The following is a 72,089-nucleotide window of genomic DNA, read 5'->3' on the forward strand; positions in this document are numbered from 1 at the left end:
GGCTGCCACGTGTCCTCTTTGCCGTCTGCTAGCGGACCGCAAAGACCCTATATATCCCCTATTTTTATTTAAATCCAATTAATTAGACATGGTTTCAAACACAGATATACATGCATACATATCCAACAGCATGTCCAACAACATATTTCATCAAATCCAACATATATATCCAACAACATAGTTCAACAAAGTCCAACATATCCATATATACATAACCAGAAACAAGTTTCCAACAACATATCCATATAGACATACATATCCAAACAAGTTTTCATAAACAACAAGGAAGCACTAGAAGAATAGTACACTCCATGAATCCAAGCTTCCTCATGTAAAGCAAATCTGCAAATTGGGAAAGATGAAAGTTAGAAGAAGAAGAAGAAGATGATGATGATGATGATGATTTTTTTCTTCTCTTTCTTTTTCTCCACTCCTCTTCTTTATCTTCTTCTTCTTCTAACTAAGGTAGGTAAAAATGCCATTTTATTGCTAAGCTAGGTAAAAATGCTAAGTGTAGGCCATTTTAGAGCTAAGCTAGGTAAATAGGTCATTTTGGAGCTTAGTAAGGTTATTATGTCATTTTCGAGGAAAATAAGCTAAGTCTATATCATTTTGGAGGTAACAAAGATTATCATGCCATTTTTGACCTAAGTATGCTAAGTATGTCATAAATGAACTGAATAAGCTAAGTATAGCTCATTTTTTATCTAACGTAGGTAATTATGCCATTTAGGAGGAAAATAAGCTAAGTATCCATTTGTAAAGCAAAACACTAGAGAAAACTTACCCTCATCACAACAAATGTGATGAAGATCGCAACTAAGGTAACAATTGATCCAACGGCATAATGATACCAAGCCTCATTATCAATGACATATTTTCTAATCTTCTTAAGCTTCAAGCACATTGCATCCATCTTCAAGCGCGTTGCATTCATCTTCATCTTGTGATCATCGATGACATCGGCAACATACAACTCCAATGTCATCTTCTCTTCTTCAATTCTTTTAATTTTTTCTTTCAAATACTCATTTTCTTTTTCAACTAAATTTAACTTGTCGACAAGAGGGTCGGTTTCAAATTCCGGTTCACATACCTCCTAAATTAAAATATCTCTATGTCAACTTGATGGCCATAATTGTCATAAATGCGAAATGCAACAAATAGTTATGAAAGAGAATTTACCACATCCAAATCATAAAGGGGGCGAGGGCCGACGGGGGACGGATATCAAGACCATGACACTATGTATAAGAAACAATCATACAAAGTAAGAAAATTATACATACCAACTATGTAAATCATACAATCATACAAATAACTATATAAATCAAGTACAACATAAAAGTTTTAATACCTAATAATCACTATCGGTAATGACGTGCTCATCATCATCATTAATAAATGCATCATCATCATCACTATCGGTAATGACGTGCTCATCATCATCATTAATAAATGCATCATCATGTGGAAGGCCACCTTTATGTAATCGTTCAAGCATTGACAGGTCATCTGCAGCAGTAACTTCTTCTTCTTCCGGCTCTTCTTGTTCCGGCTCAGGGGTGAAGTCGGATTCACTATCGTTGTCTACTTCAATGTTCTGAGGTGGAGTAGAGCGGTTCTTGAAACGTTTTTTGGAAAGACGTGTTTCTTGGAAGATTTCTCCTTCGTCATATGTGTCTTGGTTAATGTGAGGTTCATAATCCTTTTCATTGGGGGGAGGTGGTCTAACACATGGCGGCACTTCATAAACGATATCCCAACCACTGAGATTTGGATCACTTTGACAGGCCCACGGTAGATCGAAAACTTGGGTTGCCTGTTGAGCCGTAATATAGACATCGGGAACATCCAAATGGGTGCTTTGTTTGATTTCGAATAGCCCTATATGTTCATGAGTCCTTCTAGTCTCCCTCGGCTGGAACCAATAACATCTGAAGACTATGACGTTTGGTGGGTTTTCACCATAGAATTGAAGTTCATAAATTGCTTCAACTCTTCCATAATACTCGATACCCCCTTCGCCGATAGCAGAGACACAACAATTTGTAGACTTTCGGTCGGCCATAGATAGCTCTTTGCCATAGGTACAAAAGCGATACCCGTTGATGTCTTATTTGTCAAATGAACGGACCTTATAGTCAAAACCATTAGCTACTTGTCTCAATTCGGCATCCATAATCTCTGAATTAACCTACAAGTTTAATACGAAAGGATTGTTGCATTAGTCGCAAATTAGCCAAAGAAATGAAAGGGTCTAATGGAAATTACCCTTTTTTGAACCAAGAGATGAAACCGGGATATTCGGCTCCTTGCTTTGCCAGAAGCTCATACTCTTCGACGGAATCCTTTTGGATCACCGCTCCATACGAGAATATGGCGACGTATCAACTGCATCAAATATCCAGGAATAAGAGCAGTTCAAAGGAATTAGAAGTTGTGAAACAGTGTACCGAGATCTTACTCGATGTACGGCCGCACTTCTGTTAGGTTGTTGAAGAGATACAGCGAAATGGTCTGCCATTCTTCAACATCCAACGATACTGGTTTCCAACCACTGGTTGGTGCGAGATTCCCTTTGAATAGGCTGAGCTTGGATTGACCCTTTTTAGGGTCTTCAGCATTGTACCGAGGCTTCGGATTATGCAAATGACGATTTTTGGCTTCGTAGTGTGCTGTCACGGAGTTTGTCGCCTCCTTAGTGATGAATGCCTCGGCCATCGATGCTTCTATTCTACGTTTATTTTTACATTTTGCTCGAAGCGTCTTCTGCATCCTCTCAGTTGAGTAGCACCAACGATTTTGCACGGGCCCCCCAATCGTGCCTCGGTTGGGAGATGCAAAATCAAGTGTTGCATTGGATTAAAGAAGCTTGGCGGAAAGATCATCTCTAACTTGCAGATCAACTTCGGCGCCAACTGTTCCATTTCTTCTAGGAGGCCAGGCGATAGTTCTTTTGCACAAATAACACGGAAGAAATAGCTCAGCTCTGCCAGTACTAGCCATTCATCCTCAGGGATGAAGCCACGCAACATCACCGGCATTATCCGCTCAATCCATATGTGCCAATCATGACTTTTTAGACCAGATATTTTCAATTTTTGAAGACTCGCTCCCCTCTTTAGATTTGCTGCATACCCATCGGGGAACATCAACTGCATTTTCACCCACAAAATAATTTCCTTCATAGCTGGCCTTCCAAGGTTGAACCATGCCTTTCGCTTCGTCCAGTTCCCCTTTCCTTTTGGTTCTTTCATGTTTTGTAACGGTCTATCACATAGCTCCTCTTGATCGACTCTAGCCTTAGTATTATCCTTTGATTTCCCCTCTATGCCGAACAATGTACCAAAAATGGCTTCAGCGATATTCTTTTCAGTGTGCATCACGTCGATGTTGTGTGGGCAAAGGAGGTCCTTGAAGTAAGGCAGATCCCAGAAGCATGTCTTGTGAGTCCAAGCGTGTTCCTTATTATACCCCTTGAAATACCTTGGACGCTCTAGATCTGGCTCGAGAGTGTTTAACTGATCTAGGGTCTGTTGGCCTGTCAACGCAGGTGGTGCAGAGTGTTTGACAACTCTACCTTTGATGAAGTTCTTCTTGTCTTTCCTGAACTTATGGCGAGGATGTAGAAATGGTCTTTGCAAGTCGAAGCAACTATACTTGTGCCCTGCCGTCAGTCAGCGAAACTCAAGAGCTCCCTTGCATGTGGGGCACGGGAACCTTCCATGCACACACAGCCAACGAATAGCGCATACGCCGGCAAGTCATGCGTCGAGTACATGTACCAGGCACGTATTATGAAGTTCTCTTTGCTAAAGGCGTCGTATGTCTTGAACCCATTATCCCAAGCTTCTTGCAATTCGTCCTTAAGCGGCTGCATGTACACATTCATATTCTTCCCCGGATAGTTGGGCCCTGGAATTATCAACGTCAGGAAAATGTTCTTTCTTTGCATAATCTGCCCGGGGGGGAGATTGAGTGGAATGACAAACACGGGCCAACAGCTGTATGGGGTTGCCATCTGACCAAACACACTGAACCCATCTGTGCTGACGGTGACTCGATGATGCCTTGGATCTGCCATTTTTCCTTATGTAATGCATCGAAGCGCTTTCGCGCTTCACCATCCGATGTGTGCACCATCATCACATTCCCATCTGCATCTAGTTCGGTTCTTTTGCCCGTTTTGTGCCATGTCATCTGTCTGGCCGTCTCTTCGGCCATGAAAAGACGTTGAAGTCTTGGTACGATTGGCATATACCGAAGAACATTAACGGGTATTTTGGTCTGCGTCTTCTCACCCATACCGTTGTCTACCACAACATACCTGGAAGAATTGCAAATGGGACAATAGTTCAAGTCCTCATACTGAAGCCTAAATAAGACACATCCTTTCTCACAGGCATGTATCTTTGATACGTCTCCGTTGTATCTATAATTTTTGATTGTTCCATGCCAATATTATTCAACTTTCATATACTTTTGGCAATTTTTTATATTATTTTTGGGACTAACATATTGATCCAGTGCCCAGTGCCAGTTCCCGTTTGTTGCATGTTTTATGTTTCGCAGAAACCCCATATCAAATGGAATCCAAATGGGATAAAACGGACGGAGAATTATTTTGGAATATTTATGATTTTTGGGAAGTAAAATCAACGCGAGACGGTGCCCGAGGGGGCCACGAGGCAGGGGGTGCGCCCCAGCGGGCAGGCGCGCCCTGGACCCTCGTGGGCACCCCGTAAGGCGGTTGACGCTCTTCTTTTGCCGCAAGAAAGCTAATTTTATGAGAAAGATCTGGGCGAAAGATTCAACCCAATCGGAGTTACGGATCTCAGGATATAAAAGAAACGGTGAAAGGGCAGCAGAAGAGAACGCAGAAACAGAGACAGACAGAGAGACAGATCCAATCTCGGAGGGGCTCTCGCCCCTCCCACGCCATGGAGGCCAAGGACCAGAGGGGAAACCCTTCTCCCATCTAGGGAGGAGGTCAAGGAAGAAGAAGAAGAAGAAGGGGGCCATCTCCCCTTCTCTTCCGGTGGCGACGGAACGCCGCCGTGGGCATCATCATCACCGCAATCTTCACCAACAACTTCACCGCCATCATCACCAACTCTTCCCCCCTCTATGCAGCGGTGTAACCTCTCTCTTACCCGCTGTAATCTCTACTTAAACATGGTGCTCAACACTATATATTATTTCCCAATGATGTATGGCTATCCTATGATGTTTGAGTAGATCCGTTTTGTCCTATGGGTTATTTGATGATCAAGATTGGTTTGAGTTGCATGTTTTATTATTGGTGCTGTCCTATGGTGCTCTCCGTGTCACGCAAGAGTGAGGGATTCCCGCTGTAGGGTTTGCAATATGTTCATGATTTGCTTATGGTGGGTGGCGTGAGTGACAGAAGCACAGACCCGAGTAAGTAGGTTGTTTGCGTATGGGATAAAGAGGACTTGATGCTTTAATGCTATGGTTGGGTTTTACCTTAATGATCTTTAGTAGTTGCGGATGCTTGCTAGAGTTCCAATCATAAGTGCATATGATCCAAGTAGAGAAAGTATGTTAGCTTATGCCTCTCCCTCAAATAAAATTGCAATAATGATTACCGGTCTAGTTATCGATTGCCTAGGGACAAATAACTTTCTCGTAACAAAAAGCTCTCTACTAAAACTAATTTAGTTGTGTCTTTATCTAAACAGCCCCTAGTCTTTATTTACGTGCTCTTTATTATCTTGCAAACGTATCCAAAAACACCTACAAAGTACTTCTAGTTTCATACTTGTTCTAGGTAAAGCGAACGTTAAGCGTGCGTAGAGTTGTATCGGTGGTCGATAGAACTTGAGGGAATATTTGTTCTACCTTTAGCTCCTCGTTGGGTTCGACACTCTTACTTATCGAAAGAGGCTACAATTGATCCCCTATACTTGTGGGTTATCAATCTTCTCATAGGGCATCTTAAGAGCACGGAGGATTTTGTCTGACTGGTACAGGTTTGGAGGTAGCATATGGCCTTTGGGTAGAAATCGTCCGAATACTGTCATCATCGCGTCGTAGCATTCTCTGCCCAAGTTGAATTGAGCCTTCATAGCCATTATTTGTGAGATGGCATCCAGCTGACAAAGCTCAGTGTGCTCGTGGAGAGGACGTTTTGAGGACTCCAACATTTCAGTGAAGGCCTTTGCAGATTCCTCCATCTCCTCGTCCGAGTCCCGAGCATCGTCAAAGTCTTGCACCATGTCTGCGGTCCCGGTACCATGCTCGTCAATGCGACGACGAACCACCTCGGCTCTGGCACATTGGGCAGACTCACCATGTAATGTCCAGACCGTGTAATCAGGCATGAAACCAAACTTCTACAGGTCTTTACTCATTTCAAGCTCGTCCCTCTTTTTATAGTTGTCGCACCGGGCACAGGGGCACCAGCTTAATTCCTGGCCATTTGCAAATGCGGCTCTAACAAACCCCTTGGTTTTTGTTAACCATTCCTCGGTCCAAACTTTCTGACTAGTGTAACCGGTGTACATCCACGCACGATCACTCATATTAACTTCCAACTGGACACACAAGAAATATATACATAATTAAGCAAACCATATCCATCAGTTAATGGAGTTTGTCAGTTTTATTAAGTCCATGCAACCTACACGCTAATAGGTAAAGATATGTTCTAATCCCACCCGAGTATGTGTAGATTGGGTTTGTTTTCCCATGCTCTGCTCCGGATCCGACGCAAAATTTCGGCAGCACCTCCCTGCTGTTCTCCTGATACACGTCTCGGCAATAAGCAGAGAGGATGTGTACCCGGAGAACAACAGGGAGGCACTGACAAAAATTCTGCATCGGATCCGGAGCAGAGCATATGGGAAAACGAACCCAATCTACACATACTCGAGCTGTCCATGGATAACGTTGGACAATTCGAAAGAATCACGATTATAAATATGCAAATGCATGCATATTTATAGATGTAACCCTTTCGAACGGGAGACGCATAGTGGTTACGCATACTGATGATTGACACCTATAGCTAGCAAGTTTCATCGGCACGAAGACCGGAACATAGCAACTGAAGGGGGGAGGAGGAGTTGTCATTTGTGCTCACCAACGAACGTAGGGGCGGAGCTCGTCGAACACTAGACCCTCGCAGCGACGAAATAACTGCACATTTAAATCGAAAGATGAGTAACATAGCGACCCCCTAACCCGCTCGTCCCCGGGTAAACTAAATAGCAACTACCGTCGGTGCAAGTTACATGAGGCGGTCGGCGTTGAACACTAGATCCACATCCCACAAGTGAAGCCGGCGCCCGGCATCCCGCAACAATAGTTCTGGTGGCCGATGACGGTCGAACACCTTGGCGAATTTGTCTGGCAGCCTCTGCGATGAGGATTAAAGCCAAATTTTGAAATTTCAAACAACCAAACCGACTTGAGTTAGTTTGGGTGTTTCAAGTTTCAACACTTAGCTTTCAATCGTCATCTCTGAGGCTGCCAGACAAATTCGCAATGGTGTTCGACCGCCATCGACACCGAGAACTGTTGCTGCTGGATGCAGGACCCCTGTGTCACTTGTGGGACGTGGATGTAGTATTCGACACCGACTGCCACATGTACCTCGTACTGACGATACATGCTATTTAGGGTACCATCGACACCGAGGAAACCCCTAACCTGCTCGTCCCCGGGTAAACTAAATAGCAACTACCATCGGTGCAAGTTACATGAGGCGGTCGGCGTTGAACACTAGATCCACATCCCACAAGTGAAGCCGGCGCCCGGCGTCCCGCAACAATAGTTCTGGTGGCCGATAACGGTCGAACACCTTGGCGAATTTAGGGTGTTCGACCGCCATCGACGCCGACAACAGTTGCTTTGGGGCGCCGGACGTCGGCGTCACTTGTGGGACGTGGATGTAGTGCTCGACACCGACGACCACATGTATCTTGCACCGACGATACTTGTTATTTAGGGTTCCATCGACACCGAGGAACCCCCTATCCCGCTCGTCCCAGGCCGCCCTCAGGTATGGCGACGCGCGGTCGATGGGTCAGCACTCGGACCGGGGGGTTCTCGGCATGGGCGTCGGGACCGGCGGGACCCACTGGCTCCACCATCTATCCCCTCGGCAACCCTCTTCCTTTTTCCCCTTTTCCTCTTCTTCTACGTATTCTTCTTTTTTCAATTTTTTTTCTTCGTCTAATTATCTAAACCTAAATCTGGCAGTAACCTAATCCTACCACTCTAACCTAAACCTAAACACAAATAACAGTAGAAAAAAAAACCTTGGCTCCGGCGGTGGTGGAGGAGGCGGCGGGGGTGGCGGCGGGCGCCGGGGCGGCGGGAGCGGCGGGGCGATGGGACGGGGCGGTGGGGCGGGGGCGGCGTAGCGGCGGGGCGATGGGGCGGCGGGGTGGCGGCGGGGCAGTGGGGCGATGGGACGGGGTGGCGTGGCGGCGGGGCGAGGTGGCGGGGCGGAGCGGCGGTCGAGGGCGGCGACGCGGGTGGTGAAGGAGATCTAGAGAGAGGGGTGGGGGCGCGGGTGCGGCCCCTTTTCTGCTAGTAGGTCACAGCTCTTTGCCGTCTGCTAGCGTACCTAGTGGGGTGGGGCCATGGGGAAACGTCTGTTAAAACGGCCGTTTGCTTTGCCGTCCGCCAGCAGACGACAAAGAAAACGACCGTTAGGTCGTCCTCATAGGTCGCCACCCACCCTCTTTGTCGTCGGCTAGCAGACGACAAAGCTTCTCTGCCGTCCGCTAGCGGACGGCAAAGATAGGCTGATGGCAAAGCCTTCCGTTGCCGTCCGCTAGCAGACGGCAAATCTGCTGATTCCAGTAGTGTATGCTTATCCAGTCTTGCTATCATGGTTTTTGAAAGCAAAAACATGGACAGGTAATAGAAAGCAATGCTCGAGATGTTAGCATTAAGTAGTGTCAATCTACCTCCTGAAGAGGCATTGCTCCCTAAACCAGATTCACATCATTTTATATACCTTTCTTCCAGAAATTCCCAGTCCACTCCTCTCAAAGAAGAGTAACTTACTGGAACACCTAAATATTTCATGGAGAAATGCCCAATCTGGCAATTGAACATATCTGCATATGTTGTCAAAATATTTTCATCTCCCCCAACACACAAAATCTCACTTTTCTGGAAGTTAATTTTTAAACCCTACATCAGCTCAAACATATAGAGCAATATTTTCAGATTCAGGGATTTCTCGGGGTCATGTTCGATGCATAACACCGTGTCATCTGCATACTGCAGGATAGCCACACCATTTTCCACTAGTTCAGGTGCCAAGCCAGTGATCAGCCCATGTTTTTGTGCTTGCAGCACCATTTTACATAAGCATTCAGCTGCGATATTGAACAAGAACGGGGAGATAGAATCCCCTTGTCTCACTCCTTTGAAGCTTTGGAAATATGGTCCCAAAGTGTTATTCAATTTAACACTGACCGTTCCATTTTGGATAACTTTTTTCATCCACCCATATCAAGTACTACCAATACCTCTGTTTTCTAAGCATTGTATCAAAAATTCCCAATTCACCTTGTCATAAGCCTTCTTGAAATCTAGCTTAATTACAATCCCCACTTTCTTCCTAATATGAGCATAATGTAGGATCTCATGGAGGGACATAATCCCATCCGTAATATGCCTGTTTTTAATGAAAGCATTCTGATGTTTACTGAATAGCACATAAGCATAGGGGGGCACTCTATTGTCAAGCACCTTGGTGATCAGTTTATAGGGGCATCTAAGTAAGCAAATTGGTCTAAATTGATGTATCTTATTAGCTCCATTGATCTTGGGAAGCAAAGTGATAATGCCATAGTTCAGTGTATGCACATCCAATCTCCCCTCATAAAATGCCAGAAATAAGTTCATTATATCTTTTTTAACAATCTGCCAACAATGCTGATAAAATTCAGCAGGTATATTATCAGTTCCAGGGGCTCTGTTACTGTTCATTGAGAACAGGCCTGCTTTGACTTCCTCCTCAGAGAAAGGTCTAGTCAAGTTCAAGTTATCGGCCTCATCTAATTTCTCATTATCCCCCCAAACCCCAGGATCAAGTTGGAACAAGTTCCCAGGAGCTGGCCCAAATAGGGATTTGTAAAAGTCAGTGGCATGCCTTAAAAGATTATCAGTTCCTTCAATAGTAACATCACCAACACTCAGTGAGTATATGGCATTTTTCCTTTTATTTCCATTCGCAATTCTTTGATAATAAGCAGTGTTGCTATCTCCTTTAAGCAACCTGTTGGGGAACGTAGTAATTTCAAAAAAATTCCTACGCACACGCAAGATCATGGTGATGCATAGCAACGAGAGGGGAGAGTGTTGTCCACGTACCCTCATAGACCGACAGCGGAAGCGTTATCACAACGCGGTTGATGTAGTCGTACGTCTTCACGATCCGACCGATCAAGTACCGAACGTACGGCACCTCCGAGTTCTACACACGTTCAGCTCGATGACGTCCCTCGAACTCCGATCCAGCCGAGTGTTGAGGGAGAGTTTCGTCAGCACGATGGCGTGGTGACGATGATGACGTTCCACCGACGCAGGGCTTCGCCTAAGCTCCGCAACGGTATTATCGAGGTGTAATATGATGGAGGGGGGCACCGCACACGGCTAAGAGATCTCAAGGATCAATTGTTGTGTCTCTGGGGTGCCCCCCTGCCCCCGTATATAAAGGAGCAAGGAGGCAGCCGGCCAAGGGGAGAGGCGCGCCATAGGGGGGAGTCCTACTCCCACCGGGAGTAGGAGTAGGACTCCTCCTTTCCTTGTGGGAGTAGGAGAAGGGAAGGGGGAAGGAGAAAGAAGGAAGGGTGCGCCCCCCTTCCCTAGTCCAATTCGGACCAGACCATGGGGAGGGGTGCGGACACCTTTTGAGGCCTTTCTCTCCTTTCCCGTATGGCCCATTAAGGCCCAATACGAATTCCCGTAACTCTCCGGTACTCCGAAAAATACCCGAATCACTCGGAACCTTTCCGAAGTCCGAATATAGTCGTCCAATATATCGATTTTTACGTCTCGACCATTTCGAGACTCCTCGTAATATCCCCGATCTCATCCGGGACTCCGAACTCCTTCGGTACATCAAAACTCAATAAAACTGTCATCGTAACGTTAAGCGTGCGGACCCTACGGGTTCGAGAACTATGTAGACATGACCGAGACACGTCTCCGGTCAATAACCAATAGCGGGACCTGGATGCCCATATTGGCTCCCACATATTCTACGAAGATCTTTATCGGTCAGACCGCATAACAACATACGTTGTTCCCTTTGTCACCGGTATGTTACTTGCCCGAGATTTGATCGTCGGTATCTCGATACCTAGTTCAATCTCGTTACCGGCAAGTCTCTTTACTCGTTCCGTAATACATCATCCCGCAACTAAATCATTAGTCACAATGCTTGCAAGGCTTATAGTGATGTGCATTACCGAGTGGGCCCATAGATACCTCTCCGACAATCGGAGTGACAAATCCTAATCTCGAAATACGCCAACCCAACAAGTACCTTTGGAGACACCTGTAGAGCACCTTTATAATCACCCATTTACGTTGTGACGTTTGGTAGCACACAAAGTGTTCCTGCGGTAAACGGGAGTTGCATAATCTCATAGTCAAAGGAACATGTATAAGTCATGAAGAAAGCAATAGCAACATACTAAACGATCGGGTGCTAAGCTAACGGAATGGGTCAAGTCAATCACGTCATTCTCCTAATGAGGTGATCCCGTTAATCAAATGACAACTCATGTCTATGGCTAGGAAACATAACCATCTTTGATTAACGAGCTAGTCAAGTAGAGGCATACTAGTGACACTCTGTTTGTCTATGTATTCACACATGTATTATGTTTCCGGTTAATACAATTCTAGCATGAATAATAAACATTTATCATGATATAAGGAAATAAATAATACTTTATTATTGCCTCTAGGGCATATTTCCTTCAGTCTCCCACTTGCACTAGAGTCAATAATCTAGTTCACATCGCCATGTGATTTAACATCAATAATTCACATCATCATGTGATTAACACCCATAGTTCACATCTCTATGTGACCAACACTCAAAGGGTTTACTAGAGTCAATAATCTAGTTCACATCGCTATGTGGTTAACACCCAAAGAGTACTAAGGGTGATCATGTTTTGATTGTGAGATAATTTTAGTTCAACGGGTCTGTCACATTCAGATCCGTAAGTATTTTGCAAATTTCTATGTCTACAATGCTCTGCACGGAGCTACTCTAGCTAATTGCTCCCACTTTCAATATGTATCTAGACCGAGACTTAGGGTCATCTAGATTAGTGTCAAAACTTGCATCGACGTAACCCTTTACGACAAACCTTTTGTCACTTCCATAATCGAGAAACATATCCTTATTCCACTAAGGATAATTTTGACCGCTGTCCAGTGATCTACTCCTAGATCACTATTGTACTCCCTTGCCAAAATCAGTGTAGGGTATACAATAGATCTGGTACACAGCATGGCATACTTTATAGAACCTATGGCCAAGTCATAGGGAATGACTTTCATTCTCTTTCTATCTTTTGCCGTGGTCGGGCTTTGAGTCTTTACTCAATTTCACACCTTGTAACACAGGCAAGAACTCTTTCTTTGACTGTTCTATTTTGAACTACTTCAAAAACTTGTTAAGGTATGTGCTCATTGAAAAAACTTATCAAGCGTTTTGATCTATCTCTATAGATCTTGATGCTCAATATGTAAGCAGCTTCACTGAGGTCTTTCTTTGAAAAACTCCTTTCAAACACTCCTTTATGCTTTGCAGAATAATTCTACATTATTTTCGATCAACAATATGTCATTCACATATACTTATCAGAAATGCTGTAGTGCTCCCACTCACTTTCTTGTAAATACAGGCTTCACCGCAAGTCTGTATAACTCTATATCCTTTGATCAACTTATCAAAGTGTATATTCCAACTCCGAGATGCTCTCACCAGTCCATAGATGGATCGCTGGAGCTTGCATATTTTGTTAGCACCTTTAGGATTGACAAAACCTTCTGGTTGCATCATATACAACTCTTCTTTAATAAATCCATTAAGGAATGCAGTTTTGTTTATCCATTTGCCAGATTTCATAAAATGCGGCAATTGGTAACATGATTCGGACAGACTTAAGCATAGATACGAGTGAGAAACTCTCATCGTAGTCAACACCTTGAACTTGTCGAAAACCTTTTGCGACAATTCTAGCTTTGTAGATAGTGACACTACTATCAGCGTCCGTCTTCCTCTTGAAGATCCATTTAATCTCAATGGCTCGCCGATCATCGGGCAAGTCAACCAAAGTCCACGCTTTGTTCTTCATACATGGATCACATCTCAGATTTCATGGCCTCAAGCCATTTCCCGGAATCTGGGCTCATCATCGCTTCCTCATAGTTCGTAGGTTCATCATGGTCAAATAACATGACCTCCAGAACAGGATTACCGTACCACTCTGGTGTGGATCTCACTCTGGTTTACCTACGAGGTTTGGTAGTAACTTGATCTGAAGTTACATGATCATCATCATTAATTTCCTCACTAATTGGTGTAGGAGTCACAGGAACAGATTTCTGTGATGAACTACTTTCCAATAAGGGAGCAGGTACAATTACCTCATCAAGTTCTACTTTCCTCCCACTCACTTCTTTCGAGAGAAACTCCTTCTCTAGAAAGGATCCATACTAAGCAACGAATGTCTTGCCTTCGGATTGTGATAGAAGGTGTACCCAACTGTCTCCTTTGGGTATCCTATGAAGACACATTTCTCCGATTTGGGTTTGAGCTTATCAGAATGAAACTTTTTCACATAAGCATCGCAACCCCAAACTTTAAGAAACGACAACTTTGGTTTCTTGCCAAACCACAGTTCATAAGGCGTCGTCTCAACGGATTTTGATGGTGCCCTATTTAACGTGAATGTAGCTGTCTCTAATGCATAACCCCAAAACGATAGTGGTAGATCGATAAGAGACATCATATATCGCACCATATCTAATAAAGTACGGTTACGATGTTCGGACACACCATTACACCGTGGTATTCCAGGTGGCGTGCGTAGTGAAACTATTTCACATTGTTTTAACTGAAGGCCAAACTCGTAACTCAAATATTTTACCTCTGCGATCATATCGTAGAAACTTTTATTTTCTTGTTACGATGATTCTCCACTTCACTCTGAAATTCTTTGAACTTTTCAAATGTTTCAGACTTGTGTTTCATTAAGTAGATATACCCATATCTGCTCAAATCATCTGTGAAGGTCAGAAAATAATGATACCTGCTACGAGCCTCAATATTCATCGAACCACATACATCTGTATGTATGATTTCCAACAAATCTGTTGCTCTCTCCATATTTCCGGAGGACGGCGTTTCAGTCATCTTGCCCATGAGGCACGGTTCGCAAGCATCAAGTGATTCCAAAATCCCATCAGTATGGAGTTTCTTCATGCGCTTTACACCAATATGACCTAAACGGCAGTGCCACAAATAAGTTGCACTATCATTATTAACTTTGCATCTTTTGGCTTCAATATTATGAATATGTGTATCACTACGATCGAGATCCAACAAACCATTTTCGTTGGTGTGTATGACCATAGAAGGTTTTTATTCATGTAAACAGAACAACAATTGTTCTCTAACTTAAATGAATAACCGTATTGCAATAAACATGATCAAATCATATTCATGCTCAACGCAAACACCAAATAACACTTATTTAGTTTCAACACTAATCCCGAAAGTATAGGGAGTGTGCGATGATGATCATATAAATCTTGGAACTACTTCCAACACACATCGTCACCTCGCCTTTTACTAGTCTCTGTTTCTACTGCAACTCCCATTTCGAGTTATTACTCTTTAGCAACTGAACCAGTATCAAATACCGAGGGGTTGCTATAAACACTAGTAAAGTACACATCAATAACATGTATATCCAATATACCTTTGTTCACTTTGCCATCCTTCTTATCCACCAAATAGTTGGGGTAGTTCCGCTTCCAGTGACCAGTCCCTTTGCAGTAGAAGCACTTAGTCTCAGGCTTAGGACCAGACTTAGGCTTCTTCACTTGAGCAGCAACTTGCTTGCCGTTCTTCTTGAAGTTCCCCTTCTATCCCTTTGCCCTTTTCTTGAAACTAGTGGTCTTGTTAACCATCAACACTTGATGCTCTTTCTTGATTTCTACCTTCGTCGATTTCAGCATCGCGAAGAGCTCAGGAATTACTTTCGTCATCCCTTACATACTATAGTTCATCACGAAGTTCTACTAACTTTGGTGATGGTGACTAGAGAATTCTGTCAATCACTATTTTATCTGGAAGATTAACTCCCACTTGATTCAAGCGATTGTAGTACCCAGACAATCTGAGCACATGCTCACTAGTTGAGCGATTCTCCTCCATCTTTTAGCTATAGAACTTGTTGGAGACTTCATATCTCTCAACTCGGGTATTTGCTTGAAATATTAACTTCAACTCCTGGAATATCTCATATAGTCCATGACGTTCAAAACGTCTTTGAAGTCCCGATTCTAAGCCGTTAAGCATGGTGCACTAAACTATCAAGTAGTCATCATATTGAGCTAGCCAAACGTTCATAACGTCTGCATCTGCTCCTGCAATAGGCCTGTCACCTAGCGGTGCATCAAGGACATAATTTTTCTGTGCAGCAATGAGGATAATCCTCAGATCACGGATCCAATCCGCATCTTTGCTACTAACATATTTCAACATAATTTTCTCTAGGAACATATCAAAAATAAACACAGGGAAGCAACAACGCGAGCTCTTGATCTACAACATAATTTGCAAAATACTATCAGGACTAAGTTCATGATAATTTTAAGTTCAATTAATCATATTACTTAAGAACTCCCACTTAGATAGACATCCCTCTAATCCTCTAAGTGATCACGTGATCCATATCAACTAAACCATGTCCGATCATCACGTGAGATGGAGTAGTTTCAATGGTGAACATCACTATGTTGATCATATCTACTATATGATTCATGCTCGACCTTTCGGTCTCCGTGTTCCGAGGCCATATCTGTTATATGCTAGGCTCGTCAAGTTTAACCTGAGTATTCCGCGTGTGCAACTGTTTTGCACCCGTTGTATTTGAACGTAGAGCCTATCACACCCGATCATCACGTGGTGTCTCAGCACGAAGAACTTTCGCAACGGTGCATACTCAGGGAGAACACTTATACTCTGATAATTTAGTGAAGGATCATCTTATAATGCTACCGTCAAACAAAGCAAGATAAGATGCATAAAGGATTAACATCACATGCAATCAATATAAGTGATATGATATGGCCATCATCATCTTGTGCTTGTGATCTCCATCTTCGAAGCACCGTGCTTGTGATCTCCATCTCCGAAGCACCGTCATGATCACCATCGTCACCGGCGCGACACCTTGATCTCCATCGTAGCATCGTTGTCGTCTCGCCAACTTATTGCTTTTACGACTATCGCTACCGCTTAGTGATAAAGTAAAACTATTACATGGAGATTGCATCTCATACAATAAAGCGACAACCATATGGCTCCTGCCAGTTGCCGATAACTCGGTTACAAAACATGATCATCTCATACAACACATTATATCACATCATGTCTTGACCATATCACATCACAACATGCCCTGCAAAAACAAGTTAGACGTCCTCTACTTTGTTGTTGCATATTTTACGTGGCTCCTACGGGCTTAGCAAGAACCGTTCTTACCTACGCATCAAAACCACAACGATAGTTTGTCAAGTTGGTGCTGTTTTAACCTTCGCAAGGACCGAACGTAGACACACTCGGTTCAACTAAAGTGAGAGAGACAGACACCCGCCGGTCACCTTTAAGCAACGAGTGCTCGCAACGGTGAAACCAGTCTCGCGTAAGCGTACGCGTAATGTCGGTCCGGGCCGCTTCATCTCACAATACCGCTGAACCAAAGTATGATATGCTGGTAAGCAGTATGACTTATATCGCCCACTACTCACTTGTGTTCTACTCGTGCATAGCATCAACGCATAAAACCAGGCTCTGATACCACTGTTGGGCAACGTAGTAATTTCAAAAAAATTCCTACGCACACGCAAGATCATGGTGATGCATAGCAACGAGAGGGGAGAGTGTTGACCATGTACCCTCGTAGACCGACAGCGGAAGCGTTATCACAACGCGGTTGATGTAGTCATACGTCTTCACGATCCGACCGATCAAGTACCGAACGTACGGCACCTCCGAGTTCTACACACGTTCAGCTTGATGACGTCCCTCGAACTCCGATCCAGCCGAGTGTTGAGGGAGAATTTCGTCAGCACGATGGCGTGGTGACGATGATGACGTTCCACCGACGCAGGGCTTCGCCTAAGCTCCGCAACGGTATTATCGAGGTGTAATATGGTGGAGGAGGGCACCGCACACGGCTAAGAGATCTCAAGGATCAATTGTTGTGTCTCTGGGGTGCCCCCCTGCCCCCGTATATAAAGGAGCAAGGGGGAGGCAGCCGGCCAAGGGGAGAGGCGCGCCATAGGGGGGAGTCCTACTCCCGGTGGGAGTAGGACTCCTCCTTTCCTTGTGGGAGTAGGAGAAGGGAAGGGGGAAGGAGAAAGAAGGAAGGGTGCGCCCCCCTTCCCTAGTCCAATTCGGACCAGACCATGGGGAGGGGTGCGGCCACCTTTTGAGGCCTTTCTCTCCTTTCCCGTATGGCCCATTAAGGCCCAATACGAATTCTCGTAACTCTCCGGTACTCCGAAAAATACCCGAATCACTCGGAACCTTTCCGAAGTCCGAATATAGTCGTCCAATATATCGATCTTTACGTCTCGACCATTTCGAGACTCCTCGTCATATCCCCGATCTCATCCGGGACTCCGAACTCCTTCGGTACATCAAAACTCAATAAAACTGTCATCGTAACGTTAAGCGTGCGGACCCTACGGGTTCGAGAACTATGTAGACATGACCGAGACACGTCTCCGGTCAATAACCAATAGCGGGACCTGAATTTCCATATTGGCTCCCACATATTCTACGAAGATCTTTATCGGTCAGACCGCATAACAACATACGTTGTTCCCTTTGTCACCGGTATGTTACTTGCCCGAGATTTGATCGTCGGTATCTCGATACCTAGTTCAATCTCGTTACCGGCAAGTCTCTTTACTCGTTCCGTAATACATCATCCCGCAACTAACTCATTAGTCACAATGCTTGCAAGGCTTATAGTGATGTGCATTACCGAGTGGGCCCAGAGATACCTCTCCGACAATCGGAGTGACAAATCCTAATCTCGAAATACGCCAACCCAACAAGTACCTTTGGAGACACCTGTAGAGCACCTTTATAATCACCCATTTACGTTGTGACGTTTGGTAGCACACAAAGTGTTCCTCCGGTAAACGGGAGTTGCATAATCTCATAGTCATAGGAACATGTATAAGTCATGAAGAAAGCAATAGCAACATACTAAACAATCGGGTGCTAAGCTAACGGAATGGGTCAAGTCAATCACGTCATTCTCCTAATGAGGTGATCCCGTTAATCAAATGACAACTCATGTCTAGGGCTAGGAAACATAACCATCTTTGATTAACGAGCTAGTCAAGTAGAGGCATACTAGTGACACTCTGTTTGCCTATGTATTCACACATGTATTATGTTTCCGGTTAATACAATTCTAGCATGAATAATAAACATTTATCATGATATAAGGAAATAAATAATACTTTATTATTGCCTCTAGGGCATATTTCCTTCACAACCAACGTTCTTTAGATTGTTGTAACAAAAATAATTCCTCATTAACTAGAATTTCGTTCAACTCCGCTCACAATTCAGTTTTCCTGCAAAAGATATCAGGGTCTAGCTCCCCCTTCTCTTCCTCCTCCTCAATCCACCTCAACTCCTCTCTGATGTTCATCTTTCTTATCTTTTCATGACCAAATTTATTCGAGCCCCATCCCTTGAAAAACTTTTTAAAATGTTTCAATTTGATATTTAAAATATCAATAGGGTCCGTAGCCTTCACATATTGGTTCCAAATTTTCTCCACTAGAGGGAGAAATTCATCTGATTTCGGCCAACTAAGTTCAAACCTAAATTCTCTTGTATGTGGAATTCTGACAACATAATTGTCAGAGGATAGCAAGAGAGCATTGTGGTCTGATACGTCTCTAACCAGTTTTCTAATGTTAACTTGAGGAAATATATCTTCCCAATCACTACTCATAAGGACACGATCTAATTTCTCAAGAGTTGGATGAGATTGACCATTGGTCCAAGTGTACATCCCTTCACTCATATGGATCTCATTCAAACAAATAGCATTAATCACAGAGTTAAACAGATCAGAATAAGGGGAATGTTGCCACTTTTTGTTTTTTCTCCTGCATGTCTAAGAATATTAAAATCTCCTCCAATCAGCAATGGAGTTGATATATGACTACAGAAGTCAGAAAGTTCAGTTAAGAAATCTTCTTTATCCCTGTCATGGGCAGCACCATAAACAATGCATAACGTCCAGTTCTTTTTTTCTTTGTTATCATAGAAAGAGGCTTGCAGAATAAATTTTCCCTTCTTCCATGTCACCCCTTCAAATCTTTCTTTTTTTACTCCACAGAGAATCCCCCGAGATCTGCCTATAGATGGAACAAAATTCCATTTATATGTCTGGAATGGATCAATTTTCCTAAAGAAACTGCCCATGAAACTTCTTTTATGGGTCTCTTGTAAACCAATAAAGTCAAGGGAATGATCTTTAATAATATGAGAGAGACAGGAACTCATTCCTTTCTTTCCTGCCCCCTACAATTCCAAAATAGACCTATCATTTAACACCATTCTTCTTTTTCCCTCCCCTGGTGGCCCTGGAATAATGGACAGGGATGCCAGTTTTCTTTTTTCCACCCCTATCAAGGTTTTGACTCCTGGTCACAGGTCTAGAAATAGCCACATGGACTTTTGGGCTCCTTTTTTTCCTAGACCTGACTAAAGTAAATTCCTCTTCTAACTCCTCCTCTTCATCTGCCCAATTAGCACTAATGGGAGTTATATCCCCTTTGCCATTAGTGATATGCAACATTTTTTCCCCAATAACCTTCTCAGGTATAGTTTCATTTTTTCCCCATTATTTCTCACTTTTTCTAGCTCCCTTAAAATGTCAATGCTAGAAAAATTACTATCAGGAATTAACACCCCCATTTTTGTTGCTCTAAGCATCAACTCATGATTAGAAAGCACTTCAAATGAATTATGGGTCGGCTCATTACCTTCCAGATTTCTTTTCTCGGAGATAGTTGCAGCCTTATCCTGCATTTTGCCCTCCATATTCTGCAAGTTCCTCACACATGAGTCTCAATCCAGCCTCAGGGACAAGGGGGGGGGGAGTAGGAATCACCTCCCCCATATCATCAGAAGAGGTGGGAAACTGTACATATATTCAGTTTTTTCCCCCTTCTTTCTCATGCTCATCTCCCTCAAGTTCTTCGACTTGTTCATTATTTTTATTTTCCAAATGAGATATATGCAAAGTAGATATATCTTTAGAAACAGTGGCAGCACCAGGGAACTTTTTTTCTACCTGAATCTCATCAACATACTGCTCAATGTTCTTTGTAGCAGAAATTGTGATGGACTTAAACATGTCCTATTTTTTACATGCCTCATCAGCAATTGCCTCGATCAACAATGTATTATCCTCAGTTTCCTCAGATTCTTCTTGCCCATCTTCTAAAGAGTCATTAGGAGCATTTTTCCCACCTCCATACATCTACTGGGCACATCACTCTTCTCTTTTTCATTGGACTTGGGGTGTGCCCGAGAAAACTGCTTATCATATGGTGAGTTTTTTAGCATTATCAGCCTGGGCACTCTTACTTTCCCTCTCTAGGTCTCTGACCAGTACCTTATCGATTTCATAGAAGAAATCAAAGAAGTGTGTGCCAAAACTGCTTCTGCAACTCCAGGTAGCTCATCCACATTACGACATCCTAGCCGGGCCCGTACAAATTCAGGTTTATGCAGGGTGGCCATGTCGATTTCAAGTGGTACACCTACCAGAGATGAGACATAAGCCAGATTTCTTTCATTTCTCCTTTCCAGAGGAACATTTGCTACTTTAACCCAAGCAATTTCCATCACACCTTTTGCCCCAACATTAGCCGACCATGGGACTATTTTCACCACCACTCCACAAGATTTCAGGATCATTCTATCATTGTAGCATGCTTTTTTAACATCTCTCTGGTTAGGAAAGCGCATGACATAAGTATTAGGGCCTATTGAGCGAGCAGTACAGTGCCATTTAGTCCCAATATAGTCAGAAAAAGCATCTTCTAACTCTTTCACACTAGCTTCCCCCTCCATCACAGTAATCACTACATTAGTAGCCCTCTCTTTAAGATGCTTAGCAGTGCATGAGTCTGGGTTGTAGAAAAATCCCTGCCCCTTGGCCTGGAAAGCACACATCGGTGCCACACATTCCCAAGGAAGAAAGGTAGTACAGACCGATGCCAAATGCCCCATCTTACTACATCTCTCACAGAATGCTTGTGGACAACTCGCAGGAGTATGGCTAGTAGGTTTGCAGATAAAACAGGGATCGTAAGCTTTGGGTGGGGGCACCTGGGAGGAGGGCTCAGCACGCGGGACGTTGTCGTAGATCTGTTTCTTCTTGTGGGAGCCCACTGCATTGAAACCAGGGGGATTAGGGTTCTTCTCCACCTAGGCCCCCCCTGATCTCGCCCTCTTGGCTCGTTCCGCTGCTTCATCCCACCGCTCGGTGTCATCCGATGCCGACGCCGCCTTCTTGTTGGTGGAGAGGTCACCGCCGTCGACATCCCTGGACCACGAGAAGCGGCCACGGCCGCGTCCCCGATCAAATCGACCGGCTCCGCGCCCCATCCGCCCAGATCCGAAGCCCTCCCGTCGATTCCCACTGAAGGCTTGGCCGCCGCGGTCTTCCATCTCCGGCGGCTTGCTTGGCGTGGAGGCCACCACCGCAGCGTAGGATCTGTTGTCGCCTCCAACCTTTCCCTCCCACCAGAGGAAGGAGGAGGGGAATCACAATCTAGGGTTTCTCGGTGTCTCCCAGAAGTGAGAGAGCGCGGTGTCTAGGTCACGGACTAGGGTGGAGGGGGCTTTTGTATCCGCATCTCCCTGCTGCGCCCCATGACCGCGCGGATCTCCGTCCACGTGTGGGGCATCAATGGCGGCCGCCCCAACCGTGGCTGGATGTGGCCCGAGAATCCCTGGGCCCCGCCATCTCCCACCCAGAACGTGACTCGGTGTATCGCACGCGCCACTGCTCGTCGGTCGCTCCCAGCGTGTACCTGCAGCCATGTCGCTCGCCGGGATTCGGTCCCGAACCCTAGCAATGTGGCAGGGGAAAGATACGACCTAACCAACGTTGATGGACTCCCCCTCGCGCAGGTAGCGCGCGCCCACCGTCACCCCCTTGTCATCGATCAGCACGATCCGGAGCGCACCGCGGCGGAGGAAGATCTCACCGTCGGCGAAGTGGAGGGTGCGTGCAGCCGCGAGGTCCGCCGTGAAGGAGACGTGCCAGCGTACGTCAAACGCCATCCGATCTGGAGGCGCTTCTTGTGGTAGGGCGAGATGATGATTTGACTATTGAAATACCAACAACTAAGAAATCGATACAAGGACTATACATGCAGGTGGGTCATAGGTTAGCACAAATCTCAAAACTAGCATGTGGTGCCAGATCTACCCGTACCAGGCGTTAACGCGCAAAAAGACTTTGCGCGTGCTCCACTCCAACTGAGCTCCACTCCATGTGCAGTGAGCTCCGATAAAAAACACGTGTTTGGCAAACATGCGACCTCCAAAATCCAAATGTAGATTACAATGATCTTCCGGTTATGCAATACTAGATATTAATACTACTATAGATGTTATGCTAAACAAAATACCACATCTGCAGATAATTTTTACTTTCAACTTAGTGTGTTGACTGTGTCATTTACCAAAGCGTCATATGTATTGAATTCATGCTCCAGCCAACTCATCCAAAAGTCCGAACTGATGGAGAGAGGCGGGCAATATATTTCAACACTCCCCCTCACGTCTAGGCTATTTAAGTCCTTAGGCATGGGATCGATGTAGGCCGCAGAATCATTTTATTTTAATACTGCGTTGGCAGGGTCTTGCACTCAAGACCTATTGGCTCTGATACTATATAGAAGTGTGTGCTCTAGCCAATGCAACCAAAAGACCGATCTAATGAAAGAGACTATGCAGCACATTATACGTCAACACTCCCCCTCACGTGTGGCTCCCTCAGGCCTAAACGTGCACCGAAAGTGGGCTGCAATTTAATTGCGCCAGCCGGGTCTTGAACTCAAGACCTCTTGGCTCCGATACCATGTAGAAGTGCATGCTCCAGCCAATGCAACCAAAAGACCGATATGATGGAGAGAGGCGGGCAATATATTTCAACAATATGAAGGGCCAATTCCATTTTTTCCCCTAACTTTGTCCCGACCTCATCTTTACCCCTAAAAAAATGAGTGCTCAACTATATCCCTCTTCCGTTTGGTGCCCTTATGAAAATACCCTTCCATGACGTTTTCGTCTGGTCAAAGGCCTTTGACCATTAGTGAGCTGTTATGTGGACATTTGTACCCCTCGCTGCCTATGTCACATACATGTGGGACCCACACAAAAAAAGAAAAAAGAAAAAACTCTCTCTCTCTCTCTATCTCCCACCTCTCTTTGTCTGACTTACATGTGGGCCAAACAGAAAAAAGAAAAAAAGAAAACAGAGGGTTTGGGCCGAGGATTGTCGGCGGTGACCAAATCCTTCGGCGGAGGCACGCCGCGGGGAGGCCGATCGAGGGCACCCGGCAATAGCCCTGGCTCTGTGCATCGAGAGGTGGTGGATTAGGGCCATAAGTCGCCGGAGTCAATGGCAAAGACCAATCCCGCGGTGGCGGCGGGCATGACAGGGCTTGGAGCTCGCGGGAAGAAGCCCTAGGTCACTGGCTTGCTGTGGAGGACGCCTACGTCTTCGGCAGCACCTCAGGATCCTCGAGGAGCGGCAGATATCGGGCGGGGCACTTCCACAACATCAAATCAACGACGGCGATCTGAGGTCGGAGGTGGGAAAGATGACTTGGACTCTCGGCGTTCTTGCGAGAGCGGGCTAGAGATGGGAGAGATAATAAGGGCGAGAGAGAGTGAGAGGGGAGGGGGAGAGCACGGAGACGGGTGCGGAGCTCATGGCCGCAGCAGCGCAGGTCGAGGCATCAGGTTCGCCAGAGTTGCGAGAGACAGAGGTGAGAGAGAGAGAGTTTTCTTTTTTTTATTTTTTTTCTTGCTAGGCCCACATGTAAGTGAGATTAAGAGAGGTGAGGGTGAGAGTTTTTTCATTTTTTTTGTAGGGATGAAGGGGCCCACATGTAAGTGACATATGCAGCGAGGGTAAAAATGTCCAGGAAACGTCCCACTAATGGTCAAAGGCCTTTGACCGGGCGAAAATGTCATGGAAGGGTATTTTCATAAGGGCACCAAACGGAAGAAGGGTATAGTTGAGCACTGATTTTTTTAGGGTTAAAGATGAGGTCGGGACAAAGTTAGGGAAGAAAATGTAAATGTCCCTCATATGAATGACCACCATATGTGCCCTCAGCCCTTTACGTGATCCCATATCAGGTGATCGAATTGAGTTTTTTTTACGGAAAAACTTTCGATTTATTCGTATTCAATTATGATAGTACAACGAACTTTAGAAATAATAAAAATTAAATCTGAATTCGTAGACTACATAGCGACGACTACAAGCACTCAAGCGAGCCGAAGCCGTGCCGCCGTTATCGCCCTTCCTTCACTGGAGCCGGGCAAAACTTGTTGTAGTAGACAGTCGGGAAGTCATTATGCTAAGGCCTCATAGGACCAGCGCACCAGAACAACAGCCGCCGCTGTTGAAGAGTAGCGTAGATCGGAAGGATCCAACCTGAAGACACATGAACGTAGACGAACTACGACCAGATCCGAGCAAATCCACCAAGGACAGATCCGCCGGAGACACACCTCCACACGCCCACCGACGATGCTAGACACATCACCGGGACGAGGGCTAGGTAGGGAGAACCTAGCGCCGTGGAATGAGGTGGTGAGAGAATGGGGTTTGGTCGGTGAGGGGAATGGAGTGGGGAATTAAGGCTGGACCATTCCATCTCCCGTGCTTCCCAACGTATGTAGCCCCGTGCCACACTGCGCCCGCAGGAGCCTGGCTCTGAGGCACAACAAATTCAGACGTTCCTCCTCATCCAGACCCAGGGCTGCTTTAAGAAGCGTGCAGGCTGAAATTACATAGGTGCAAGGTAACCTTGTTTTTATTATGGGAATGCCTCGTATCTCGTTTATTACAAATTGAGATAGTTACAATGTTTATTATGAGGGGCATGATAAACCTGGGTGGATCACCGTCCCAAAATAAAGCAATACATTAGAATCTGTTGAAATATATTGTCCTCTCTCTCCATCAGTTCGGACTTTTGGATGAGTTTGCTGGAGCATGAATTCAGTACGGTATCTGAGCCAAGAGGTCTTGACCATCTCTCTACATCAGTTCAGACTTTTGGATGAGTTGACTGGAGCATGAATTTAATATGGGATCTGAGCCAAAAGGTCTTGACCATCTTTCTACATCAGTTTGGATTTTTGAATGAGTTGGCTGAAACATTATTCAATAGAATCATAAGCATGCCTAGGGAAAGAATGAGCCACCTTGTTTGCATTCTTTGGACAACGTTAGAAGGAGATCTTCCCAATTCTTTGAGATCTCATAATTCACAAAGCACTCGGTCATGATTGTGAAGTAAAGGCTCGAGACTCCGGCTTCACCATTGCATAGTAGTTGTATAAGCTCCAAAAAGTCAGACTCAACGATGAATGGCCTGAAAACTGATTGACTTTTTTTTAACTGATTGATTTGGGTTTTTCGTTACACAAAATCAGGCTCTGCGGGTGACTCGTGCCCACTTTGACACTGACTTGGTTCATGTCGGGTTCGGAGAGACGGAGACCGATCCCGAGCCGAACCGCTAGGGTTAGCAGGCGCCATAAATTTGGGCGGGGCGGCGCGGGAGGTCTCAGATCAGACCCGGCGGCCGAGGATGAGAAAGATGAGGACGAGAAAGATGAGGAAGACGGAGGAGCAGGAGCTGAATCTTGCCGTCGCTGAGGTGGCGGCGGAGGAGACGGCGACGAAGACCAATGGGGAGCCGGAGCCGGAGCGTAGGGTGGTGAACGGCAAGAGGATGGTGAGGAAGAGGCTGCCCGTGAAGAAGGTGCGCCGCGTGCTCGCCATCGATCACAAGCCGGTCGTCATCCCGTCTCCGGAGAGGGACCTCCCGCCGGCGGTGCTCGCCGCCATGAAGCTGCGTCAGGCCCGCGTCGCCAAGATCCACAAGGTCCAGGACGACATCCGCGAGGACCTCCGCACCAAGGGCTACGTCATGGGCTGGGTCACCGACGACGACGAGTAGGATGGGAGGAAGATGAAGCGGAAATTGGGGTTTCGAGTTGGAAGCTTTATCTATGCTGATTGATATTAGTGGTGGATGCCTTTGTAATCTGAATGGTGGAAGACTCGTTGTTGGTACTGATTTGCATATTCAGTTCGCCTTCCCTTCTCAATTCCCCGATGTTTACTTTTTGATGCTGCTGATTAATTTCCTGTTCCGGAGACATGGACGTATTGATTCATCCAAACCAGCCATGGCTAAATCTCTTCGAGTTATTCTACTATCATGTTTTTATTCATTTGGTCATCACGAAACAAGAAACGTACGACGGGCGCTTCCGAAGTCACAACTGAAATGTACTTGTGCCATCAGTTTTGATTTGATGTGAACTTTTGATCTCTTCAAGTCATCTCAGACAGAGCATCAGTGATTTCACCCCTTGTTCAAACAGGCTGGGGAAGCCACTACTGAAGTATTGCTAAGACCTGAGGTTCACCAAGCTAACATGTCATTTGTTATTATAGTTTCCTTTTCAATGGGATCACTGGCTGTTTTTTCTGTGGGGTTGCAAGGTTGCATTTCAATTTTTTAAGGGAGAAATGCATATTTCAACCCTGAACTCTAGGGTCAGTTTAATTTACATCAGCTTTGAAAAGTCAATGTAGATGCCACATCATGCAAAATCATCCTCCAATCGTCTGTGTGTATTGGGGGCGGGTGGGGGTAATTGGTGTTGATAGTTCGAGGTTGTGTCCTAACCGGTTTTGTAGTTCATGATGGTTGTAAATTTAGCTGACCATAGAGTTCATGGTTGAAATATGCACTTCTCTCCCCGCAAAAAAAAGCACTTATCTCAATTTTCGACACCCTTATATCAACCTTATTTTTGCATGAGGGTATGTGCTCTTCAGTTATGAATTTTCTATTTTGTTTTGCATTCATCGACCCATGATATCCCCATTATCTTATTGTATATTATATCAATCAAACTTGTCTTTGCGTGAGGGTATGTTTTGCAGCTCTGGGTTTACTCTGGGGTAAATTTCAGTTACCTACCATGTATCACACTGAAAAAACTAACCTTTATCCATGCAGCTCTTGAATCCTAATGGCTGATCGAGTTCGCCTTCTCTATGTCAATCCCCACATCAACCGATTAATATTGATGCAAGTACGTAGTTTCAGGTTCCTGGACATACTTTGCGGTGCAGCTCTTGAAGTTAATCAGTGTCGGGTCCCAAAAGGGATAGACATTATTAATCACTCACAAAGGAACAACAGATGGAGATTATCTCCCAACTCACTCACAGATATTTGTATTGAGCAGAGGAACATCGAGTATCATCGAGTGTATGCATGAGTATACTATTGTTATGATTTGACAAAGGGGGTTAGCAGACGCAGCAGCGGAGGCGAGCATTTTATAGCCCTAGGAAGGTTGGTACTGTTACAAGATGAATCGGTACCGGAAGATCTCAGCCGTTGAAGTGAGTATGTCGTGGCCGTAGGATCAGAGCTTTTTTTTTCGAAACGAGTGGATAACTGAACTTCAAACACCTGCAGCCTCAATCTTCAACAGGTGCACGGTCTGACATTCAGCCATCTTTTGCATCTAGTCATCACTGAACTGTACCTATCTTTTGGCAAAATCATAAGCAATTGAGGTCGAACCTTGCTATACATACCATTGTTTTTCGTCGGACACTAGTACGACCAGATGGCCCACAAACTGATCATCTATGATCTGTCTTTAATCGTACTAAGTGTTGGACAGAAATTCATCGTATGTATAGCAAGGTTCATTGAGGTCTATTATTGGCGCCAGAAGAGCTTTGTACTGGGCAATCACTCTTGAGTCTTACCAGGCAATCAACCAGCCTTCCGTGCGTTCTTATCTGCGCACATGTGTAGCCTGTTGCTAGGGCCTACAGCGTATGTTCCAAGAAAATTACTTGTCAAAGAAATAAATGTATCTAGTCGTATTTTACTTCTAAAATACATCCATTTTTATCCATTTCTCCAACAAGTAATTCAGTACAGAGGGAGTATATGGTGGCCTCATCTGCAGTAATTTTTTTCCTTCTAGCCACGCCGATTAAATTTGACGATATGACAGATGCAATTACTTCACGGTTTTGTAGAATTTTTTCATGTTATCTCATAAGTCTTTGACGCCCATCCTAACTCGGACAAGAGTCGATGGCACCACCACCATCTACAACAAAATTCATCAATCAAAGCGTACACAGCCACTTCTGTTACTGCAATCCTCACTTACTCAGTCGTTCTCGTTCCGACTCTTTGTCCCGGCAGTTCAAGACCACACGCAAACCGTCCAAAGCAACAGTACAGACACCACCCACATGGATCATGTTCACTTGTTCCGACGCCTAGTCCTCCTCTAGGCAGGAGCGCTATTCGCTAGCATGGCAGACAGCGCCTTTTCGCACATGTAGCCAGCAGGCCTGATCCTACAGCCCTAGGAAGGGGCACTGGCTCCTCGCGTGCTCGGGGACCAGCTTCGCCGCGATCTCCATCGGAAGCCCCTTCAGCTCTGCCGAGCGCAACAGATGAAATGGTAAGAAACTCGGTGATTGATCGATGTTGGTGTAATGTGGCTGACCGATGTGCGTCAGTGTGCTTACCGTGAGGCTTGAAGTTGAAGAGGGGAGGTAGGAACCGGCCGTTGGGGAGGCGGGTGTTTGGGTCCCGGAGCTCGTCGAAGAACGGATGGATCAGAGCGTCCAGCTGCATGAACATCGAAGTGTGGTGTTAGAGAGATTTAGACATGTGAAACTGTGTTTTGTATGTGAAAGAAACTGCAGGGTACGTATGCGCTCACAGCTGAGGACCGAAGGTGCGGTGAGTACTGAAGAAGCCTGGAGACCAGGTCCACTGCTTCAGGCGGCATTCGTCTGTGGAACACCTGCAGTTAAGTGAAAGCTGTCACATATAAATCACCACCAAAATTTTAACTTGGAAGCACCAAAGTTCCATTCGGAGAGCCCTCGTACCTTATGCCATGGATGGGCCTTGATTTGGGGAAACTTAAATTCCGTGTAGTTCGGGTTCATACATTTGATTTCTTCCCTTGTAGGAGTGCCCAGAATCTGCAACAACCATCACAAACTTGTTAATGGATGGCCTGAACACTATGAATAGATGACAATATTGAGCAGTAGAATCACCTTGATAATTTCAACAAGTTGATCAACTCCACTTTCACCAGGAAACAAAGGCTGTTAATCAGACCAGACAAAAATGTGAGCTGCATGATTTCTCCTTGACCAAGATTATTTTTATTCAGTGTTTTTTATAAGAGAAAGAGAACAATTAGGACTGCTGATTTTTCAAGTTCACCTGTCCTGTCAGAAGTTCAGCAAGAACACATCCAGCAGACCAGATGTCAATTGCTGTTGTGTACTCAGTAGCACCAAAAATAAGCTCTGGTGCCCTATAGTACCTAGAGCAGATGTATGATATATTGGGTTCGCCCTTCACCTAAAGAAGAATGTATAAAATGCTAAACAGCATATCCTAAGCTCATATACAACAATATCAAGAAGGTTCAATGCAACAGTATCAAGGATGGTCAAGGTAAATACCAGAACTTTTGCACTTCCAAAATCACAGATCTTCAGCTGATGAGTGTGTGGGTTAACCTAGTAAATAGAAGCAAAACAGTGGATCCAAAGGGAGGCATGAGAAGCTGATGATGTACATTGCAAATAATGCCTCAGATACATCAAGGTGCCTAAGATGCTCGACATTATCTTCGAAGTAAGATTGTGGATTGCGTTCGAATGTTAGCTTTGACCAGAAGCACAGTCAGCACATCTGGAGCATATATCGTTGAATGGTTGCATACTTACGAAATTAAGATGGTAAGATTTTTTTTGTGCTTTATTAGACCTAATCCTGAACTTTCAAATGAACGGTAAACAGCATCATAAATGAAATCACAGTGACTAGTTAACTACTGTTAAGAGTAGTGTGGGATTAGTCAATATAGGACAAACCAGATGTACCAGACACCAGCTACCTTTTTGCAGAAGATGGAATAATTTATATCCTGTATGGAACCACTCAAAAAGAAGTTCACAGTAAAATGATGTCTTCAACTTACCAGAAGATTCTGTGGTTTTATGTCCCTGTGGCAAACACCAACGGTGCGATGGATATAGGCCAGTGCCCTACAAATCTGTCAAAGTAAACAGATATGAGGAAATTATCCAAAGTAACTGGGCTGGAGTCTGGAGAGCTAATATTTAAATAAGGGTATTCATATACTACCTCCGTCCAAAAATACGTCTTACATTTTTGGGACGGAGGTAGTATGTTTGTAGAAAAGTAAAGCCAGGTCCACTTGAACTATGTACAGAGTTGGACACATTGGAAGCACAATTCAGACTGTAGAATGGGAACTAATCAATCAGAATGGATAAAAAATCTGCGTACGAAAGCAGTAGGCAGTATCCCACCCTTTTTTTTTTGTCAAATTCATCAGGCAAGCCAAAAAATGCGAAATAGGATCCATAATCTGAGACAATAAACTACTCCCATGATTCCTTATTACTCAGCGTCTAAGATTCAGCATACATACCAAGGAAAATAATTACAGTGCATGCGTTGGTTTGGGCCGCTTTGCTCTCCAATCAAAGAATACATGTGGCGCATGCATTGGTTCAAATTCTAACACGCTGGGTAATATGGGAAAAATGAGAAAAAGTAACACGCTGGGTATGAAGGAACGGAGTGTATCAAAACCAATTTAATACAGAAGCTATTTGCTTGCAAACAGTATGTGCAATTTAATACAGAAGTTATTTGCTTGTCGAGTTGCATCAGTAAGGCAGCACCACACATCAAGCTAAAGGAAACCTAGCACTGAAGTTAATGGTTACCTGATAAGTATATAGCTTCACATATATCAGTGGCATGCGCTGGTTCATCTTGTTGTAGTGTCTGATGACACGGTGAACTGTCTCAGGAACATACTCAAGCACAAGATTCAGAAAGAGTTCGTCCTTTTCAGTGGTTGAGAAGAAGCAGTGTTTCAGAGATACGACATTTGGATGGTCAAGTAGACGCATCATTTGCAACTCACGGTTCTTGTATCTCTTATCCTGAAGGACCTTCTTGATAGCTACTGTCTCACTTGTCTCCAAACATTTTGCCTGCCAAGCCAGAAGTAAAGTTGTGTGGTTATGCTCAAGTTATGTGTTATACAAAAAAAGGTCAAGAAGCAGCAGTTCTAAATGCCCTTGCAAACATACCTGGAACACAACACCAAATGATCCTTGACCAATGACACGTTCAGCCATGTAACTTATTGTCTGCCATTCACAAAATTGGATGCAAGTATCAGAAGCTTTAGACACCTTAAGTCAAGTAAGCAATAATTAAGCTGCATCTCTACCTGCTTCCTTTGGCCATCTCTGCCTCCTATAGTTGTGACTATAATATGACCAGCTTCTGTTCCATTCCCATTGATGATTGTTGCCTCTACTTCCTGCGACAATGAACAAATTAGACTCGAGTGTAAATTTCCAGAAAATACGACCTAGCATTGCAAACAGAAAGACCACAACAATATATGATAATACCTTTTCGTCACTTATTCTCATATTACTAATTTCATCCGGCAATTTATCCACTTCACTACTACCACCAGCATCTCTCAGCCCAGATGCCGGTGCGACACCAAATGAGGTCATTGAGCTGATTCGGAATTATGACTCTGAAACCTTCAGAGCACTGAACATGTTATTACCTGCAACATCAAAGCAGCAGAAGTAAGGAACTTAAGTCGGTATTGCAAATCTGTCAACGGAAGGCCTATGAATCAGAGGTGCGCATATCTGACATGAATGGCAATGGATCTCCAACCACCAGGAGTGCAAAATAACTAGCAGGAGAAGGAAAGCAAGGTTGCCGATGCACAACAAAAGCACTTAAGTGAATGGTTGTATAATGACATGCAGATACTACCAGGGCAATTCATGGACCAAGATAACTTCATGTGGAGTGGGATAAACACACACAGCTACTTCTGCATATGGAAAATTAAGAACAAAGTAACACAATAAACAATCCGGCCGCACTACAATATGAATACGTCCAAGAAAAATTACAGATTTCAGCTGAAATCGTACATGTGCCACAAATAAAATAAAAATAATGCAACGAAACGCTGGGCTGAATGGCTTAGACAGAAGAATCCGAATGAACACTAGGGTTCACCGACAACATCTGAATGCACAGCACTCGCGCAAAGATTACTAGGACCAGCTCCCAGGTTCCACAGCTCAAGAGAACTAGCTGCTAGGATTTAAATCGGTAGAGACCCTTTAGTTAAAAAGATTCACATCAATTTCCGTGTGAACGAACATCACCTGATGCGTTCGCCTAGTGAGTTTCCCCAAATCAAGAAACTCAAGGAGCAACAGAGGATATTGACTGATAGAAAAACCTGTTTTTTCCCCTCATGTAGAAACGCAACGCAACAAAGCAAGATCGGCATTGTATATGCTAACCATGACTCATGGTAACTCCTGGTTATTAACTACGCCCTCCTCTAATTTCAGAGTTAGCTCCCCCGTTACCAAAAGAGCAGGGGACGAGGGAGAACAGACGTTTTCCTATCGAACTGGGAAAACCGAAACGAGTACAGAGAACTGGAGATGTGGTGGTGTGTTTGCAACAGGTTTGGGCAGAAAAATCGGAGCTTGAATTGAGCGCTCAGGAACACGCTCATTCCCTCCCCACGGCGCGGCCCAGGGACCCAATGCCGCTCCGCCGCAGCGATCGCGCCTGTCCCCCGCCGAAGACCCACCGGCGGACCGACCCCAGGCGAAATTCGAGCGCCGATCCCCCGCGGATCTGGCCGCCCCTCGCGGATTCCAGCGGCAGAGAGGCCTGGTTCGGGGCGCGTACGTACCGGGTTGGTGCGGCGGCGAGGCGCTCCGGTGGGCGGCCGGACCATAGGGCTGCGGCGGGCGCGGGCGCGGGCGGATCGGAGGGCCTGGTCCGCAGCTGCTCGGGTCGCCTCCACTGGAGTGCGCTCCACTCCAGTCCAGTCCAGTCGCAGCAGCGGGCGCGGGTGCGGGGGTCGCGTCGCTGTGGTGGTCGGCGTGGGCCGGTGGGGTGGGGTGGGGTGGGGAGAAGACACGGGGAAAAGGAAATGGAGTTCCCAAAATACCCTTCTGATGCCAAGAGCTAGCTGGGCGTCGGCTGGCCGGTCAGGTGCATGGATCGGTCGTCTGGCCAGCCCTCGGATTGCCCGCCTTGTGGCCGGTTTTCCTAACTGAACTAGATAATTGCCTATGTGTTGCAATGAGGGTTTAAACATTCTGCTTAGATTAGCCCATGATTACACGTCTATTAGTACATTCTAGTGTGTTGAAATCTTTAAAAGATTTTGTATGGAATGGTCGTGGTTTACCTGCCATCTTATTATTAATCACTTATTTGGTATGAATTTACTGACTTATAAAAAAAATTATTTTATCTTGGTAAGTTAATAAAACGTAGGACGATTGAGTCTATTTTAAGAAAAGCCGGTGGGAGAAAAACCAGAGATGCAAGGGAAAATCAAACATGAGAAGGGAAGGGGAGAATGTATATACAGGTTGGACGAAGAAGATGGTGAAATGGGAAGCTTACATGTGTGTGTATGTGTATCTCTAATCCTAAAGGGGAGTTGTTAGCCTTGTACGGTTTGTTTTCGTCCGATTTTTTCGGTCTTACCACCCATCAGTTTTTTCTCTCTCTCATTAAAGAACCAAATCCCATTAAGGGGATCTTATTTCGTGCTTTTTTTGGCAGGTGCTGATTCAATTCAATCATGTAGATAATAAGTAATTAGAAATTCAGAAATCGCATCATATACGTGATATTAACTTCATAAAAGATACATATAAGATTTTTCTCGATAACTACCAAAACAAAATCAGATATTCCTCCATAACAAATCGCTAATCCCACGCGCAATGCCATTTATTATTATCATTATCTAAACTATTAATTTACAATCACAAGTTTCCTAATACAACAAAAATAATTTATCTTTTTCCTTATGGACGTACGCATCCGCGCGCCACAGCGGAGGGACGTCGTGCGCGACAGACGGCGTGGCCGGCCTGACGCCGGTGCGATGCTCGAGAATGCCAGGGCGTGGATCATGGCGTCGAGGACGGCCGTAGTGAAGGTGGGTCGCCGGACCGCCACGTACAAACGTTCGTGGACCCAGACACGCTATATTCTCAAACCAAATGTGTCTATCAAATGTCAAGAAATTCGTTAAGGAAATGTGTCCTACAATACTCGGTAGAAGCCGTCGTCATTCGTAGCAGTCATTCATGCAAAAATATTTTGAAAATCGAGCACCGAATCAATTTGGAAATCAAACTATTAATATAGTAGTTAGCTAGACATTTAATTACGTATGAAATTCATTAGGTCCATTTAAATAGGATTTTTTTCGCTCAATTAATTTGGAAATCAAGTCATTAATGCAATTAATTAATTAATTAATTAGGTAGACAATTATTTATGCCTAAAGATAATTAGAAGCGGGAATTTTTTCCAATTAGTCAGATAGATAATTGATTTGGTTGACAGTTAATTAGGCATGTGAAGAATTAGGTAGGCCATTAATTATTTGTGTACTTAATTAATTCAGCAAGGAGTTAACCACGCCGAATCGTTTTGAAAGCCCTTGTGTGCAAGGACGATAAACACGCTCTCAGCGACATGACCGAGCACCGCTTGCCAACATGGAGCGGCATATTTTAGTGAAAGTTTCGAAATTTCACATATTTCAATGGTGTCTGAAATATTTTTAACCCAGAAATTTCGAGGTACATTCAAACAGATTTCAAAGTTAAATTAAATTGTGTTAGAGGTCATTAAAATTAAGTGATATTCGAAATCTCAAAATCCGAAACAATTTCCGAAATATGCAAAATTTCCAAAATATTGCATATTTCGATTAGGTCCGAAATGATCCAAAACTAGAAACTTCAACGGCAACATGGGCGACCTAGCATTCACCAATATGGATGATGACTATGCTCTACAGGATGTCCACACGCTGACCGTTGCCAAGACTTTCGCGAGTGAGGACAACATGACACAACATTGACTAGTTGGTTTATGCTATAGTAGAAAGGAAGAGTGGTCCATGGTGTTGGACAAAGGAAGATTGTTCCAAAAAAATAGGACGAAAAAAGAAAGTAAGAGTATTCTAAAAAATAAGTAGAAACGCGAAGTAAAATTGGCGAGGAATGAGAAAGAAGAAGATAAGGTATCGATGATGAACACACTAATGTTGACCTGGTGCTGGATGGCGCTAATGAAACGTCTTGGCGAAGAGGCTAAGAGTAGAAGATGTGGGGAAGGACAAGGAAGAGAAGAACGACAATTATCCCTTCTAGCATATGTGGGCTGGAGGTGGAGCGTATTGGTGACTAGGAATACGTTCATGTTGCCACTCGCCTTCAACGTCAATGTGCATTTGCAAAGTTGAATGGACCTTTGAGAATGTTCTCTATAATTATTTGTTCTTTGTGTCAATAGTATAATTTAGTTTAACCCACTCTATTATATTGTAAACATGAAAATTTTCATCCCTATTGCAATGCATGACGAAGATGAGGTGGATGTCATCTGATTTTAAAGGAGGTGGCTCCAGCGAGAAATGTCCCGCTATGGCAGAAAACTGAGCAGGAAGAGGAGGTTCCAATAGAAAAAAGAAAGATGCATCACGGGATGGGGTTTTTGTGTCAGACTCGATGTTACAAATAACATGATGGATAGCCCGTAGCAACGCACGAGCGTTCTGCTAGTATATATAATAGAGAAAATAAATGTCCAACCACCATTCCACATAACTGAAAAGAAACGTCCTGACAAGACACATGTCTAGGGACAATTATACAGAAAACCCTAAGAAAATAAAAGGTAACTTGAATTCATTAGGGCCTCCGTGCATAGCCATATCATTGCCCACCACCCTTCACAGTCATCGCCAGGGCGACTATTGGAAGAAAATGAAGTGAGCATCCATTGAACCTAGGACAGAGAAAACACCATTGCTGAAGCAGCTTTACGAACACGGACACCACCGCAACTTGATGGAGTAGTGGTGCCGGCAGATTCCTAAACCCATCTCGTCCAAACACTGGCAAAGCCGGAGTAGGCATCACCACGGAAAGAGCATACCGGAGCAAATTTATTCCACGGTGTTGCCATTGTTGTTACCTCAAGGCCACCGCCGAGAAGACCAAATCACCCACCTAGATCCAAGAGAAGCCAGGTGACAAAATCAGAAACTCCTCGATCCATCACCACCAATGGAGAAGACCACCGTAGAGGGAGAAGGTCAGAGGAGATTATTCATAGTCGCCTTCGTAACCGCCCGAGCTGATATGACAGACGAAGAAACACTAGCTACTAAACCTACACCAAAGGCATACTGCTATAGATGTTCGCGTGAGGATCCCGGCGGCCCTCGCCCACCGACCACCACGAGGTCATCAGGGATGGGGAGCCACCAGAGTCAATGCGGAAACAGGTGTCGCATAGGGAAAACGGTTGCCTACTCTCCTGGTTTGTGGGAGATGGAACTGTTGCCCCGCTTGTGGTCGTTAAATGAACAGGTCGTCGCCCTCCCATGTGCCTCTTCAACCTCGTGTGTGCATACTGATCAAGCCATAAGCCCCATGGCTCGCAACAAATTGATACGTCTCCAACGTATCTATAATTTATGAAGTATTCATGCCATGTTTACAATAATTTTATATGGTTTTGGTATGATTTGAATGGAACTAATCCGGACTGACGCTGTTTTCAGTAGAACTACCGTGGTCTTGTTTTTTGTGCAGAAATAAAAGTTCTCAGAATGGGTTGAAACTTTTTGACAAATTTTTTTTGGAACAAAAGAGACCCCTAAAGCTTCGTGGGAGGACTAGAAGAGCAACGAGGTGCCCACAAACCACCACCGCATGCCCGGGGGTTGGTGGTGTGCTGGTGCCTTGTGGGCCCATCTTAGCCCATCTTCGCGTGAGACCAATGCCAAAAAAGTCCTATAAATAGAGAAACCACCAGAAATAACCCTAGAACTTTGACTCCGCCACTGCACACCTTTGTACCTTTGAATACCATCTGGAGCCCTGTGCTGGCACCCTACCGGAGGCCATCTTCATCATCCCCGCGGCAACCATGACGAGGAGGTAGTAGTTGACCTTCGGGGTTGAGGGTATGTGATACGTCCATTTTGCATCATGTGATTCCTACTGTTATTTATAATGTTTTTATGCATAATAACACTTTGCGGAGTAATTCTAATGCCTTTTATCTCATAATATACCAGGTTTGCACAAAGAGGGAGAATACCGGTAGCTGGAATTCTGGACCTGAAAAAGCTATGTCAGAGATACCTATTCTGCACATCTCCAAATGAGCTAAAATTCTACGGCGAATAATTTTGGAATATATAATAAATATTGGCGAAAAGAACTACCAGAGGGGGGCTGCCAGGTGGCCACAAGACACCAGGGCACGCCAGCCCCTCCAGGGGTGCTCTGGTGGGTAGTGGGCACCCTGGCCCACCTCCGGTGCCCATCTTCTGGTACATAAGGTCTTTTTTAAGGAAATATGCCCTAGAGGCAATAATAAAGTTGTTATTTTACTTATTCATGATAAAGGTTTATTATTCATGCTAGAATTGTATTGATTGGAAACTTAAATACATGTGTGAATACATAAACAAATACCGTGTCCCTAGTAAGCCTCTACTAGACTAGCTCGTTGATCAAAGATGGTTAAGGTTTCCTAACCATAGACATGTGTTGTCATTTCATAACGAGATCACATCATTAGGAGAATGATGTGATGGACAAGACCCATCCGTTAGCTTAGCATATTGATCGTTCAGTTTATTGCTATTGCTTTCTTGATGACAAATACATATTCTGTCGACTATGAGATTATGCAAATCCCGAACATCAGAGGAATACCTTGTGTGCTATCAAACGTCACAACGTAACTGGGTGATCATAAAGATGCTCTACAGGTATCTCCGAAGGTGTTTGTTGCGTTGGCATAGATCGAGATTAGGATTTGTCACTCCGAGTATCGGAGAGGTATCTCTGGGCCCTCTCGGTAATACACATCACAAGAAGCCTTGCAAGCAAATGATAATGAGTTAGTTACGAGATGTTGTATTACGGAACGAGTACAGAGACTTGCCGGTAACAAGATTGAACTAGGTATAGAGATGCCGACGATCAAATCTCGGGCGAGTAACATACCGATGGACAAAGGGAATTACGTATGTTGTCATAACCGTTCGACCGATAAAGATCTTCGTAGAATATGTAGGAGCCAATATGGGCATCCAGGTTCCGCTATTGGTTACTGACCGGATAGGTGTCTTGGTCATGTCTACATAGTTCTCGAACCCGTAGGGTCCGCACGCTTAACGTTCGTTGACGATATAGTGTTATATGAGTTATATGATTTGGTGACCGAATGTTGTTCGGAGTCCAAGATGAGATCATAGACATGATGAGGAGTCTCGAAATGGTCGAGAGGTAAAGATTGATATATAGGACGATGGTATTCGGACACCGGAAGGGTTCCGGGATGCACCGGGTAGCCATCGGATCACCGGAAGGGGTTCCGGACAACCCCCGGTAGGTATATGGGCTTAATGGGCCAAGGGAGGGACAGACCAGCCCACAGGGGCTGGTGCGCCCTTTCCCTGGCCCGCCAGCCCTAGGGAAGGAAAAGGGGGAGGGGTAGCCCTTCCTGCCTTTCCCTCTCATGGGAGAAAGGAAAGGGAGGGGGGCCTCCGATCCCTCCCCTGCCTTTCCCCCGCACCTATATAAGGAAAGGGGGCGCCACTTGGGGAGGACCCCAAGTAGGATTTGGCCTACTTGGGGCGCCCTCCTGGCTATTCCCTCCCCCACCTATATATATGAGGGAGGGGGCGCCTAGCACACCACAACATTGTCTTAGTCGTGTGTGGCGCCCCCCTCCACGGTCATATTTTCGTAGTGCTTAGGCGAAGCCCTGCGGAGATCACTTCACCATCATCGTCACCACACCATCGTGCTGTCGGAACTCATCCACTACCTTTCCGTCTTGCTGGATCAAGAAGGCGCGGACGTCACCGAGCTGAACGTGTGCTGAACGCGGAGGTGTCGTACGTCGGTACTCGATCGATTGGATCGCGAAGAAAGTTCGACTACATCAACCGTGTTGTGAAATGCTTCCGCTTACGGTCTACGAGGGTACGTAGACACACTCTTCCCCCTCGTTGCTATGCATCTCCATGGATAGATCATTGCGTGTGCGTAGAATTTTTTTGTTTTTCCATGCAACGTTCCCCAACACTTTTGACCTAGCAAAATTAAGGAGAGGACTTTCGGACGAAGCGCCGCCATCTTGAGGCAGAACTTGGGCAGGAGCACTTTTGCCCTTCGGCGGACCGATTCCATCGGGGGAACTTCCCTCCTGGAGGGGGAAATTGAAGACATCGTCATCACCAACAACCCTATCATCTTTGGGAGGCCAATCTTCATCAACATCTTCAACAGCACCATCTCATCTCAAACCCTAGTTCATCTCTTGTGTTCTGTCTTTGTACCGGAACCTCAGATTGGTACCTGTGGGTGACTAGTAGTGTTGATTACATCTTGCAGTTGATGCTAGATGGTTTATTTGGTGGAAGATTATATGTTCAGATCCATTATGCTATTTAATATCCCTCTGATATTGAGCATGAATATTATTTGTGAGTAGTTCCCCTTGTTCTTGAGGCCACGAGAGCAGTCATGTTGCAAGTAAGCATGTGAATTTGATATTCGTTCGATATTTTGATGATACATATGTTGTGATTCCCTTAGTGGTGTTATGTGAACGTCGACTACATGACGCTTCACCATCTTTGGGCCTAAGGGAATGCATTGTGGAGTAGTTATTAAATGATGGGTTGCTAGAGTGACAGAAGCTTAAACCCTAGTTTATGCGCTATTCCGTAAGGGACTGATTTGGATCCATATGTTTAATGCTATGGTTAGATTGTTTCTTAATTCCTCTTTCATAGTTGCGGATGCTTGCGAGGGGATTAATCATAAGTGGGAGGCTTGTTCAAGTAAGAACAACACCCAAGCACCGGTCCAGCCACATATCAAATTATCAAAGTAGCGAATGCAAATCAAACCAACATGATGAAAGTGACTAGATAAAATTCTCGTGTGCCCCCATGAACACTTTACTTATTATCTGAGACCGTATCGGCCTGTCATTTGCCATCAGAAGGATTGGGCTACCTTGCTGCACTTATTGTTACTATTGTTACTTGTTACTTGTTACAAATTATCTTGCTATCAAACTAACTGTTACCGACAATTTCAGTGCTTGCAGAAATTACCTTGCTGAAAACCACTTGTCATTTCCTTCTCCTCCTCGTTGGCTTCGACACTATTACTTATCTAAAGGACTACGATTGATCCCCTATACTTGTGGGTCATCAAGAATCTTTTTTGGCGCCATTGACAGGGAGTGAAGCGCTCTTGGTAAGTGGAAATCGGTAAGGAAAAATTTATATTACGTGCTGAAATTTATTGACACTTGTTACTATGGAAAACAATCCTTTGAGGGGTTTGTCCGGGGTATCTTCACCTCGACCGAAAACACAAAGAGTTGCCCCTCAACCTACTGCACCTACTGAAAATATTAGTTATGAAATTCCTTCGGGTATGATAGAGCAACTGCTAGCTAATCCTTATGCAAGAGACGGAATGAAACATTCCGATATGCATTTGATACATGTTGATGAAATTTGTGGATTATTTAAGCTTGCAGGTTTACCCGGAGATGAAGTTAAGAAGAAGGTTTTCCCTTTATCTTTGAAGGGAAAATCATTGACATGGTATAGGCTATGCGATGATATTGGATCGTGGAACTGGAACTAATTGAAATAGGAATTTTCACCAAAAGTTTTATCCTATGCATCTAGTTCATCGTGATCGGAATTATATATATAATTTTTGGCCTCGTGAAGGAGAAAGTATCGCTCTAGCTTGGGGTGGCTTAAGTAAATGTTATATTCATGCCCCAATCATGATCTCTCAAGAGAAATTATTATTCAGAATTTTTTATGCTCGGCTTTCTCGTGATGATCAATCCATGCTCGATACTTCTTGCACTGGTTCTTTTATGAAGAAAAATTGAATTCAGGTGGGATCTTTTAGAAAGAATTAAGCACAACTCTGAAGATTGGGAACTCGAGGAAGGTAAAGAGTCAGGTATTAAGCTCGAGTTTGATTGTGTTAAATCTTTTATGAATACCGATGCCTTTCACAAGTTTAGCACTAAATATGGACTTGACTCTAAGATAGTAGCATCTTTTTGTGAATCATTTGCTACTCATGTTGATCTCCCTAAGGAGAAGTTGTTTAAATATCACCCCTATTAAAGAAGAAATTAAAGAACTGGTAATAGTTAAATATGAAACTATCATTTATAATGTTGATCTAGTTGTGCCTACTGCTTATATTGAAAAACCACCTTTCCCTGTTAGGATAAAGGAACGTGCTAAGGTATCAACAGTGGTTCGCAAAAGTAATATCAAAGCACCTAAATCCTATAAACAAATTAAAGTAGAACCTAGTATTGCTATGGTTAAAGATCTCTTTGTCAAAAATGTTGATGGGCATGTTATCTACTTTTGCGATGAAGCTACTAGAATTGCTGAACCTGATACTAAAGATAAGAACAAGCCTATTGTTGGCATGCCTGTCGTCTCAGTTAAAATAGGAGATCATTTGTGTCATGGTTTATGTGACTTAGGTGCTAGTGTGAGTGCTATTCCTCTTACTTTATATAAAGAAATTATGAATGATATAGCACCCCTTGAAATAGAAGACATAGATGTTACTATTAAACTTGCTAAGAGAGATACCATCACACCACTTGGGATTGTTAGAGATGTTGAAGTCTTGTGTGGGAAAATAAAATACCCTACTGATTTTCTAGTTCTTGGTTTCCCACAAGATGATTGTTGTCCCATAATCGTTGGTAGACCTTTCTTGAACACTGTCAATGCTAAGTTAGATTATGAGAAAGAAACTGTCAGTGTTACTTTTGGTGATGTGTCTCATGAGTTTAATTTCTCTAAGTTTCGTACACAACCTCATGATAAAGAATCACCTAGTAAATATGAAATAATTGGTCTTGCTTCTATTTTCGTACCTCCTACTGATCCACTAGAACAATATTTGCTAGACCATGAAAATGATATGCATTTGCATCAAAGAAATGAAATAGATAAAATTTTCTTCAAACAACAACCACTCCTTAAACATAATTTGCCTATTGAAACTCTAGGGGGTCCTCCTCCATCTAAAGGTGATCCTGTGTTTGAATTAAAGCAACTGCCTAACACTCTGAAGTATGCTTATCTTGATGAGAAAAAGATATATCATGTTATTATTAGTGCTAACCTTTCAGAACATGAAGAAGAGAGATTATTGAAAATTCTGGGGAAGCACCGTGCTGCTATTGGATATACTCTTGATGATCTTAAGGGCATTAGTCCCACTGTCTGTCAGCACAAGATTAATATGGAACCTGATGCTAAACCCGTTGTTGATCACCAATGATGATTAAATCCTAAGATGAAAGAAGTGGTAAGAACTAAAATACTAAGACTTTTGGAAGCAGGTATAATCTATCCCATAGCTGATAGTAGATGGGTAACTCCTGATCATTGTGTCCCTAAGAAAGGAGGTATTACTGTTGTTCCTAATGATAAAAATGAACTTATCCCACAAAGAATTGTTACTGGCTATAGAGTGGTAATTGATTTTAGGAAACTAAACAAAGCTACTAGAAAAGATCATTACCCTCTGCCTTTTATTGATCAAATGCTAGAAAGACTATCTAAGCACACACACTTTTGTTTTCTTGATGGATATTTCGGTTTCTCTCAAATACATGTATCACAACCCAACCAAGAGAAAACCACTTTTACTTGTCCTTCTGGAACTTATGCTTATAGACGTATGCCCTTTGGTTTATGTAATGCACCTGCTACCTTTCAAAGATGTATGACTACTATATTCTCTAATTTTTGTGAAAAGATTGTTGAGGTTTTCATGGATGATTTCTCCGTTTACGGAACTTCTTTTGATGATTTCTTAAGCAACCTTGATCGAGTTTTGCAGAGATGTGAACAAACTAATCTTGTCTTGAATTGGGAGAAGTGTCACTTTATGGTTAATGAAGGCATTGTCTTGGGGCATAAAATTTCTGAATGTGGTATTGAGGTGGATAAAGCTAAAGTTGATGCAATTGAGAAAATGCCATGTCCTAAAGACATTAAAGGTATTCGTAGTTTCCTTGGTCATGCTGGTTTCTATAGGAGGTTCATTAAAGACTTCTCTAAAATTTCTAGGCCTCTTACTAATCTTTTACAAAAGGATGTTCCATTAAAGACTTCTCTAAAATTCCATTGTTACTTGTTACTTGTTACAAATTATCTTGTTGTCAAACTACCTGTTACCGACAATTTCAGTGCTTGCAGAAATTACCTTGCTGAAAACCACTTGTCATTTCCTTCTGCTCCTCATTGGGTTGGACACTCTAACTTATCAAAAGGACTCACTACAATAAAAATACACTTCCGTGATGATACGTGTTTGTCACAGTAGGCCATGTTTTCTGTCGTGCATGTACATCCATGAAAAATTTATGACACAATCAAGATAGTCATACCTATGCTGTCGTAGAAGTGTTCCATGACATTACCAAAATTATCATCACGGAAGTGTCCACTTCCATGACGATAAATCGCGCGTCACAGAAGTGCTTTCATCAAGGGTGACCGACACGTGGCATCCACCGTAACGGAACGCCGTTAAGCTATCGGGTCCGGTTTTGGATCCGATAACCCGTTAACAGCCCCGACCAATGGGGATTTTCTACGTGTAAAATCATCATTGGCTGGAGGAAACACGTGTCGGCTCACCGTTGGGACAGATGTCATCCACTCATTGGACCCAAAGCGCCTATGATACGCCGACACGTGGCACGACCGAACAGAGGGCCATTCCTGTGAAAAGGCCGGCCCGTTTGACTTGGTCAAAAGGTGGTGGGCCGGCCCATGGCAAGCCTGTTAACGGCCTGTTCGCATATAGCCCATTTACATCCCGCTATCCCAGGAACCGTTTACGGCCTATCCGAATTAGGCCCAGTAGCGTCATCTGGGCCGTCCAATATAATTCCAGCCCGTTTTAACTTCTGGCCCATGTATGGCCCATGACGTCTTTCGGCCCATATGAGGCCCTTAGTAACCCTCGGCTCCTTAACGGCCCGTGGTAAATCTGGCCTGTAATGAACAGTGTATCACTTTATACCCATTAACGGCCCATTATTCCATTGGGCCGTTTCCAGCCCATGATATCTTTCGGCCTTATCAGGGCCCATTTAATCTTGGGCTCATTTCCAGCATTCGGTTACTTACGGCCCGTTACTGTCATTTTCTTCTTGTGGGCCAAATTCAGCCCGTGGTTACAGTCGGCCCGTTTGTGGCCCGTTAATACGTTGGGCCGTTTTCATGTCGAAAAAAACCCGTTGGGCTGTTTTCATAGGGTTATCAAATACGGCCGATAAACGGCCCGTTATTGTCCACGAATAGTACGGCCTATGATTGGCGAAATGATGATACGCCCCGTAGAAGGCCCATGGATCGTACGGCCCGTAAAAGGCCCATGGATCGTACGGCCCGTAGAAGGCCCATGGATCCTACGGCCCGTATAGAAGGCCAATGGATCCTACGGCCCGTAGAAGGCCCATGGATCATACGGCCCGCAGGAGGCCCATGGTTACAACAGCCCGTGTGTTGCCATGATTATTTTGGCCTAGTTTCCAAAAATAGGTTATTGTGGCCACTAGAAAAACACAGAAAAAGTACTGCAGTGACTACAAGCAAATAACTAAACAAGACAATAAGGAAATAAATAAGCAAGCAATTAACGCTAGCCTATTACCGCTATTACACATATTACATCCACTGGGCATCAAAGTTCGCCACCAGTGCAAATATAGGGAACAAAGCAGCATATTACATACACTGGCCGTAAAATTGGCCACCAGTGCAAATAAACGCGGCAGCAAAACAAGAGCATAACTGAAACAACTTCATAAGAGCTCAAGAAACGTGGTATCCACCATGCTGGCAATAAGCTTAGCAAGCTTATTAGCTTTGTCCTGTTTGGCGCTAAAATCCTCCAACGCTTGCTGTTGCACCAGAAAGTATGCATCTGAATGCTCCAGGGACTTCCGCAGTCCTTCCGCTTCTTGTCGCAGCACAGCTGATCGATGTCTTTCAGCTTGTAGTTGAGACTCAAGAGACCGAACTGATTCAGATAGTGAGTTTGAATAGCTTGTGCAAGCTGTAGTGGCCAGTAACTCTAACACTAAACCAAGACAGGACTTTGGGGTTGTCTCACTGTCTTCGAGATAGTCTTCCTTAGCTGTTTTATCAGCTTTGTTGGAGACCAACAAGGATGTGTCACTATCCTGAACCTTATCTGCATTACTTCCTTTACCATTGCTTAATAAGGCACTCTTCCCCAATATTCTATCAGCATTCTAAAAGAAGAAACAAGCAGACACATAACAGTTTAGCATGTACTAGTATATGAAACTCATTTCGGTGAACCAGTTCATTAGTAAGGTGGACAGGATTAAACTACCAAGTATTCTATTGCCAAGTACTAGTACATAATAAAAGCATCAAACAAACATATATCTATGTCCTATGGTCACTACATTGTCTTGCCAAATCAAAATAGAGACACGGTTCAAATCATATCAGTTCAAGACAAAGCAGCAGTGAAAGAATACAAAGCGTGAGAAACTACATGGCACAACAAGATTTCAGATGGGTACCACGGGTCTACATGTACAACAACACTATTGGATCTGTTGTGATGCTAGTAATGTGTATGATATGAGAAGTCAACTGTATACACAATTGAAATTGAAACCAACAGAGCTATTGATAAGAGCAAACCTGTTAAAGAAACATGTGTGAACATACCTGCTGTGCCATTGGAGTTTCGATTGGATCCTTCAATTTAAAAATAAATTTGTATGAGTAAATACAATGATACAAGAGCAAAGCAGTATGCACGATAGCAATCATAGTTAAAAAAGGCGCGCCTAAGCGAGCGCTTAAGCGCGCCTAGGCTCTAGGCGTTGGCGAAACGCATTGCGCATAACTACGCTTAATCTGTGCATAACTGCGCATAAGCATGCGCTTTGGTCAGTAAAGCGCAAGGCGGTGGCAAAACGCACAATTAACGCCTAGCGCTTTTTTGAACTATGATAGCAATGGAATCTTAAATTAGAACAGTTGTTCTTCAGGTTTAGGAACAGAGTACAGTAAGACGCAAGAATATAGTACTTAAAAATAGAAAATGAGCTCATAGACCTTACCACATTCTTGGTTCGACCAGTACAGAACAAGGCGTTCCCAGTCATCGTCCAGTAAATGTGTCTCACGAGAACGTAAGGGAATTTGATGAGTTTCTTTGCCGGTGAAGTACGTTTTCTTCAGGTAATTCCGATACTGCCACCAAGCATTCTTGAAGATAGCAGAGGTATTAGCACAGGTTACCTCATCCTGAGTTTCCAAATCGGTCCTTCTCTATAGAGAAAAATGGGAAAATTTGCTGTATTATAACCATCATGGAGGTAGGATGTATGGGACAAAGCAAAGTAATTGCCATGAATAACATTACTTACACATAACTCCTGGACAAACACCTGCAACTGGCATTTTCCTTCATCTTCAGTATAATATTTCCAAGATGGGAAGATACGCACATATGATTTAACAACATCAAATGTGATAGATGCTAAACTATGACTAGCTGGTTGTGCTTCCTCCACAGGAATAGGCGTACTAACTGGTGGAGTTGGGGTTCGCCGTGGTAGTACTGGCCCTTTGGGCACTGGAGCTGCCTTACTAACTGCTCTTGTTTGGGAGCTCTGTGGTGGAGATGGTGCTGTGTCAACAGGAACTGGGTTACTATCTGCTGGGGTTGGGGTTAGATTGGGTGAAGCTGGTTCTCTGTCCATCGCAGTAGGGGTACAATCTGTGAGAGTTTGGGTTATGTGTGGTAGGGCTGGTTCTCGTGCATGTACAACCGGGGTGCTATCTCCACCAAGAGGTAGCACTGTTTTATTTGAAGATCGTGTTTTTAGTCCGCTAGATGCTGGCATCACCTGCTCCAATTCAAATGGCTGATAAACAGGAAACATAGTTGAATGTACAGACATTGTATGATAGACAGATGCAATAGATAGTGTGGAAAAAAGAGGGCATGAAATAGTTGACATGTATATTGTTTAACTAAAACGGATAGCATGACATAATTTCACATATATGATGTCTATCTAAACTGGATAGCATAGCATAACATAATTCAAAGATATGATGAATAACTAAACAGGATCGCATGACATAATTCACCTACATGTTATCTAAGTAATCAGGATCGCATCATTTAATTCACATATGTGATTTATATGCTAAACAGAGGGCATTAGATATGATGTCTGAACTAAGAACATGGTGTTGAATATTGTGTATATGATGTCTAATCTATGCAATGCAAGGCACCATATGCATGATATGAGCAGTATAACCATGCCAATTTAGAGCATACACCTCGGTGGGGGGATAGGATGTTGGAAATATGCCCTAGAGGCAATAATAAATGGTTATTATTATATTTCTTTGTTCATGGTAATTGTCTATTATTCATGCTATAATTGTATTGTCCGGAAATCGTGATACATGTGTGAATACATAGACCTCAACCTGTCCCTAGTAAGCCTCTAGTTGACTAGCTCGTTGATCAACAGATAGTCATGGTTTCCTGACTATGGACATTGGATGTCATTGATAACGGGATCACATCATTAGGAGAATGATGTGATGGACAAGACCCAATCCTAAGCATAGCATAAAAGATCGTGTAGTTTCGTTTGCTAGAGCTTTTCCAATGTCAAGTATCTTTTCCTTGGACCATGAGATCGTGCAACTCCCGGATACCGTAGGAGTGCTTTGGGTGTGCCAAACGTCACAACGTAACTGGGTGACTATAAAGGTGCATTACGGGTATCTCCGAAAGTGTCTGTTGGGTTGGCACGGATCGAGACTGGGATTTGTCACTCCGTGTGACGGAGAGGTATCTCTGGGCCCACTCGGTAATGCATCATCATAATGAGCTCAATATGACTAAGGCGTTAGTCACGGGATCATGCATTGCGGTACGAGTAAAGAGACTTGCCGGTAACGAGATTGAACAAGGTATTGGGATACCGACGATCGAATCTCGGGCAAGTAACATACCGATTGACAAAGGGAATTGCATACGAATTGATTGAATCCTCGACACCGTGGTTCATCCGATGATATCATCGTGGAACATGTGGGAGCCAACATGGGTATCCAGATCCCGCTGTTGGTTATTGACCGGAGAGGCGTCTCGGTCATGTCTGCATGTCTCCCGAACCCGTAGGGTCTACACACTTAAGGTCCGGTGACGCTAGGGTTGTAGAGATATATGTATGCGGAAACCCGAAAGTTGTTCGGAGTCCCGGATGAGATCCCGGACGTCACGAGAGGTTCCGGAATGGTCCGGAGGTAAAGATTTATATATGGGAAGTCTTATTTTGGTCGCCGGAAAAGTTTCGCGCTTTATCGGTATTGTACCGGGAGTGCCGAAAGGGGTCCGGGGGTCCACCAAGGGGGTCCACCAGCCCCGGGGGGCCACATGGGCTGTAAGGGGTGCGCCTTGGCCTATATGGGCCAAGGGCACCAGCCCCAAGAGGCCCATGCGCAAGAGATAAGAAAGAAGGGAGAGTCCTAAAGGGGGAAGGCACCTCCGAGGTGCCTTGGGGGGGAAGGACTCCCCCCCTGGCCGCACCCTTCCTTGAAGGAAGGGGCAAGGCTGCGCCCCCCCTCTCCCTTGGCCCTATATATAGTGGGGGGAAGGGAGGGCAGCAACATCTAAGCCTTGGGCGCCTCCCTCCTCCCCTGCAACACCTCTCTCTCTCTCGCAGAAGCTCGGCGAAGCCCTGCCGGAGACCCGCTACATCCACCACCACGCCGTCGTGCTGTTGGATCTCCATCAACCTCTCCTTCCCCCTTGCTGGATCAAGAAGGAGGAGACGTCGCTGCACCGTACGTGTGTTGAACGCGGAGGTGCCGTCCGTTCGGCACTCGGTCATCGGTGATTTGGATTACGGCGAGTACGACTCCGTCATCCACGTTCATTGGAACGCTTCCGCTCGCGATCTACAAGGGTATGTAGATCCACTCCTTTCCCCTCGTTGCTAGTAGACTCCATAGATGCATCTTGGTGAGCGTAGGAAAATTTTAAATTATGCTACGATTCCCAACAGTGGCATCATGAGCCAGGCCTATGCGTAGTTACTATGCACGAGTAGAACACAAAGAAGTTGTGGGCGTTGATGTTGCCAATTCTTCTTGCCGCTACTAGTCGTTTCTTGTTTCGGCGGCATTGTAGGATGAAGCGGCCCGGACCGACCTTACACGTACGCTTACGTGAGACAGGTTCCACCGACTGACATGCACTAGTCGCATAAGGTGGCTAGCGGGTGTCTGTCTCTCCTACTTTAGTCGGAACGGATTCGATGAAAAGGGTCCTTATGAAGGGTAAATAGAAATTGGCAAATCACGTTGTGGTCATACGTAGGGAAGAAATCGTTCTTGCTAGAAACCTACAAACCACGTAAAAACTTGCAACAACAATTAGAGGACGTCTAACTTGTTTTTGCAGCAAGTGAATCATATATGTGATATGATATGGCCAGAAGATGTGATGAATGATATATGTGATGTATGAGATTGATCATATTCTTGTAATAGGAATCACGACTTGCATGTCGATGAGTATCACAACCGGCAGGAGCCATAGGAGTTGTCTTTATTATTTTGCATGACCTGCGTGTCATTGAATAAACGCCATGTAATTTACTTTACTTTGTTGCTGAACGGTTAGCCATAGAAGTAGAAGTAATCGTTGGCGTGACAACTTCATGAAGACACAATGATGGAGATCATGATGATGGAGATCATGGTGTCATGCCGGTGACGAAGATGATCATGGTGCCCCGAAGATGGAGATCAAAGGAGCATGATGATATTGGCCATATCATGTCACTATTTGATTGCATGTGATGTTTATCATGTTTTTGCATCTTATTTGCTTAGAACGACGGTAGCAAGTAGGATGATCCCTTATAATAATTTCAAGAAAGTGTTCACCCTAACTGTGCACCATTGCGAAGGTTCGTCGTTTCGAAGCACCACGTGATGATCGGGTGTGATAGATTCTTACGTTCGCATACAACGGGTGTTGACGAGCCTAGCATGTACAGACATGGCCTCGGAACACACGCAATACACTTAGGTTGACTTGACGAGCCTAGCATGTACAGACATGGCCTCGGAACACGGAGGACCGAAAGGTCGAGCATGAGTCGTATAGAAGATACGATCAACATGGAGATGTTCACCGATCTTGACTAGTCCGTCTCACGTGATGATCGGACACGGCCTAGTTGAGCTCGGATCATGTTTCACTTAGATGACTAGAGGGATGTCTGTTTGAGTGGGAGTTCATTAAATAATTTGATTATATGAACTTAATTATCATGAACTTAGTCTAAAATCTTTACATTATGTATTGTAGATCAAATGGCCCACGTTGTCCTCAATTTCAACGCGTTCCTAGAGAAAACCAAGCTGAAAGATGATGGCAGCAACTATACGGACTGGGTCCGGAACCTGAGGCTCATCCTCATAGTTGCCAAGAAAGATTATGTCTTAGAAGCACCGCTAGGTGAAGCACCAATCCCTGAGAACCAAGACGTTATGAACGCTTGGCAGCAGCGTACTGATGATTACTCCCTCGTTCAGTGTGGCATGCTTTACAGCTTAGAACCGGGTCTCCAAAAGCGTTTTGAGAAACATGGAGCATACGAGATGTTCGAGGAGCTGAAACTGGTTTTTCAAGCTCATGCCCGGGTCGAGAGATATGATGTCTCCGACAAGTTCTTCAGCTGTAAAATGGAGGAGAACAGTTCTGTTAGTGAGCACATACTCAGAATGTCTGGGTTGCACAACCGCTTGTCTCAGCTGGGAGTTAATCTCCCGGATGACGCGGTCATTGACAGAATCCTCCAGTCGCTTCCACCAAGCTACAAGAGCTTTGTGATGAACTACAATATGCAGGGGATGGAAAAGACCATTCCCGAGGTATATTCAATGCTAAAATCAGCGGAAGGGGAGATCAGAAAAGAACATCAAGTGTTGATGGTGAATAAAACCACTAAGTTCAAGAAGGACAAGGGTAAGAAGAACTTCAAGAAAGACGGCAAGGGAGTTGCCGCGCCCGGTAAGCCAGTTACCGGGAAGAAGTCAAAGAATGGACCCAAGCCCGAGACTGAGTGCTTTTATTGCAAGGGAAGTGGTCACTGGAAGCGGAACTGCCCCAAATATTTAGCGGACAAGAAGAAGGCCGGCAACACCCAAGGTATATGTGATATACAAGTAATTGATGTGTACCTTACCAGTACTCGTAGTAGCTCCTGGGTATTTGATACCGGTGCGGTTGCTCATATTTGTAACTCAAATCAGGAACTACGGAATAAACGGAGACTGGCAAAAGACAAGGTGACGATGCGCGTCGGGAATGGTTCCAAGGTCGATGTGATCGCCGTCGGCACGCTACCTCTGCATCTACCCACAGGATTAGTTATAAACCTCAATAATTGTTATTTAGTGCCAGCTTTGAGCATGAACATTGTATCTGGATCTCGTTTAATTCGAGATGGCTACTCATTTAAATCTGAGAATAATGGTTGTTCTATTTATTTGAGAGATATGTTTTATGGTCATGCCCCGCTGGTCAATGGTTTATTCTTGATGAATCTCGAACGTGATGCTACACATGTTCATAGTGTGAATACCAAAAGATGTAAAGTTGATAACGATAGTCCCACATACTTGTGGCACTGCCGCCTTGGTCACATTGGTGTCAAGCGCATGAAGAAGCTCCATGCAGATGGACTTTTGGAGTCTCTTGATTACGAATCATTTGACACGTGCGAACCATGCCTCATGGGTAAGATGACCAAGACTCCGTTCTCCGGAACAATGGAGCGAGCAACCAACTTATTGGAAATCATACATACCGATGTGTGCGGTCCAATGAGTGTTGAGGCTCGCGGAGGATATCGTTATGTTCTCACTCTCACTGATGATTTAAGTAGATATGGGTATGTCTACCTAATGAAACACAAGTCTGAAACCTTTGAAAAGTTCAAGGAATTTCAGAGTGAAGTCGAGAATCAACGTGACAGGAAAATAAAATTCTTACGATCAGATCGTGGTGGAGAATATTTAAGTCACGAATTTGGTACACACTTAAGGAAATGTGGAATAGTTTCACAACTCACGCCGCCTGGAACACCTCAGAGAAATGGTGTGTCCGAACGTCGTAATCGCACTCTATTGGATATGGTGCGATCTATGATGTCTCTTACCGATTTACCGCTCTCATTTTGGGGTTATGCTTTAGAGACTGCCGCATTCACTTTAAATAGGGCACCGTCTAAATCCGTTGAGACGACACCGTATGAATTATGGTTTGGGAAGAAACCTAAGCTGTTGTTTCTAAAAGTTTGGGGATGCGATGCTTATGTCAAGAAACTTCAACCTGAAAAGCTCGAACCCAAATCGGAAAAATGCGTCTTCATAGGATACCCTAAGGAAACTATTGGGTATACCTTCTACCTCAGATCCGAAGGCAAGATCTTCATTGCAAAGAACGGGTCCTTTCTAGAGAAGGAGTTTCTCTCGAAAGAATTGAGTGGGAGGAAAGTGGAACTTGATGAGGTGATAGTCACCCCTTCCGAACCGGAAAGTAGCGCAGCGCGGGAAAATGTTCCTGTGGTGCCTACACCAACCGGGGAGGAAGTTAATGATGATGATCATGAAGCTTCAGATCAAGTTACTGAACTTCGTAGGTCCACAAGGACACGTTCCGCACCAGAGTGGTACGGCAACCCTGTCCTGGAAATCATGTTGTTAGACAACGGTGAACCTTCGAACTATGAAGAAGCGATGGCGGGCCCGGATTCCGACAAATGGCTAGAAGCCATGAAATCCGAGATAGAATCCATGTATGAAAACAAAGTATGGACTTTGACAGACTTGCCCGATGAGAGGCGAGCCATAGAAAACAAATGGATCTTTAAGAAGAAGACGGACGCAGATGGTAATGTGACCATCTACAAAGCTCGACTTGTCGCTAAGGGTTATCGACAAGTTCAAGGGGTTGACTACGATGAGACTTTCTCACCCGTAGCGAAGCTGAAGTCCGTCCGAATCATGTTAGCAATTGCCGCATACTATGATTATGAGATATGGCAGATGGACGTCAAAACGGCATTCCTTAACGGCTTCCTTAAGGAAGAGTTGTATATGATGCAGCCGGAAGGTTTTGTCGATCCTAAGAATGCTAACAAAGTATGCAAGCTCCAGCGCTCAATCTATGGGCTGGTGCAAGCATCTCGGAGTTGGAACATTCGCTTTGATGAGATGATCAAAGCGTTTGGGTTTACACAGACTTATGGAGAAGCCTGTGTTTACAAGAAAGTGAGTGGGAGCTCTGTAGCATTTCTCATATTATATGTGGATGACATATTATTGATGGGAAATGATATAGAATTCTTGGAAGGTATAAAGGCCTATTTGAATAAGTGTTTTTCAATGAAGGACCTTGGAGAAGCTGCTTATATATTAGGCATCAAAATCTATAGAGATAGATCAAGACGCCTCATTGGTCTTTCACAGAGTACATACCTTGACAAGATATTGAAGAAGTTCAGTATGGATCAGTCCAAGAAGGGGTTCTTGCCTGTATTGCAAGGTGTGCAATTGAGCACAGCTCAATGCCCGACCACGGCAGAAGATATAGAACAGATGAGTGTCATCCCCTATGCCTCGGCCATAGGGTCTATTATGTATGCCATGCTGTGTACCAGACCTGATGTAAACCTTGCCGTAAGTTTGGTAGGAAGGTACCAAAGTAATCCCGGCAAGGAACACTGGACAGCGGTCAAGAATATCCTGAAGTACCTGAAGAGGACTAAGGATATGTTTCTCGTTTATGGAGGTGACGAAGAGCTCGTCGTAAAGGGTTACGTCGACGCTAGCTTCGACACAGATCTGGATGACTCGAAGTCACAGACCGGATACGTGTATATATTGAATAGAGGAGCAGTAAGCTGGTGCAGTTGCAAGCAAAGCGTCGTGGCGGGATCTACATGTGAAGCGGAGTACATGGCAGCCTCGGAGGCAGCACAGGAAGCAGTCTGGATGAAGGAGTTCATTACCGACCTAGGGGTGATTCCCAATGCGTCGGGCCCAATGACTCTCTTATGTGACAACACTGGAGCTATTGCCCTTGCGAAGGAGCCCAGGTTTCACAGGAAGACCAGGCATATCAAGCGTCGCTTCAACTCCATTCGTGAAAATGTTCAAAATGGAGACATAGATATTTGTAAAGTACACACGGACCTGAATGTAGCAGATCCGTTGACTAAACCTCTCCCTAGGGCAAAACATGATCAACACCAGGACGCAATGGGTGTTCGATTCATCACAATGTAACTAGATTATTGACTCTAGTGCAAGTGGGAGACTGTTGGAAATATGCCCTAGAGGCAATAATAAATGGTTATTATTATATTTCTTTGTTCATGGTAATTGTCTATTATTCATGCTATAATTGTATTGTCCGGAAATCGTGATACATGTGTGAATACATAGACCTCAACCTGTCCCTAGTAAGCCTCTAGTTGACTAGCTCGTTGATCAACAGATAGTCATGGTTTCCTGACTATGGACATTGGATGTCATTGATAACGGGATCACATCATTAGGAGAATGATGTGATGGACAAGACCCAATCCTAAGCATAGCATAAAAGATCGTGTAGTTTCGTTTGCTAGAGCTTTTCCAATGTCAAGTATCTTTTCCTTGGACCATGAGATCGTGCAACTCCCGGATACCGTAGGAGTGCTTTGGGTGTGCCAAACGTCACAACGTAACTGGGTGACTATAAAGGTGCATTACGGGTATCTCCGAAAGTGTCTGTTGGGTTGGCACGGATCGAGACTGGGATTTGTCACTCCGTGTGACGGAGAGGTATCTCTGGGCCCACTCGGTAATGCATCATCATAATGAGCTCAATATGACTAAGGCTTTAGTCACGGGATCATGCATTGCGGTACGAGTAAAGAGACTTGCCGGTAACGAGATTGAACAAGGTATTGGGATACCGACGATCGAATCTCGGGCAAGTAACATACCGATTGACAAAGGGAATTGCATACGGATTGATTGAATCCTCGACACCGTGGTTCATCCGATGATATCATCGTGGAACATGTGGGAGCCAACATGGGTATCCAGATCCCGCTGTTGGTTATTGACCGGAGAGGCGTCTCGGTCATGTCTGCATGTCTCCCGAACCCGTAGGGTCTACACACTTAAGGTCCGGTGACGCTAGGGTTGTAGAGATATATGTATGCGGAAACCCGAAAGTTGTTCGGAGTCCCGGATGAGATCCCGGACGTCACGAGAGGTTCCGGAATGGTCCGGAGGTAAAGATTTATATATGGGAAGTCTTATTTTGGTCGCCGGAAAAGTTTCGCGCTTTATCGGTATTGTACCGGGAGTGCCGAAAGGGGTCCGGGGGTCCACCAAGGGGGTCCACCAGCCCCGGGGGGCCACATGGGCTGTAAGGGGTGCGCCTTGGCCTATATGGGCCAAGGGCACCAGCCCCAAGAGGCCCATGCGCAAGAGATAAGAAAGAAGGGAGAGTCCTAAAGGGGGAAGGCACCTCCGAGGTGCCTTGGGGGGGAAGGACTCCCCCCTTGGCCGCACCCTTCCTTGAAGGAAGGGGCAAGGCTGCGCCCCCCCTCTCCCTTGGCCCTATATATAGTGGGGGGAAGGGAGGGCAGCAACATCTAAGCCTTGGGCGCCTCCCTCCTCCCCTGCAACACCTCTCTCTCTCTCGCAGAAGCTCGGCGAAGCCCTGCCGGAGACCCGCTACATCCACCACCACGCCGTCGTGCTGTTGGATCTCCATCAACCTCTCCTTCCCCCTTTCTGGATCAAGAAGGAGGAGACGTCGCTGCACCGTACGTGTGTTGAACGCGGAGGTGCCGTCCGTTCGGCACTCGGTCATCGGTGATTTGGATCACGGCGAGTACGACTCCGTCATCCACGTTCATTGGAACGCTTCCGCTCGCGATCTACAAGGGTATGTAGATCCACTCCTTTCCCCTCGTTGCTAGTAGACTCCATAGATGCATCTTGGTGAGCATAGGAAAATTTTAAATTATGCTACGATTCCCAACATAGGATTGGTCATCTGTCTCTGAATCCATCTCTGAGGAGCTATCGGGACCCAACAAGAGATCTGCTTCGACAGGTAGCACTGTCTGCTCAGAAGGCCTTGTTTTCACTCCAGATTTTTCAATCTCCCACCCAAATGGCTGATTCACAGGAAGAGTTGTTTAATGTACAAACATTGTCGACAAATGGAAATGTAATGAAGAAAAGGATGGGCAAGATATCATTCAAATATATGATGCCTGGTTAAACAGGATGGCATTACACATTTCACGTATATTATGGCTGGCTAAAAGACATGAGACTGCACAATTCCCATATATGATATAGAAACTAAACAGGTGGCATTACAGAACATGTCTAAAGAACATGTCTAAACTAAGCAGATGACATATATGATGTCAAAAGTAGGCACTGCAAGGCAACATATGCATGATATGACTAACATCATCATGCCAAGGTAGAGAAAACACCTTGGGGGGTAAATAGGAGTGGTCAGCGGCGTCTGAATCCGCCTCAGAACAGATATCTTCCTCTGGATTACAATCTGGAGAGGGGTGGGGAGGGTTTTCCATTGAACACACCATGGAGCGATGTCTGCATGACATTGTATTGCCGCGCAAAACTCTTCTCTTTTTCTCTACATGTTCAGCATGACTGTGTACAATATCTGACATCCATACGAAAAAAATATGGTGAGATTATGTAAGGAGAGCATGCAGAAATTTAGAGTGATGGTAACAACCAGTGGATGGATCCAAAAATAATGATAGCAGGCTGATGATTGCTTTAATTTAATAAAAAGACAGATGATGATTTCTTTACTATTTGTTTCCCACCCAAGATGAACAACATAGGCATACCCTAGGTGAACCAGATATTAGACAGAGATACTATTCATTGCTTCCTCGATATGTGCCCCATAACTAATTTAGAACTCAAGTTTGAACATTAATTTGGACTTGACTTGGAGTCCAAGAGGTGAACAGGACGATAAAGTAGCAGGTAATATTAAGAAATGCATAACGTAAGCAGAATCAAAAGAGTGCGACCTCTCTTGTGGACCCGTGTACTCCTCAGGTTCATCTGCTGAGTCGATGATGGTGATGCCGTTGCGGTGGGTGCCGGCGGCAGGGAAGGAGATCTGAGGCGGCGAAAGACGGCCAGGAGTTATGATGTCTGGTTTGGTGGATGTTTCTGTCGATGGAGCACCTCAGGTGAGGTGGACGACGTCGCGGAAGGAGCAGGACAAACCACACAAAGTTCCGTTTGACACCTACTTGTAAGTGAAGTAATTCTGTAAGGGCTCATTTGGCTTGCATGATTCTAAAAACACAGGGATAGGAAAAACACCGGAATAGGATAGGAATGCACATGGTAAATAGAGCATTTGTAAACACAGGATTTCTGTCAACTTGGGTGTTTGGTTTACAGGAATTGGAAGAGCAGAGGAATGCAAAGAAACATGGCCAAAATAAAGTGAAACCATATGAAAGCGTGTACAGTTAGAATGTTATTCTGCCACTAATGCACTTGGTCTTGTTTTCATGCATAGGATTTTGAAAAGTAGGTCCAGGTGGATGTTTTGCTTCATTCCTTTCAACAAAATGCATGAATAATTGAATAGTAGAGTGCCATTGGAAAATTACCTATTGCTATGTTTTTCCATCGTACCAAAATAGCCCTAATGGATCGACATGAATGTATAGTAATAAGTGATGCAACAAGTATAGAACCTCTTTGCCGTAGCCGTGTCGACCTCAGCATCATTGGGTTGGTCGCTGAAGCAGTTGAGGCAGAGGTGGTTGTCGGAGGTGTGGAGGAAGATCTGAGGAATCTGTAGACGGCGTCCACGGCACTGCTCTGTTGTGATGGATCGTCCTGTCGTTGGAGCAGCCCCGGTGAGCCGTAAGACGTCAAGGCTGAAGCAGCACAAGACAGACATCGTCAATCTCAAGTGGGATTCTAATAGTATCTCCAATAGATGATGTAAAATAGATGTAAAATTTACATCACCAAAAACCACCTGACTACAACAGATGAGGTAAAAACTGTTGACTCTGAACATAACTGTTGAAACTGAAATTTACTGTGGAATCTGAATGTTACTGTCGAAACTGAACGCAATGGTAGCAGAGAGGCACTTGACATGTAGTTTAGGGAGGGCCTGCAGTTCATCTTCAACCTGCACACCCCTGAGCCGCCAGCCACCACCGGCCGAACCGCCGGCCCCAGCGCCGCCTCGCCGCCCCGAAACAACTCCCCACCGCCGGTCCGCCGCCGCCCCGGCCAGCCCTATAGGCCCCCACCCCCACCATGAACCCTAAGATAGATAGTGGGGTACCTCTCCGGCGAGCCCCCGTCCCTGCTGCGGGTGGTTCTTCCTTAACTCCGACGAGCCCTGTTACGTCTCCAACGTATCTATAATTTTTGATTGCTCCATGCTATATTATCTTCTGTTTTGGACATTATTGGGCTTTATTATTCAATTTTATATTATTTTTGGGACTAACCTATTAACCGGAGGCCCAGCCCAGAATTGCTGTTTTTTGCCTATTTCAGAGTTTCGCAGAAAAAGAATATCAAACGGAGTCCAAACGGAATGAAACCTTCGGGAACGTGATTTTTGGAACAAACAAGATCCAGGAGACTTGGACCCTACGTCAAGAAACAAAAGAGGAGGCCACGAGGTAGGGGGGCGCGCCTACCCCCCGCCCCCCAGGCGCGCCCTCCACCCTCGTGGGCCCCCTGTTGCTCCACCGACATACTCCTTCCTCCTATATATACCTACGTACCCCCAAACGATCAGAAACGGAGCCAAAAACGTAATTCCACCGCCGCGACCTTCTGTACCCACGAGATCCCATCTTGGGGCCTGTTCCGGAGCTCCACCGGAGGGGCATCGATCACGAAGGGCTTCTACATCAACACCATAGCCCCTCCGATGAAGTGTGAGTAGTTTACCTCAGACCTTCGGGTCCATAGTTATTAGCTAGATGGCTTCTTCTCTCTTTTTGGATCTCAATACAATGTTCTCCCCCTCTCTCGTGGAGATCTATTCGATGTAATCTTCTTTTGCGGTGTGTTTGTTGAGACCGATGAATTGTGGGTTTATGATCAAGTTTATCTATGAACAATATTTGAATCTTCTGAATTCTTTTATGTATGATTGGTTATCTTTGCAAGTCTCTTCGAATTATTAGTTTGGTTTGGCCTACTAGATTGATCTTTCTTGCAATGGGAGAAGTGCTTAGCTTTGGGTTCAATCTTGTGGTGTCCTTTCCCAGTGACAGTAGGGGCAGCAAGGCACGTATTGTATTGTTGCCATCGAGGATAATAAGATGGGGTTTTTATCATATTGCATGAATTTATCCCTCTACATGATGTCATCTTGCTTATGGCGTTACTCTGTTTTTATGAACTTAATACTCTAGATGCATGCTGGATAGCAGTCGATGAGTGGAGTAATAGTAGTAGATGCAGGCAGGAGTCGGTCTACTTGTCTCAGACGTGATGCCTATATACATGATCATACCTAGATATTCTCATAACTACGCTGAATTCTGTCAATTGCTCAACAGTAATTTGTTCACCCACCGTAAAATACTTATGCTCTTGAGAGAAGCCACTAGTGAAACCTATGGCCCCTGGGTCTATCTTCATCATATTAATCTTCAAACACTTAGTTATTTCCATTGCTTTTTACTTTGCTTTTATTTTACTTTGAATCTTTATCATAAAAATAATAAAAATATTATCCTATCATATCTATCAGATCTCACTCTCGTAAGTGACCGTGTAGGGATTGACAACCCCTTATCGCGTTGGTTGCGAGGATTTATTTGTTTGTGTAGGTGCGAGGGACTCGCGCGTAGCCTCCTACTGGATTGATACCTTGGTTCTCAAAAACTGTGGGAAATACTTACGCTACTTTGCTGCATCACCCTTTCCTCTTCAAGGGAAAACCAACGCAGTGCTCAAGAGGTAGCAAGAAGGATTTCTGGCGCCGTTGCCAGGGAGGTCTACGCAAAAGTCAACATACCAAGTACCCATCACAACCCTTATCTCCCGCATTACATTATTTGCCATTTGCCTCTCGTTTTCGTCTCCCCCACTTCACCCTTGCCGTTTTATTCGCCCTCTCTTTTTCGTTCGCCTCTTTTTCGCTTGCCTTTTGTTTGCTCGTGTGTTGGATTGCTTGTTTGTCACGATGGCTCAAGATAACACCAGATTATGTGACTTTACCAATACCAACAATAATGATTTCCTTAGCACTCCGATTGCTACTCTTACCGATACTGAATCTTGTGAAATCAATGCTGCTTTGTTGAATCTTGTCATGAAAGATCAATTCGCCGGCCTTCCTAGTGAAGATGCCGCTACTCATCTAAATAGCTTCGTTGATTTGTGTGATATGCAAAAGAAGAAAGATGTGGACAATGATATTGTTAAATTGAAGCTATTTCCTTTTTCGCTTAGAGATCGTGCTAAAGCTTGGTTTTCGCCTTTGCCTAAAAATAGTATCGATTCTTGGAATAAGTGCAAAGATGCTTTTATCTCTAAGTATTTTCCTCCCGCTAAGATCATCTCTCTTAGAAACGATATTATGAATTTTAAGCAACTTGATCATGAACATGTTGCACAAGCTTGGGAGAGGACGAAATTAATGATACGTAATTGCCCTACTCATGGTTTGAATTTGTGGATGATTATACAATTTTTTTATGCCGGATTGAATTTTGCTTCTAGAAATCTTTTGGATTTGGCCGCGGGAGGCACTTTTATGGAAATCACTTTAGGAGAAGCTACTAAATCCTAGATAATATCATGGTTAATTATTCTCAATGGCACATTGAAAGATCTACTAATAAAAAAGTGCATGCGATAGAAGAAATTAATGTTTTGAGTGGAAAGATGGATGAACTTATGAAATCATTTGCTACTAAGAGTGTTTCTTCTGATCCTAATGATATGTCTTTATCTACCTTGATTGAGAATAATAATGAATCTATGGATGTGAATTTTGTTGGTAGGAATAATTTTGGTAACAACGCGTATAGAGGAAACTTTAATCCTAGGCCTTATCCTAGCAATTCCTCTAATATTAATGGTAATTCCTACAACAATCTTATGGAAATTCTAATAACAAGCCCTCTGAATTTGAGACTAGTGTTAAAGAGTTTATGAATTCGCAAAAGAATCTCAATGCTTTGCTTGAAGAGAAATTGCTTAAAGTTGATGAATTGGCTAGGAACGTTGATAGAATTTCTCTTGATGTTGAATCTTTAAAACTTAGATCTATTCCTCCTAAGCATGATATCAATGAGTCTCTCAAAGCCATGAGAATTTCCATTGATGAGTGCAAAGAAAGAACCGCTAGGATGCGTGCTAAGAAAGATTGCTTTATGAAAGCGTGTTCTTCAAATTTCTATGAAAATAAAGATGAATATCTAAAAGTTATTGATGTGTCCCCTATTAAATCTTTGTTTTGCAATATGAATCTTGATGGGACTGAATATGATCCACCTTTACCTAGAAGGCGTTCCAAAAATTCGGAGTTTTTAGATCTTGATGCTAAATTTGATAAAAGTGGGATTGAAGAGATCAAAACGTTAGATGTTGATAAACCCACTATTTTGGATTTCAAGGAATTTAATTATGATAATTGCTCTTTGATAGATTGTATTTCCTTGTTGCAATCCGTGCTAAATTCGCCTCATGCTTATAGTCAAAATAAAGCTTTTACCAAACATATCGTTGATGCTTTGATGCAATCTTATGAAGAAAAGCTTGAGTTGGAAGTTTCTATCACTAGAAAACTTTATGATGAGTGGGAACCTACTATTAAAATTAAGATTAAAGATCATGAGTTCTAGGCTTTATGCGATTTGGGTGCTAGTGTTTCCACTATTCCCAAAACTTTGTGCGATTTGCTAGGTTTCCGTGATTTTGATGATTGCTCTCTAAACTTGCACCCTGCGGATTCCACTATTAAGAAACCTATGGGAAGAATTAATGATGTTCTTGTTGGGGAACGTAGTAATTTCAAAAAAATTCCTACACACACGCAAGATCATGGTGATGCATAGCAACGAGAGGGGAGAGTGTTGTCCACGTACCCTCGTAGACCGACAGCGGAAGCGTTATCACAACGCGGTTGATGTAGTCGTACGTCTTCACGATCCGACTGATCAAGTACCGAACGTACGGCACCTCCGAGTTCTACACACGTTCAGCTCGATGACGTCCCTCGAACTCCGATCCAGCCGAGTGTTGAGGGAGAGTTTCGTCAGCACGACGGCGTGGTGACGATGATGATGTTCCACCGACGCAGGGCTTCGCCTAAGCTCCGCAACGGTATTATCGAGGTGTAATATGGTGGAGGGGGGCACCGCACACGGCTAAGAGATCTCAAGGATCAATTGTTGTGTCTATGGGGTGCCCCCCTGCCCCCGTATATAAAGGAGCAAGGGAGGAGGAGGCCGGCCCTAGGAGGGGGCGCACCAAGTGTGGAGTCCTACTAGGACTCCCTAGTCCTAGTAGGATTCCACCTCCCATATGGAATAGGAAAAGAGGAAGGAAAAAAGAGAAGGAAGGAAGGGGGCGCCCCCCTTCCCTAGTCCAATTCGGACCAGACCAAGGGGAGGGGTGCGGCCACCCTTGAGGCCCTTTTTCTTCTTTCCCGTATGGCCCAATAAGGCCCAATACGTATTCCCGTAACTCTCCGGTACTCCGAAAAATACCCGAATCACTCGGAACCTTTCCGAAGTCCGAATATAGTCGTCCAATATATAGATCTTTACGTCTCGACCATTTCGAGACTCCTCGTCATGTCCCCGATCTCATCCGGGATTCCGAACGCCTTCGGTACATCAACATACATAAACTCATAATAAAACTGTCATCGTAACTTTAAGCGTGCGGACCCTATGGGTTCGAGAACTATGTAGACATGACTGAGACACGTCTCCGGTCAATAACCAATAGCGGGACCTGGATGCCCATATTGGCTCCCACATATTCTACGAAGATCTTTATCGGTCAGACCGCATAACAACATACGTTGTTCCCCTTGTCATCGGTATGTTACTTGCCCGAGATTCGATCGTCGGTATCTCGATACCTAGTTCAATCTCGTTACCGGCAAGTCTCTTTACTCGTTCCGTAATACATCATCCCGCAACTAACTCATTAGTCACAATGCTTGCAAGGCTTATAGTGATGTGCATTACCGAGTGGGCCCAGAGATACCTCTCCGACAATCGGAGTGACAAATCCTAATCTCGAAATACGCCAACCCAACAAGTATCTTTGGAGACACCTGTAGAGCACCTTTATAATCACCCAGTTACGTTGTGACGTTTGGTAGCACACAAAGTGTTCCTCCGGTAAACGGGAGTTGCATAATCTCATAGTCATAGGAACATGTATAAGTCATGAAGAAAGCAATAGCAACATACTAAACGATCGTGTGCTAAGCTAACGTAATGGGTCATGTCAATCACGTCATTCTCCTAATGAGGTGATCCTGTTTAATCAAATGACAACTCATGTCTATGGCTAGGAAACATAACCATCTTTGATTAATGAGCTAGTCAAGTAGAGGCATACTAGTGACACTCTGTTTGTCTATGTATTCACACATGTATTATGTTTCCGGTTAATACAATTCTAGCATGAATAATAAACATTTATCATGATATAAGGAAATAAATAATACTTTATTATTGCCTCTAGGGCATATTTCCTTCAGTTCTTATTGTTGCAAATAGGAACTATGTGCCCGTAGATTTTATCGTTCTTGATATAGATTGCAATCCTTCATGTCCTATTATTCTTGGTAGACCTTTCCTTAGAACGATTGGTGCAATTATTGATATGGAGGAAGGGAATATTAGATTCCAATTTCCATTAAAGAAAGGCATGGAACACTTCCCTAGGAAGTAAATAAAATTACCATATGAATCTATCATGAGAGCCACTTATGGATTGCCTACCAAAGATGGCAATACCTAGATCTATCCTTGCTTTTATGCCTAGCTAGGGGCGTTAAACGATAGCGCTTGTTGGGAGGCAACCCAATTTTATTTTTAGTTTTTAGTTTTTTGCTTCTGTTTCGGAATAAATATTTGATCTATCCTATGGTTAGATGTGTTTTATGTTTTAGTTAGTGTTTGTGCCAAGTTAAACCTATAGGATGTTCTTGGATGATAGTTATTTTATCTTGCAGAAATTTCCAGAAACTTTCTATTCATGAAAATAATTGTTAAAAATCACCAGAACGTGATAAAATATTGATTCCAATTGCTGCTGACCAATAAACAAATTTTCTAGGTCTTCCTATTTTGGCTGATTTTTTTGGAGTTCCAGAAGTTTTCGTTAGTTACCGATTACTACAGACTGTTCTGTTTTTGATAGATTCTGTTTATCGTGTGTTGTTTGCTTATTTTGATGAATCTATGGCTAGTAAAGAGTTTATAAACCATAGAGAAGTTGGAATACACTAGGTTTAACACCAATATAAATAAAGAATGAGTTCATTACAGTACCTTGGAGTGGTCTTTTGTTTTCTTTCGCTAACGGAGCTCACGAGATTTTCTGCTAAGTTTTGTGTTGTGAAGTTTTCAAGTTTTGTGTGAAAGATTTGATGGATTATGGAACAAGTAGTGGCAAGAGCCTAAGCTTGGGGATGCCCATGGCACCCCCAAGATAATCTAAGGACACCATAAAGCCAAATCTTGGGGATGCCCCGGAAGGCATCCCCTCTTTCGTGAACTCCCATCGGTAACTTTACTTGGAGCTATATTTTTATTCACCAAATGATATGTGTTGTTCTTGGAGCGTCTTGTATTATTTGAGTCTCTGCTTTTTAGTTTACCACAATCATCCATGCTGTACACACCTTTTGAGAGAGACACACATGATTCGGAAATTATTAGAATACTCTATGTGCTTCACTTATATCTTTTGAGCTATATAGTTTTGCTCTAGTGCTTCACTTATATCTTTTAGAGCACGGTGGTGGATTTGTTTTATAGAAACTATTGATCTCTCATGCTTCACTTAGATTATTTTGAGAGTCTTAAAATAGCATGGCAATTTGCTTTAATTAATATCATGAGAAAATTGATGCTTGATAATTGTTTTGAGATATAAAGGTGGTAATATCATAGTTGTGCTAGTTGAGTAATTGTGGAATTGAAAAATACATGTGTTGGAGTTTGTGATTCCCGTAGCATGCACGTATGGTGAACCGTTATGTAACAAAGTTGGAGCATGAAGTATTTGTTGATTGTCTTCCTTTGTGTGGCGGTCGGGATCGCGCGATGGTTAACTCCTACCAACCCTTCCCCTAGGAGCATGCGTAGTAGTACTTTGCTTCGAGGGCTAATAAATTTTTGCAATAAGTATATGAGTTCTTTATGACTAATGTGAGTCCATGGATTATACGCACACTTACCTTTCCGCAATTTTCTAGCCTCTTCGGTACCGCGTAGTGCCCTTTCTCACCTTGAGAGTTGGTGAAAACTTCGACGGTGCATCCAAACCCCGTGATATGATACACTCTTTCACACATAAACCTCCTTATATCTTCCTCAAAACAGCCACCATACCTACCTATCATGGCATTTCCATAGCCATTCCGAGATATATTGCCATGCAACTTTCCACCGTTTCATTTGTCATGACATGCTCCATCATTGTCATATTGCTTTGCATGATCATGTAGTTGACATTGTATTTGTGGAAAAGCCACCGTTCATAATTCTTTCATACATGTCGCTCTTGATTCATTGCATATCCCGGTACACTGCCGGAGGCATTCATATAGAGTCATATTTTGTTCTAAGTATTGAGTTGTAATTCATGAGTTGTAAGTAAATAAAAGTGTGATGATCATCATTATTAGAGAATTGTCCCAAGTGAGGAAAGGATGATGGAGACTATGATTCCCCCACAAGTCGGGATGAGACTCCGGACTAAATAAAAAAAAGAGGCCATAAAAAAAGAAGAGAAAAGGCCCAAATAAAAAAATGAGAGAAAAAGAGAGAAGGGACAATGTTACTATCCTTTTACCACACTTGTGCTTCAAAGTAGCACCGTGATCTTCATAATAGAGAGTCTCTCATTTTGTCACTTTCTTATAATAGTGGGAAATTTCATTATAGAACTTGGCTTGTATATTCCAATGATGGGCTTCCTCAAATGCCCGAGGTCTTCGTGAGCAAGCAAGTTGGATGCACACCCACTTAGTTTCTTTTTGAGCTTTCATACACTTATAGCTCTAGTGCATCCGTTGCATGGCAATCCCTACTCCTCGCATTAACATCAATTGATGGGCATCTCCATAGCCCGTTGATTAGCCTCGTTGATGTGAGACTTTCTCGTTTTTGTCTTCCCACATAACCCCTACCATTATACCTTGTTCCACCATAGTGCTATATCCATGGCTTGCGCTCATGTATTGCGTAAGAATTGAAAAGGCTGAAGCACGTTAAAAGTATGAACCAATTGCTTGGCCAAAACCGGGGTCGTACATGATATGAATATTTTGTGTGGGGAAGATGGAGCATAGCCAGACTATATGATTTTGTAGGGATAACTTGCTTTGGCTATGTTATTTTGATAAGACATAATTGCTTAGTTAGTATGCTTGAAGTATTATTGCTTTTATGTCAACATTAAACTTTTATCTTGAATCATATCAAATCTGAACATTCATGCCACAATGAGAAGAATTATATTGAAATTATGCCAAGTAGCACTCCGCATCAAAAATTCTGTTTTTATCATTTACCTACTCGAGGACGAGCAGGAATTAAGCTTGGGGATGCTTGATACGTCTCCAACGTATCTATAATTTTTTATTGCTCCATGCTATATTATCTTCTATTTTGGACATTATTGGGCTTTATTATTCACTTTTATATTATTTTTGGGACTAACATATTAACCGGAGGCCCATCCCAGAATTGCAGTTTTTTGCCTATTTCAGAGTTTCGCAGAAAAAGAATATCAAACAGAGTCCAAACGGAATGAAACCTTCGGGAACGTGATTTTTGGAACGAACAAGATCCAGGAGACTTGGACCCTACGTCAACAAACAAAAGAGGAGGCCACGAGGTAGGGGGGCGCGCCTACCCCCCCAGGCGCGCCCTCCACCCTCGTGGGCCCCCTGTTGCTCTACCGACATACTCCTTCCTCCTATATATACCTACGTACCCCCAAACGATCAGAAACGGAGCCAAAAACCTAATTCCACCGCTGCAATCTTCTGTACCCACGAGATCCCATCTTGGGGCCTGTTTCGGAGCTCCGCCGGAGGGGGCATCGATCACGGAGGGCTTCTACATCAACACCATAGCCCCTCCAATGCAGTGTGAGTAGTTTACCTCAGACCTTTGGGTCCATAGTTATTACCTAGATGTCTTCTTCTCTCTTTTTGGATCTCAATACAATGTTCTCCCCCTCTCTCGTGGAGATCTATTCGATGTAATCTTCTTTTGCGGTGTGTTTGTTGAGACCGATGAATTGTGGGTTTATGATCAAGTTTATCTATGAACAATATTTGAATCTTCTGAATTCTTTTATGTATGATTGGTTATCTTTGCAAGTCTCTTCGAATTATCAGTTTGGTTTGGCCTACTAGATTGATCTTTCTTGCAATGGGAGAAGTGCTTAGCTTTGGGTTCAATCTTGCGGTGTCCTTTCCCAGTGACAGTAGGGGCAGCAAGGCACGTATTGTATTGTTGCCATCGAGGATAACAAGATGGGGTTTTTATCATATTGCATGAATTTATTCCTCTACATCATGTCATCTTTCTTATGGCGTTACTCTGTTTTTATGAACTTAATACTCTAGATGCATGCTGGATAGCGGTCGATGAGTGGAGTAATAGTAGTAGATGCAGGCAGGAGTCGGTCTACTTGTCTCAGACGTGATGCCTATATACATGATCATACCTAGATATTCTCATAACTATGCTCAATTCTGTCAATTGCTCAACAGTAATTTGTTCACCCACAGTAAAATACTTATGCTCTTGAGAGAAGCCACTAGTGAAACCTATGGCCCCCGGGTCTATCTTCATCATATTAATCTTCAAACACTTAGTTATTTCCGTTGCTTTTTACTTTGCTTTTATTTTACTTTGCATCTTTATCATAAAAATACCAAAAATATTATCCTATCATATCTATCAGATCTCATTCTCGTAAGTGACCGTGTAGGGATTGACAACCCCTTATCGCGTTGGTTGCGAGGATTTATTTGTTTGTGTAGGTGCGAGGGACTCGCGCGTAGCCTCCTACTAGATTGATACCTTGGTTCTCAAAAACTGAGGGAAATACTTACGCTACTTTGCTGCATCACCCTTTCCTCTTCAAGGGAAAACCAACGTAGTGCTCAAGAGGTAGCAAGCCCCCCCACCCCCTGAAAATCGACTGACCCAAAAGTCGATTCAGCCGACTGAAGTGTAGCTAAATCGAAGCAGAGCAGCAGCACGAGCGAGGGGGAGAGCAGCAGCAGCAATGCGAGCGAGCGAGCGAGAGCCGGAGCAGCAACAACTGGGCGAGTGATCGAGCAAGAGCAGGAGTAGCAGCAGCGCGAGCGAGCGAGGGGGAGAGCAGCTGCAGCAGCGCGAGCGATCGAGCGAGAGCCGGAGCAGCAGCAGCAGCAGCGCGAGCGAGCGAGAGCTGGAGCAGCAGCAGATCCAGCTCGTATGGACGCCGCCGCCGAAGGGGCCTCACACCGGGGGAGAGCCGCTGTGGAGATGTCGCCCGCGGCGCCGGGCTTCAAGGTAGCCGCTCCATGGGGGTGCGGGATGGAGCACCGTCGGCGCCGGGAGGTCGAGCTAAGGAGAAGGTGCGATGCGATGAGTGTACAACCTCTTTGGTGGCGCCGAGTAGGCTTCGGCTTCATCCGAGGAGTCGGTGAGGATGCCGCGGTTCCGGTGGAGCAGGTTAAGGCGGCGCTGTGGGGATGGAGCAGTCGCGATAGACGAGGCGATCGTCGGAGCAGCTCCTTGGAGGTGGAGGACAGGGCGGCTGAACCGGCAGGACAACGAGATGGACGACGGATCCTCATCCGGAGAGGTGGACGAGGGACGTCGAGCTGTTGCGGTGGACGACGTCGTCGGGGAAGAGGCTCCGGCTGGGCAGCGGTGAGGTGGCGGACGGAGGAGGGCGCGGTTTCGCGGCTAGAGCGGAGAGGTTATGGCGGCCTAGGATTTCGAATGGCAAAAAGGAGGCGATGGGAGGGGGTGAACCATGACTTAGGCATGCGCTTGTCCAAAATGTAGGGTGTGTTACAAAAGTACCCCACACCGATTTGAACTAGCGGGCCTTTCGGCTCAGGGTTGAATTTTAGGGACAAGCCTAACGTGTAATATTGTACTTGTACGTACCAAATCAATTCGCACTCCCCTCAACCAAAAAGAAAACGAAAAAAATAGAACTATTCACACCACACAAAGAGAGAGTCTTACCCCGTTTTACTATAAAAATGCTATTTAAAGCTACTCATACCAACAATTTAGTGCAATTAAATGCTATTCGGTAGTATGAATCCATGTTATGTCCAATTAAATTTTTTCGCTTGCTGTATAATGCATGTAACCTACTCCTACCAACATTTTAGTGCATTCCAAATGTCTATACTACTGCTGCAATTCGAACTGAATTTGAATTCGTTTCTCTATTTCAATAACAAATCTACAATCATGATTGTTGCCAACTTCAACCATCATTCGTGTATTACCTTAATAACACACCACATGATTACTATAGAGCTAGATATGAACTATGTGTACTACATGAACTCGAATTCTATTTTTTGAATACACCTGATGTTGATTCCAAATAATAGTACATTTGATGTACTAACTATATATTCATAATCTAAACCATGTTCCATACGTGTACACCGTGTTTATCACACATAGTATAGTGCCCCGCCCCCTACATTATGACAAGTATTTAGACCTGAGCTGCAAAAGCCACACATTAGCCCAAATTATGATCGATGTTCTATATGTTATACATAGTACTAGCAAGATGCCCATGCGTTCCACAGAACATCAACATGATCAAGGGGAGGCCTAATTTGCAAATATGGAGAGGGGTGTGGGTATCTTTTTTCAAAATTGCCATAGTTTCCTTCCTATCCGTCAGATATAAATCGGATGGCCTATATATTGCAGGATGGCACCATCATCAACAACTCCGTTTTTTATAAGAGTAGAGATAAAATATATTATATGTAGTATAACATGTTCATAACCACAGAATGTGTATCACCGTTATATATATTCACACATGCGTCGATTGAAAACACTATGATAAATTCTTCAAATATCCGAATTCACTTTTTATAATGAAGTATGATCTCTATTCGTCTTTTACACCCACACAATCCTCTTATCTTTGTAGCTAGCTAGCACTAACTTTCTCTCGTGCATGCAGACGCCCGCATCCCTCTAACCCTCCCTCAGCATTCTCTAGCTCCATCGCGCAAATTCGTCTTTTCACTTTAGGTCGTTCACCCACGGTGTGTGTAGGCCCCCCCAGCTCCTTCTTTATGGCACACATCGATCGATATGCCTCTCTAGCCAGGTGTGCCTAGCACAAACACAAGCTTCCCCTCTTCTCTTATCACCGTCCATGCCTCACTCCCACCACTCTTTTCAACGATCTCGTACTCGCACACTCCTTCCCCCTCGATATAGTATGACTCTCGCACCACCTCCTAGATGCATCCCTCTCTCTCTATCCTTCTCCCCGTGCCTCATTTGCTTGTAACACACACATGCATGTATACCGATCGATCTCCCAACATATACCTAGGTCGACTTTAACTATTCCCCCCCATCGATCGGCATACCTCACAAGTTATGTCTCTCCTTTCTCTGACAAAGGACGATTGATCTTCCTATGTAGTTATGTCTGCTTACCACAGCCATATCGCCCCCCCATCATTCGTGCATGCCTCCTAACCCAT

General features: G+C 44.2%; 1 protein-coding gene across 1 annotated transcript; it reads right to left on the bottom strand.

The window, feature by feature from the left end:
* Positions 1-28,676: 28,676 nt before the first annotated feature.
* LOC109771540 (shaggy-related protein kinase alpha) lies at positions 28,677-33,719 on the bottom strand. Its single transcript, XM_020330234.4, has 13 exons — positions 33,491-33,719; positions 32,157-32,323; positions 31,970-32,062; positions 31,827-31,886; positions 31,455-31,727; positions 30,677-30,751; positions 30,156-30,212; positions 29,911-30,051; positions 29,739-29,789; positions 29,565-29,660; positions 29,393-29,476; positions 29,196-29,298; positions 28,677-29,104 (listed from the first exon to the last, which is right to left on the bottom strand). Exons 2-13 carry the CDS (start codon positions 32,265-32,267, stop codon positions 29,022-29,024), a joined length of 1,227 nt encoding a protein of 408 aa, XP_020185823.1. The 5' UTR covers positions 32,268-32,323; positions 33,491-33,719; the 3' UTR covers positions 28,677-29,021.
* Positions 33,720-72,089: the final 38,370 nt, after the last annotated feature.

This window comes from Aegilops tauschii, chromosome 5, assembly GCF_002575655.3.
Source record: "Aegilops tauschii subsp. strangulata cultivar AL8/78 chromosome 5, Aet v6.0, whole genome shotgun sequence".
Taxonomy (NCBI): Eukaryota; Viridiplantae; Streptophyta; class Magnoliopsida; order Poales; family Poaceae; genus Aegilops; species Aegilops tauschii.

Bases quoted from the DNA above. Each gene is read 5' to 3' on its own strand.
- LOC109771540 (XM_020330234.4), bottom strand. From the start codon at position 32,267: ATGACCTCATTTGGTGTCGCACCGGCATCTGGGCTGAGAGATGCTGGT. The intron at 32,063-32,156 runs GTATTATCATAT...TCATTGTCGCAG, and splicing joins TGAGAATAAGTGACGAAAAG to GAAGTAGAGGCAACAATCAT. The intron at 31,887-31,969 runs GTAGAGATGCAG...TGTGAATGGCAG, and splicing joins GAGATGGCCAAAGGAAGCAG to ACAATAAGTTACATGGCTGA.